This window comes from Nicotiana sylvestris, chromosome 7 (assembly GCF_000393655.2).
Source record: "Nicotiana sylvestris chromosome 7, ASM39365v2, whole genome shotgun sequence".
In the NCBI taxonomy this organism is placed as follows: domain Eukaryota; kingdom Viridiplantae; phylum Streptophyta; class Magnoliopsida; order Solanales; family Solanaceae; genus Nicotiana; species Nicotiana sylvestris.
Genome location: NC_091063.1, coordinates 140,416,336 through 140,488,424, shown reverse-complemented (window position 1 = coordinate 140,488,424; position 72,089 = coordinate 140,416,336). Strand labels below are relative to the sequence as shown.

At 37.5% G+C, this 72,089-nt stretch overlaps 1 long non-coding RNA gene across 1 annotated transcript; it reads left to right on the top strand.

Moving 5' to 3' along the window:
- The first annotated feature begins 31,390 nt into the window (after window positions 1-31,390).
- Window positions 31,391-45,516, top strand: LOC138872593 (uncharacterized). Its single transcript, XR_011401037.1, has 2 exons — window positions 31,391-31,740; window positions 45,369-45,516. It is a non-coding gene; the product is annotated as an uncharacterized lncRNA (long non-coding RNA).
- The last annotated feature ends 26,573 nt before the right edge of the window (window positions 45,517-72,089 follow it).

Sequence of the window (72,089 nt, the reverse complement as noted above, 5' to 3'; positions counted from 1 at the left end):
CAATGCCTCTGTAACTCCTCAATTCAAAGCCATACGACCCAAAACTAGTCAAACAACGTGCAAATCAATAGAAATATACTTCAATACTTATAATTAATAAATTTATAACAATTCTCAACTCTGCTCGAAAAGTCAACAAGGTCAGCCCTTATGCCCACGTGCCCGGATTCCAAAATATTTTTAAGCAAAACATTACCCATAACACCATGAACGCAAATATAAAATTTATTCCAAATTCCATATCCAATTTCGTGGTCAAAATCCAAAAATATCAAAATCTAGGTTTTCTACTAAAATCCCACAATTTCTATAAATTTTCATGTTAAAATCCACATATAATCCATGTATTTAACTCACAATGTGTAGAAATCACTTACCTCAAGATTGATGATGCAAAATGGCGCTCTAAAATCGCCCCAAAGTCGACTCTCATGGAAGAAATGAGGTAAAAATGAGCCAAGCCCCTGATATAAAACAAGTTTGCCTAGAAATCCCTTTCTTCGCGATCACAGAAATACCCTCGCGATTACAAAGGCCAAAAGATGAGTTGTCAAAAATCCTTTTTCGCGTTCACGATTGCCATGTCGCATTCGCGATGCCTCCAGGTCTTACTGATTTGCGTCTGTGGTCCTCGAGATACATTTGCAACAGATTAGTGTCGCCAGGCCCCAACTCTCCTTCCTTCTTTGCATTCGTGACACCCTATCGTGTTCGTGTAGGGTACCTCAGCCTCATCTATGCTTTTGCGACCCCTTTGTCGCGTTCGCGTTGCACAAATTCCTCCCCAACTCTAGCTTCTCTTCACGATTGTGCCCCATTACCTGCGATCGCGGTGCTTACTAGGAACACCAGAGACCAACAATGATAAAATAAGGAGACTTTGTACGAAATCATCCCGAAACACACCCGAGGCTCCCGAGACCTCATCCAATCATACCAAGAAGTCCCAAAACATAACACGAACTTGCTCGAGGGCTCAAATCACACCAAACAACATCAAAATTTGGAATCGACGATCGAAACCTTTCTTTAAACTTTCATACATTCAAACCTCAACAAACACGTCCGATCATATCTAAACTTTCCGGATTGATACCAAATTTTACATACAAGTCACAAATCATAATACGAACCTATTCTTAAACTCGGAATCCCAAACAAACATCAATGACATCTAATTCCACTTCATACCAAACTTAGGAAATTCTAAAACTTCAAAGTGCCAACTTTCCATAATAAGCGTCGAAAAGCTCCCGGGCCATCCGATACTCAACCCGAATATACACTCAAGTCCAAAATCATTGTACGAACATATTAGAACCTTTAAATCCCGATTTCGAGGTTCTTTACTCAAAACTCAAGTCTTGGTCAACTCTTTCAACTTAAAGTTTCTGAATTGAGAATTTTCCTTCCAAATAAACTCCAAACTTCCCGAAATTCAAATCCGACTACACGTACAAGTCATAATACATGAAGTGAAGCTACTTAAGGCCTCAAACCGCCGAAGAATGCGCTAGAGCTCAAAATGATTGATCGGGTTGTTACATTCTCCTCCACTAAAATATACGTTCGTTCCCGAACATGCAAAGAACCGTTCCTAAGTTTCCCAAAAGCATTGTTTAACACCTCGCGCACCTACCCATGCCACCACAACACATATGAGAACATTAGCTGAAACTATGCTGAAGATCCTTCTTGTCACCTTAGCGCACAAGCCTTAGAACCAAATTCCAACATCCGGAATTCTCTACAAGACCTGAGTCTATTATACGAACGTTGCATCAATCTCAACACGTTGTACCAAACCATGATCATGATCCTATGCTGAAATCATACAATGGACCGTATAATTCATATGACCATAATAACATCCTCCAACCTTAGAAGCTGCAGATTCACTAACCCGATGCCCATAGTATATATCACAACACATATAAGTCTGGTTCCGACCCTCTCAATGTTGCAATGATGAAAGAAATGTGTAGAAACTCGTAGCCTCCTGCTATATCAATAATTCATGGAATTTCTTCGCTTAACAAGAACCTTTGCCTCATTTTGAACCGAATAGTGACATTTTCCCTCTAATTTCCTTATATAAATTCAATTGCACTAATTTCAAGCCCGACAACCTCGTCTCACCTAGTACAAGATGTTCGACCGACAAGCCGCATCATGACCTGGTCCCGAATATAACAAACTCTAGTATAACCCGATGAATTTTTTTCCTTGTACATCACATCCACAAGAAGCATAAACTCTGAGTCATCCCAAAATCTGCACATGAATCAATAAGGCAAAATATAACACACATTCATCAAATCCTTTGCCCGAATTACCCTTTATATTTTCTTTCCTTTGTCATAACTAATATACCAACGGACAAATAACCCGATACTGCCAAGGCACACATCCACGTGACCCAATCATAGATGGTGGGCTCCCTCATTCAGCTTTAAGCTACAATCACATAAATTCAGAACCCATAATGACTTCTTCTTTACTACCATGATCTTGCACTTTTACTCAGCCAAAAAAGATATAGAACATCATATAAGTTATCATGCTTTCATATCCATCATTTGAGTCTCCAACAATTATTCCAATAATTACACATCCGATTTGGCCTATGGAGGAATATGCAAGAATACGTTTCATTCTTGTTTGAGTAATAGCAATGAGATTTTCCAATATCATACTAAGAATAGCTAGGATTTCCAGAAGAAGATGCCATTAGTTTGATGAGAAATAAAAAGGAATATCGAAAATTCGAGTGGCTGAAGCTGAAGCAACTACTTTTGAAGTAACAGAAAGAAAAGCAACAACTGAAGTGGGAGAGTTAGAGTCGAAAAAATGATTCCTCACTTCTTTCTCTCATTCAAAATCGTGCATGTGACTTTCATCTCACACGGTTCCTAAGTGATAAAAGAAAGAAGAACCTATTTTCTTTCTTTTTTGATTACCTTCCTCCTGTATGTATTTGACCGAATCCATTCGATTTCTAAAAAGGATTATTCTCATAAATTCTTGTTAAACTTTTCAAAAAACATTTCAAATTATCAGCCACAATCGCACGTTCGACCTCCTAATAGTCATACCATCTTCTTCAAGTAATTCAAACTCATATCGCAGTACATGTTTCCTACTAGGTAGAAATAAGAACTTATCATAGGAACTTTATCAAAAAATCATGCAACTGCTAACATGCTCACATGAGATAGCCTACCTGTGTAATTCCATATCGACATCTTCCAACGAGATTGCCCTGGTTAACTCTACCACAAAATAAGTAAACCCTCCTGAGCCTATGCTCGTCCACCAGTTGTAAGAGTCCATTCATTCCTCAATAGCATCAACTGAAGCTCCAACAATACGTTCCAAATCTCGAAGTCATATTGTATCACAAAACAATAATCAAGCTTTCATGCCATGCAATCCCAAGCAAACATTTTTCTATCATACTTAAACTTCCTCAGTACAGTAGCCACCATTCCAAATGAAATTCATAGACTTAATGTTTTGTACACCATCAACAAAAGCCCACCAAGATTTCTCAAACATGTGGTTGTCCCACCACAAAATTCATACGATACGCTAACTTTATCACTCTGAGTTAACCATCTTCCGAAGTGAACTACTAGACCTCCAGAAATTCAACCACCATGAGACACCTCCCACCATGTCCTTCCTCTTCCTTCGCTACCAAAATACTATATCAAATCATAATCCATCTCTGATAACCGCTTCTTAAGGAACCATTTCACAACACCTTGACCTGAAGACAAATCAAGAATATCATCAGACCAACGAGCCTTAATGCGCTCAAACAAGAACGATGATACCACATCACAAATAAGAATTTCACCAAGTTTGAAAACATCCGATCTCGCTACTCCATCAACGAAGGATTGAACATGCATAGTCCAATTGCCTCACCTCCGTTGGAATTGAATTCCAAGCCTCTAAGACATGAACCAAATAATTCTCCTCTCGAGTCATTCACTGTCGCGACACTTATTTAGGCACCTTACTATTTACAATAACACTGTGTGATTATAACGCACAAACATCATAATACACTATGCATAGCCTTGAACCATAGACAACACTGCCACTAAGCTGAGATGACAGAGCACCCTTCTACAAGGCGATGATAATAGCTCGCTCAAATACGCAGGAAAAAATATCATGCACCATATCTGTGCCACTGCTACAACTCCTCGATGCCAATTGATAACAAGCACTAAACGTTGTATAAAAATGAGTAAGAATGAAATGAAGACATAAGCTTCAATGCAATCAAATCGCACAATGAGGAATCAAGGAAGGAAAGTTCTCCTAACAGCCATGTAGCCTCTCGAAGATAAGTACAGGCGTCTCCGTACCAATCCACATGTCTCTACTAGACTGGCTCATGATTCGTGAGACGTAAGTGAACCTAGAGCTCTAACACTGAGCAGTCATGACCCAAAATCCACTATAAGCCATGATGGCACCCAACGTTGCCGTTAGGTAAGCCAATGGTGAACTATCATGTTAACTATTCATTTTATTACTTTCGAAATCATAAATTTTATTAATTAAAGAAATTTATGCATTGAAAATCATAGGTACATACATAATTAGTAAGATATAAAAATAAAGGATAAAAATATTATGAAGATCCATAAATATCAACTAGCAACAACAACAACCCAGTATAATTCCACTAGTGGGGCTTGGGAAAGGTAGTGTGTACGCAGACCTTACCCCTACCCTAGGGTAGAGAGACTATTTTCAATAGACTCTTGGCATCCCTCCCTCCAAGAACTTCTCACCTTGCTCTTAGGGTGACTCGAACTGATAACCTCTTAGTTGGAAGTGGAGGATGCTCACCACTAGAGCAACCCACACTTGTCCATAAATATCAACTAGAATATCCCAAAATTCGGTGTCACAAGTGCATAAACATCTACAAAAGAATACAATAATAACACAACATCTGTCTGGAATATAAAATAGACAAGATAATATAAATAAATATGATGGAGACTCTGTGGGTTATGACACGTAATATGAAATGCAGCTCACCATAAAGTCCCCTCAGCAACCGCGCCGTTGCACCAAGATAACCACCAAATGAGTCTATCAGATCCTGTACATTTAGTGCAGACGTATAGCATTAGTACGTAAACTAAAACGTACCCAATAAGTATCTAGCCTAATCCTGGAGAAGTGTGACAAGGGGTTGACATCGACATGCACTGGTGGTCCAATAAATCAATATGATAAATTATAAATAGATATGAAACATAGGAGTAATAATGAGGTAAGATCTGTAACTAACATAATCCTCAACCCGATGACAGCATAAATTTCTTAAGTACTATCTTAGCAAATAGAAGAATCAAAGGCTACCTCGAATGAGTAAGGGCCATCAAGCGTTATCTCAAACAAATAAGGCATATGATGTAACTACCAGATCTCAATCAAGGGAAATCCAATGAATATTCGGACTCCTAGCGGTATCACACACGATTATGATGAGGTCGTACGACCCGATCCAAAATAGTGTCTACATTGCCAGGGTCGACCGACGCGAACCAGAGATGCATCTCAATATACCATCAAGGCATTTGGCCCGATCCACAAGAAAGGAAAAAACTTATCGAATTACAAGCCACACGTTTTCTATACAGGTACAGGATAACAAAGTAAAGAGGACTTTTACCGTCTATCAAATATCTCGCCAAAGAACTTAAGGTGATAATGTTAGGCCTATAATATTTCCAGATCAATTTCAATTATAAATTCAAGTAGTTAAACTAACAAGTTGAGTTCAGGTAATATAAATATCATATGATATAGTCCTAAGTCTACCCAGTCATAAGCATGATTTTAGCTACGTACAGACTCTCATCACCTCGTGCGTACATAGCCTCCACAACAAGTAGAATATAACAAATACATAACTTATGGGATAATTTCCCCCTCACAAAGTTAGCTAAGAGACTACCTTGCTTCGAAGTTCCAATAACTGAATCCAATGCCTCTCTAACTCCTCAATTCAAAGTCATACGATACAAAATTAGTCAAACAATATGCAAACTAATAAAAATATACCCCAACGCTCATAATTAATTAATTTATAACAATCCTCAAATCCGCTTGAAAAGTGAACAAGGTCTACCATGGGGCCCACGTGCCCGAATTCTGAAAATTATTGAAGATAAACACTACCCATAATACCACGAACTCAAATATATGATATATTTCCAATTCCATGTTCAATTTCGTGGTTAAAATCCAAAAAATACCAAATTTTAGGTTCTCTTAAAATTCCATATTTTCCATAAATTTTCATATTTGTATGCACATATAATCCATATATTTAAGTCACAATGTATAGAAATCATTTACCTCAAGATTGATAATGAAAATGGCACTCCAAAATCACCCCAAAGTCGGCTCCCATGGAAGAATGAGGTGAAAATCAGCCAAACCCCAAATTTAAAACAACTCTACCTAGAAATACCTTTCTTCGTGATCACAGAATTACCCTTGTGGTCGCGAAGGCCAAAAGATCGGCTGCCAAAAATCCTCCTTTGCGTTTGAGATTGCCATGTTGCATTTGCAATGCCTCAGGATCCTACTTCATTGCGTTCGCAATCCTCGAGCCGCGTTCGCGAAGGCTTAGTGCCTCCAGGGCCCAACTCCCCTTCCTTTTTTGCATTCGAGATACCATGTTGTGTTCGTGTAGGGCACCTCAACCTCATCTACCCATTTGCGACCCTTTTTTGTGTTCCGATATGAAGAGCACATATCGGAAGAAATAAAGGCTCTCAATGGGGTCTCGTGCTAGTTGAGAAGCTTGCAACAATACTTGATGTTGATTGTCTTGTGCAAAATAATAGGAGAAGTTGTTTAGATAGTAAGAGCATCAAAGTATATTTCATTATTTGGCAGCAATTAGTAAGAAATTTGGGATAGGTCTTGTTTCTCTGATATTTCTTGCTGAGGAACACAAGTGAGGTTAATCATGTCCTTATATTTTTGTTCTAGTTGGGTATTTGATGGTTGAAAGGAGTGTGTTTTTTCCTGTTTCTCAATCCAAGTGTGATGTGGTCTTACATAGTTTCCTTGTCATGAAAGATTTTAGTAATTTTCTCAAATGTTGTGTATGACTCATTAGTTTGTTGTGAAGGTGGATAGCTAGCTATACTTAAAGTTATTTATTTTAGCATCTTAATATATATAAGGCTTACAATCCAAATCGTAATCCGAAATATTTATCTGATCCAAACATCGAAATCCAATCCGAACCGAATTTAATTTGTTCTAATTTGGATTGCAATTTATCAAATCCGAAATTATAGCCCAAAATGTGCCAAATCCAATCCATGAACAGGCATAATCACACAAAAAATTCCCAAAATATAACACAAACCTACTTGAGGCCTCAAATCACACCAAACAACCTCAAAACTACGAATTAATGATTGAAACCTTTCTTTAAACTTTTAAACATTCAAAACTCGACGAACACATCTGAATCATATCTAAACATTCCGGATTGACGCCAAATTTTACGTACAAGTCACAAATCATACTACGAACTTATTTCAAGTCTTGGAATCCCAAACAGACATCAAAATTATCAAATTCCACTTCAAATCAAACTTAGAAAATTCTAAAACTTTTAAAGTGCCAACTTTCCATAATAAGCGCTGAAACATTCCCGGGCTATCTGATACTCAACCCGAATATAAGCCCAAGTCCAAAATCATCACACATAACTATTAGAACCTTCAAATCCCGATTCCAAGATCGTTTACTCAAAAATCAAATATTGGTAATCTCTTTCAACTTAATGCTTCCGAATTGAGAATTTTCCTTCCAAATCAACTCCGAACTTTTCAAAATTCAAATCTAACTACATATACAAGTCATAATATATGAAGTAAAGCTACTAAAGGCCTCAAACCGTTGAATGATGCAATAGAGCTCAAAATGACCGGTCAGATCGCTACTTATTACCTTCCAGCTGACGAGGTCAGCATATAGATAGTGACAGGCTTATGAGGAGAATAGGCCAGTTGGCGCAACACCACTTACTTGGAATCAATTCTCTGATCTATTTTTGAGGGAGTTCGTTCCACAAACTCTTAGAAATGCATGGCGTACAGAGTTCCAATAGTTGCGCCAGGTGACTATGACCGTGCCTGGGTACGCTATGAGGTTCAGTGAGCTATCCCATCCTGCACCTGCTTTGGTTTCTACTGTTAGAGAGAGAATCCGCAGATTTATAGAGGGGCTCAGTTTTGGTCTAAACTTGGGGATAGCATGGGAGTTAGAGACTAATACTTCATTTTTGCAGGTCGTGGAGATCACCAGGAGGATGGAGCGCATTCGCGGTCTAGAGACGCATGATAGGGAGGCTAAGAAGCCCCATGGGCCAGGTGGATCTAGTTATCCCTATTTTGGGGTTAGATCGCGTTATAGTAAAGGTTTTGTGGGTTACCTAGTTCAGTCTGTACTTCAGGCTTCATGTTGTACTCCAGTTATTCATGGGTCTCAGAATACTCGTTCCGGACAGCATCCATAGCCACGTCAACAGAAAGGTTGCTTTGAGTGTGGGAATACCAGGCACATGGTGAGAGATTGTCCCAGATTCGGGGCAAGTATACCTCAGCGGGATACTCAGGCTATAGGTTCTGCTCTAATTGCTACGACACCTACACAACCAGCGAGAGATGGGAGACATGCGTGTAGAGGGTGTCCTAGAGGGGGAGGCCCGACCCGTTATTATGCTTTCCTTGGTAGGGGTGAGGCCGATGCACCAGATGATGTCGTTACAGGTATGGTTTCGGTTTGGCATAGAGATGCATCAATTTTATTTTGACCTGATCCTATTTATTGGTATAAGTCATCCTACCTGGCTTCATATATGGATATGTTTTGTGATTCTTGAACTCTGTTTTAGTGTCTACACCTGTTGAGGGGTTTACGGTGGTAGATCATGTCTATCGTTCTGATTGGGTCACTATAGAGGGTTATGAGACTAGGGTAGACTCTTTGATACTTGTACGGTAGGTTTTGAGATGATTTCTGGATGGTTTGGCCACGACTTGTGGTCGAGGTACCTTACCAGCATGGGAAGTTCGTTGGATAGAACAGCTATTGTAGTCAGAGTTAAGATAGACCTAACATAAGCATAAGAAGGTGGAACACTCAATTAATTGCAAGTGATCATATATTTCTCATGTGTTCTTCAAAAGTTAAGACCGATACACGTTACATCTAGTTAATTTTCATTTCAAACCAATTATATAGAATAATCTGTTGATATTTCTCTTCTTAAAAATGTATCATAGCAGAACAAAATCATGGGCGAAGCTACCTAGTCTAAACTCTTTATCGAAAGATCATACCGTGTAATTAGTGTAAATATATATTTATTGAATATGTATAGAATGTTAAATTAGCTCAAAATTGCTTTAGATTGTATGTTGAATCCCATGTATCATATTTTTACATTTTTTTGCATACCCTTATCTAAATTTTTAATTGCTACACCATTAAACGTAATGCTAGTGTATCAAATGTTAAGAAAATCAGTTAAATAGGTAGGGTTGGTTCGGGTTTTACAATTACCAAACCATACCAATTGTATCGGGTTATTAAATCTAAAGACCAAATCAATAAAACTCGGATTTTTCAATTTCGGTTTTTCTCGAGTTTTCTCGGATTTTCGGGTTTTTCAGTTTTTCTCGGGTTTTTTTCCGGTAAAATCTTCGTAGAACAAAACATATAACTTGTACTCAAAATATTTCTTTGGATACAACTATATAAAGTATTTTCCTAGAAAATAATATAAAATATGGGATGTGTCCATGGCATTATCCTAAAATATTCAACAATAAAGACAATAAATTATGTAATATAAATATTGCTAATTAAAAAGTCATAATAAAAATAAACATAATCTAAAAGTACTAAGTCATGCTAAAATAAGTAGACTAATAAGGGAGTATTATCTACATGACTAAACACTAAAGATAAAATAAAAATAGGTTATGCATTTTTATCTAAATTATTGCAAAACAAAAAATAGATATTCAATATATTCCCTTTCGTAATATTGAATTGAATGTCTTTTGTTAGCATTAATATTGATTTGATTTTGGTTTGGGCTGTTAGCATTATTTAATTTACTAATATTAATGACTATAAAACTTATTGGAACATTCAAAAGTTCTAAGTCCAACCTTGAAATAATATCTTAAAAGATAAAATTATGAAATTTTTTAAGAAATATTTATAAATTACATCACAATAAGTATATTTATATATTAAATATATATATAATTTCTATATATGTAATTTCGGGTCGGTATGGTTTCGATTTGACTTTCTTTAATTAAAACCAAATCAAACCAATTATGGTCGGATTTTTTTTTCCAACACCAAATCAAATTAAACCAAACGATAATCGGATTTTTTTTCTCGGTTTGACTCGAATTATCGGGTTGGTGCGGTTTGTAGGTTTCCTTTGTACACCCCCAAGTTAAAGTATAGAACGTCCAAAGAAACAACTCAGGGTGAGTGCCTTAGAATTTCGGTCTATAACAAGGTTGGAAGATTTTCGGCTCGACTTGAAAATGATCGAGTTGGTCAACTTGAAATGTACTGATTAGCTACAGTAATAATTTTTCAACTTACGTAACACATTTTTATCCAAATTAACACATACCTAAATATAAAAAACATATGGAGTTATTTGAAACGACACCAGCTGCAATGATGTCTCAAATTGGTCAGATTGACGTTTCAGATTGTAGTCGTTTAGATGTAGATATTATTTGCATATAATGAAATATTATTTGTATATCAGTATTTTTTTTTAGCATTTTGATCATTATTTCAACTTTAGCATGAAATAGATAATTATTGAAAACCTAGTTTGAGGAGTATTTTAAGTGAAATGACGTTTTCATTTATGAAATTGAACTTGTTTTCAAGTGAAATTCACATTCATACAAATAGATACCTTTTTTTTTAAAACTTCAAATCTACTCATTTTTCAACTTCAATAAAATGTGATACGACAAACATTTTCTTCCTTTCTCTGAAAATCTGAAGAAGAAATCAAAGAAAACAAAATACACATTTAATTTCCACCTTTCTCTTTTAGCATACAAGGCAATAATCATACTTCACGTACTCCTCCTAATTACTGATCACATACATGAACTAAAAGTAAATACTAGTGAAGCTAAGGATACTATTTTGTTTAAGACAATATGGTCTCTAGGAGTGGCAAACGGGCGAATCGGGTCGGATATGGTTCGGGTCGAAAACGGGTAATGAAAAAATGGATCAATTATCCGATCCGACCCATATTTAATACGGATAAAAAATGGGTTAACCGGCGGATAATATGGGTTACCCATATTATCCATGACTTCTTGTATATGATCATTTTTGGGAGAATTCTTAGTCTCTCTAAATTGATGAACCCCAATTTGAGACTTTACAAATGTAAAAGTTAGATCCATTAGTTATCCATTTTCTAAATGGATAATATGGTTCTTATCCATATTTGACCCGTTTTTAAAAAGTTCATTATCTAATTCATTTTAGTGAATAATATGGATGGTTAACTGTTTTCTTTTAACCATTTTGTCACCCCTAGTGGTCACACTCTCCTAATTATGCGGCTTTCTTGTCAAACTCAAGTTGCGAATTAGTTTAAAGGTTTTATCACTATGGATTATATGTTTTATTGATGTGTTCCATGCGAACACACAGGTCCACCACTAGCATTTTTATTCTACAAATTCTAGATTAACCTATGTAATTATGTAATTTAAGCTTTCACATGACTGTATTCTATAACAATATTTTACACTATCTATAAGACTTCAACATACATACGTACAAACAACGATGCTGAACAAATTTAAGCTAGTCAAATATAACTATTAGTTGGAAGTTGGTACCCTTTTTTGTCCTCTATTCAAAATTTTGTTACGGTAGAGAAAAATTACGTATTGTAGCAGAAACAACCAAAGAAACATCGTACATTTAAGGGGAAGCGAAAGAAGCAAACAAATTTGATAGCTTTAAAGACCAACATTAAAGAGAGGAGACTAGAAATTAAATGGATGATCTTGACTAATTGAATGTAGGGTTTGGGGGTGTTGCGGCTAATAAATCACCGATTAAATTTCTTTTCAATGAGAAAAAATTCGTTCCAATGACTTGTTTCAACCATAACAAAGAAAATGCTAATTCGAATGCACACATTTTGGCGTACTATTTGAGTTGGATTTGAAGAGTATTTGAAATTTGAAATTGAAGAAAAAAAAAAAGATATATATCGAAGTACTGCAGGATGCTCACATATTCTCTTCATTTCCAAGAAAATGACTTCTAAAACGAGAATTAATGTATTTAGCATTTTTATGTAAATAAAATATTACGTAGTTTCTAAAAATTTTAGAATAAAGCTAGCCATAACTTAAAACATTCAAAAAAATTCAAGATAAAGTGTAAAAGCTTGTACAATCAGGAACGTCAACAACTACGAAAAATTGTTTAACTCTTCACATAATAATTGTACTACCCCATAACAGAAATGTCAGCGTGATTATAATACTCCGCTTCAGTTCCTAGAAAAAGATATTTATATTGACAAAGTGGGAATAAGAATGGGCTAGTCAGTAACTTAAATTTAATTCATATGACGAATGCATAATTAGATAAAGGATTAGTTACGTAGCAAAGGTTGATACATTATTTATTTTAAATAAATATTCTTTTAAAAAATTATATTCCATAGTCATCTTTTGATTTTTATAGCCAAATATCTATTTATGGTTATCTCCTAACCTTAAACCATAAAATATTCTTTGTATTATTTTTCTCTCTCATTCTTTCAGATTTTTGCCGCTTTCTTCTCCTCTTTTTCTTCCTTGTTATTTCCTTGTACGCCACCAAAATTCTGATTCCAATCACAAACACCAGATTCAAAAAAATGGCTGAAAATTTAGAATTGGATACAGCAATTAGAGACTGGTTATTAATCCCGCTCTCAGTTGTTATGGTCCTAATTGGAATCCTCTGTTACTTTGTCTCAAAGCTTATGCGTTCTTCTGCTCAAGTACCTGATCCTAAAATCATCAAAGAAGGGTTCGTTTCTAACACTATTTTTATTAGGTTATACTTTCTGAAAATCAGAAAAAGCCCCAAATTCAAAAAATGGCATCTTTCGCAGAGGCACCACCGGGGAACGAAGCAGTAGGGGCAAAGATCTTCAAGACCAGGTGTGCTCCAAATTTTGAGAGTTTCGAGTCAGAATCGCGGCCCTCTTGACGAGACGACATTTTCTGTTAATATATTTCAATGTATCACGTTGTATTTTCATGTATTCCATTGTATTCATTGCTTTTTTTTTCATTGAAATTCAATGTATCTCGCTGTATTCCATGTATTTCATTGTATGCACTATCTTTTTTTCATTGTATTTCAATGTATCCCGTTGTATTCTATGTATTTCATTGTATTTCACTGTCTCGCTATATGTCATAAATGTATTCATATGTTTTTTTAATTAATGTAATTTATGTATTCAGATGTATTATATAATTTTCCAAAGATTGCTATATTTTTGGGGTATTTTTCGGTTGAGAATCTTTTTATAATTGGAAATACAAAATTTGTGTTATAATTGAGTTTGTTGAGTTATATTAGGAGTCTATTATGTTAATTGATTCACTTTCCGTTTAAAAACAGTGTAATCCCCTGTTTCACGCCGTGAATACAGTTGAATACAGTCGAATACAATAATCTGTCCAGCTGTAATCCCATATTTCATGCCATGAATACAGTCGAATACACTCGAATACAACAACTGATTAGCTGGACTTCCTTGATTCACGCCTATTTTTGCTACTGTATTCATGAATACAGATGCTTAAATACATCTAATACATCTTATAACAACAGAAAACATATCTACAATCCGTAATATAGCAAATGGTATCTATAGATAGCTAATTACCACTAAAAGTTAGTGCTTTATGAAAAAATCTCTTAGATAAAGATTAAATTACGAAGGTGAGAGTTAACTTAAGCATGAGATTTGGCCTAATTAAAACATTAATTAGTTCGTATGATTTTATTTAGGTGAGGAAAACCAAGCCTTGATGTACTGCAGTAATGTAGTTTCATAAATTTTAGTTCTTGAAGATATGATTATGCTTCTTCTATTTTCTCTTGTTTTCTTTTTTTTATTAATTTTTTTTGGGGATAAATGGCCCCGTGAATATGGGGAAGGAAAACAAGAAGAGAGGAAGATTCCAGATGAAATTTAACTCCGCATTACTTGTATGTGAAGAGTACAACTATTAAATTGCAACTCTAATCTCAAATTATAACACCCTCTGATAAAAAGTCAGTCAAATATATAGGTAGTTGATGGATTTGGAGAGCTAGCTCGAGAGTCTAATTGACTAGCAAATGTAAATAGCTATATTTGGTTGAAACAATATTTTTCACTTTTGACCAAAAAAGAAAGTAAGTTGGAAACAGTTATAATAGAAAACTGTAGAAATAAGTCAAAAAATAGATATTACCAACAATTAGAAGGCATGCTACTAAAAATAATCAGAAAAAATTACTAATAATATACAATTGAAAAAAACCTACGCAAAAGTAAAGAAGTACCACAATACCAAATATAGCATCTTCCGCGACCTTTATGACCTGCAATAGAAGCATCGTTCACTTATGGCCGAGGCTTTGGCATGAAGCTTTTTCTTCATCACATTATTGTAACCTTTTTATCCGAATTGCTATTAAAAATGTCACATAAAAAAATGCAACAACACTTTTCCACCTCGCTTCTCCTACCTGCATTTCTTTTGCCATTATCCTGGGTATCGGTATGAAAGGCATTGAAAATAGAGTCCGAAACCAAAAGGTTGCAAATTTTGACTCAAGAGACAAAAATAGGTGAAAAAAGTATCGAGGACCATATTATGTATAACGCATCTAAAACAGGCGCTATACTTTAACGATCAGTTATCTCGTTAAGGTATAGCACATGATTACATGTGTTATACTCAGTATTTGTAACGCATCAAGTATATGCGCTATGTATCAAGCCTTTAATTGAAATCACGAAATATATACGGTTAAATCCGGGTCTACCTGATTTTAATATTTGATCGAGGCTAGGGAATTGCATCGAAGGTCGGCCTCGCAACGGATCAGACCGAGGTACGAGGATAAGGCACTGAGTTTCGAGGACCGAGGCACCTATCGAAGATCGAGGCCAGTAGCGATCAAGACCAAATGAGACAGACATGAGCAAAGCATAGTAACAAAAATCAGAGATATCTGTAACTGACCGAAGATCAAGGCGTAAATCACAGAACAGACCAAATCAAGGGCGGTTATTTAGTTAATCGTGGGATTTATCCATAATTAGAATTGTATCATAAATAGGATTCCTCTACCATATAAAGAGGGCCCTAATTATTTTGTAACCATCTTACATTCACGCATATCAAAGCATTACAATACTTTCTAGCTTATATTCTTGTTCATCAGTTAGTTTGCTTCTAAACTATTTTGGGCACCGATCAGTTCGAGAGCACTTAAGCTCGAGTGCTGAATCACATTTCAAGATTGGTTTGCTTTATCTCATTGTTAATCTTTACTGCTAATTTCTACGTTTATCAGTTGGTATTAGGTAAAATCATGTGTCCTTAAAACCACATTATAAGTTTAATTGTTATCCAATTTTTAGGGTAAACAGTTTGGTGCCCACCGTGGGGCTAAGGATAACAGTGATTGCCTAGTATTAATCCTCATAACATACATTGGTTTATGGTTGTTCTCGTATGTGTCTTTGATTTCAGGAATCAACATGTCAAACTCTCAAGTAGCACCCACTCACACAGACATCGACCTTGGTCTTCATGGCAAAAACGAGAACATAGTCACCCCGGGAAATGGAGTACCTCCAGTCAACCTCGATGGACCACCGACCATAGACCCAGTCGATGTCAGTTCTTGTATTGTCATTAATAGAATTTAGGCGCCGACCCTGAAAATAGCGTCCGCAGAGATGCCCGGGCAGTCGATCAGAACGCATAGAGTGGTGAAGAAAGCGGGATTAGCCTTCGAATGATATTTCAATTGTTGCAGACTCAGCAAGCTGCGATAGCGCAACTCCAAAATTAGAACCGAGCACCAAGCAGAATTGAGCGTGATACATCACAGGAAGTTATTCATAGGGTCGAACCTGTACTGGAGAAATCGAACGATAATAGATCGGGAACTGACCCCGCCATCATGAAGATGCTCGAGGAGCTTACTAAACAGATCGAATCGTGAGAAAAGAAAACCAAAGCTATTGACAAAAAGGTAGAAACGTACAATTCACGAATTGACCAAATACCAGGGGCACCCCCGATTCTAAAAGGTTTGGATTCAAAGAAATTTGTGCATAAGCCTTTCCCTCCAAGTACGATTCCGAAGCCCATTCCAAATAAGTTCCGCATGCTAGAAATTTCCAAATATAATGGAACCACTGATCCTAAGGAGCATGTCACTTCTTATGCATGCGCAATAAAAGGGAAATGACTTAGAAGATGATGAAATTGAATCTGTTCTGTTGAAGAAGTTTAGAGAAACTTTATCGAAAGGGGCAATGTTATGGTACCACAATTTGCCTCCCTATTCCATCGATTCCTTTGCTATGCTTGCTGATTCGTTCATAAAGGCACACGCCGGAGCAATAAAGGTCGCGACTAGGAAGTCAGACATCTTCAAAGTGAGACAAAAGGACATTGAAATGCTAAGGGAATTCGTATCTCGGTTCCAGATGGAACGCATGGACCTACCCCCGGTCACTGATGATTGGGATATCCAAGCCTTCACTCAAGGTTTGAACGAGCGAAGTTCGATAGCATCACGACAACTAAAGCAGAATTTGATTGAATATCCAGTTGTGACCTGGGCTGATGAACATAATCCATACTAGTCAAAGATCAAGGTCGAGGATAATCAGTTAGGAGCCCCTTCCGGTTTCGTTTACCCAAATAGATCCGATGGCAGAATTCAAAGGGACGTCGATAGAGAGCCCTAGTCAAATAAAGATCGGTACCAACCTACAACGCAGATCATAGAAACAACGGACCGGGATATAATCAAAATGATCAAGGACAAATCTCCCGAGGGCTCATTATAAGAGTAGCTTCGATAAACATGTCGATCCTAAAGAATTGCCACGGTTATAATAATACAACTTCAGCATCGATATATCGGGTATTGTATCAGCCATTGGACGAATCACAGATACTAGGTGGGTCAGACCCCTATAAACCAATCCAGCTCAAAGGATCCCTAATCAAATATGCAAATACCATGGAACCCATGGTCACAAAACCGAAGACTGTAGACATTTAAGGGAGGAGGTAGCTCGTTTATTCAACGAGGGTCACCTTCAAGAGTTCCTGAGTGACCGAGCTAAAAATAACTTCAGAGACAAGGATACAAACAAGAAAAATGAACATGAGGAACCACATCACATGATTTATATGATGTTGGTAGGGTCGATATACCTCAAGGCCCGATGTTTAAACGCACCAAGGTGACAATCACAAGGAAGAAACGTAGTTGGGACTACTTACCAGAAGATACCTTGTCTTTCAACGATGAGGATGCAGAAGGGATCGAACAGCCTCACAACAATGCACTGGTAATATCTATCCTTATGAATAAAATTCAAGTTAAACATGTATTGATCGATCCAGGTAGTTCGACAAATATTATTCGATCGAGGGTCATAGAGCAACTCGGCCTCCAAGATCAAATCATGCCTGCAGCTCGAGTACTCAACGGCTTCAACATGGTAAGTGAAACCACCAAAGAGGAATCATTTTGCCAGTAAATGTGGCCGGGACTATACAGGAAATAAAGTTTCATGTAATCAAAGGTGACATGAGATGCAACGCACTGCTTGGAAGACCTTGGATTCATAGTATGAGGGCAGTACCTTCAACGCTTTATCAAGTCTTGAAATTCCCAACATCGGAAGGAATCAAAATGGTGTACAGCAAACAACCCGCCCCCAAAGAGATGTTTGCGACCGACGAAGTAGTACCAGTATCGGCTCTTTTGTCAACAAAGGGATCAGAGTCAAAGGGAAAACAAAAAGTCAAATAGCAACCACAGGCACCGGCCTCATCCCCATCGGAAGAGCAGGAGATCTTCGAGAATGAAGATTATATGATACCTCAAACCTTCATAACCCCCGATGATTCTGATGCAATGAAGTCAACAGTCGAGGAGCTGGACAACTCATACAGATCGAGCATCTTCCCGATCGAAAGGTATACCTAGGCACGAGGTTAACTCCCGAGCTCAAGAAATTACTCATTCAATTCCTTTTAAATAACATGGATTGTTTTGCTTGGTCCCACCTGGATATAACAGGAATCCCACCGGAGATCACAACACATCGATTGAGCATGGACCTGAAGTTCAGATCGGTAAAGCAAAAGAGAAGGCCCCAGCCCGAGATAAAACATGCATTCATCAAGGACGAGGCAACCAAACTTCTCAAAATAGGATCCATTTGAAAAGTAAAATATCCTGAATGGTTAGAAAACGTAGTTGTAGTCCCTAAAAAAGGGAACAAACTTAGAATGTGCATAGATTATAAAGATTTAAACAAAGCATGTCCCAAAGACTTTTTTCCTCTGCCGAATATCGATTGCATGATTCATTCCACAGCCAGACACGAGATCCTTAGTTTTCTTGACACTTACTCCGGGTACAATCAAATTCAAATGAACCCGGAGGACCAGGAAAAGACTTCATTCATCACTAAGTATGGCACCTATTGTTATAATGTAATGCCGTTTGGGCTAAAAACTGCTAGTGCTACTTACCAACGCCTAGTGAATCGAATGTTTGAAGAACAAATAAGTAAATCAATGGAGGTATATATTGACAATATGCTAGTTAAGTCTTTGCACACAGAGGACCATTTAACACATTTGCAAGAAACTTTCAACATATTGAGAATATACAACGTGAAGCTCAATCCTGAGAAATGTGCATTCGGGGTTGGTTCGGGCAAGTTCCTCGGCTTTATGGTGTCAAATCAAGGGATCGATATCAACCCCGATAAAATCAAGGAAATCGAAGACATCACAGTCGTGGACAACGTTAAGGTCGTACAAAGATTAACAAGGTCGATAGCCGCCTTAGGCCAGTTTATCTCGAGGTCTTTAGATTGAAGTCACAGGTTTTTCTCACTCCTCAAAAAGAAGAACAATTTTGCTTGGACCCCGGAATGCCAACATGCATTGGAAGAGTTAAAGCGGTATTTTTCGAGCCCACCATTGCTTCATACTCCGAAAGCGGACGAGAAACTCTACTTATATCTAGCAGTCTCGAAAGTTACGGTAAGTGGTGCTTTCGAGAAGAGCAAGGTATGCAATTTCCTATTTACTATGTTAGTCGAATTTTAGGTGAAGCCGAGACCCGGTATCCACACTTAGAAAAATTAGCGCTTGCTCTAATAAGAGCCTCTAGGAAGTAAAAGCCATATTTTCAATGCCACCCGATTTGTGTGGTGACCACTTATCCTCTTCGTAATGTTCTGCATAAGCCCAAACTCTGGGGCCGATTGGCTAAATGGGCCATCGAAATCAGTGGGTATGATATCGTCTATCAACCCCGAACGGCTATCAAGTCTCAAATCTTAGTAGACTTCGTGGTCAACTTCACGCCAGCCCTCGTACCCAAGGTCAAAAAGGAACTTTTGTTTAAAACAGGTACATCTTCGGGGGTGTGGACCCTTTTTACAGATGGCGCTTCGAATGTGAAGGGGTCCGGGCTAGGCATCATTTTGAAGCCGCCCACAGGCAATACAATTAGACAATTTATCAAAACCCCTAAGTTGACTAATAATGAGGCCGAGTATGAGGCCATGATTGCAGGTCTAGAGCTGGCTAAAAGCTTGGGAGCAGAGGTCATCGAGGCCAAATGTGACTTCCTACTTGTGGCCAACAAAGTCAACAGCTTAAAGAATGGATCCTATAGCATGTACCTCGAGAACAGAACAGTGAGGTTGATGCCCTTGCAAATTTGGGGTCATCAGTCGAAGACGACTAAATTAGTTCGGGGACTATCTTACAACTTTCGAAGTCAGTAATTGAAGAAGGCTATGTTGAAATAAACTCCACAAGCCTAACTTGGGATTGGAAAAATAAATATATTGAGTATCCAAAAAATGAGAAGCTTTCTGTCGGACCCTAAGGAATCGAGGACTCTGCGAACTAAGGATGCACGATTCACATTGGCCGAAAATGGAACATTATACAGAAGGATGTTCGATGGACCGTTGGCAATATGTTTGGGTCTGGGAGACACCGACTACGTCCTACGAGAAATTAACGAGGGTACTTGCGGGAACCATTTCGTTGTCGAATCACTAGTTCACAAGGTCATTAGAGCGAGATACTATTTGTCACACCTCCTTTTTCTACCCCGAAAAACAGTATAGGGGAGTTTTTCCAATTAAAGTAACAATAATCGAAACAGGATTATTTATTTAAGTTCAGAGTCTCCACTTGGGATAATATATGGTATCCCAAGTCATCAGTTTAAAATTCTGAATCGAGGAAGTTTGACTCTATTTTACAGTCCGCGAAACACAAAAATTTGGGTAAGGAATTTTGTTAACCCGGAAGAAGGTGGTAGGCATTCCGGGTTCCGTAGTTTTAGCACGGTCGCTCAACTATTACTATTGGCCTAATTATCTTATTAATTATATACTTTATACCTATTGTGCTTTTTTGACCTTTGAACGCTTTTAATTATTTATGGAATTATTCTGGAACAAATTACGACTGTAGTACACTTGTTTATTTGGTACACATTACGAATCATGTCACGGGAACCGTACCCACGATCTACAACATGTTCAATTTATTAACATTATTAGAAGTTGTGACCGGGTCACATAAATGTACCCCCAGATTTGGAAATTATGCATCACAACTATGCCACGGAAACTGTACCCGTAACTATGATGATTTATTATTAATCGCGCCTAAAGCAAGCTACAAGGTTTATGAATTAATTTTTAAGCTACTTTGAGATTACGTGTGAAAGGCCTGCGATTATGGAGCACCATTTGCTAAAAGAGATTTCATGCTCATAACTTAGCCCAATTCCTAAACATGTAAGTAATTCTAATCACTAACAAGGAATAGGCCTTTCCCGAATTAAAATGAAATGTTCCTCAACAAGCAGAATAACCTACGTTGGGTCCAAGCAGGAAGGACCAAACTCCTACTTTGATTTAGCCACAAAGTTAAGCACATACAAAAGGATACTAGCCTTTTATTGTTTATAAAAAAGATGTTAAGCACATACAGAACCCTTTTTAGAAAGAAATCGACAGATGGGGATGGATCTAAGCCTTAGTCTATCTCATGTTTTGATGCAGTTTAACATTGAGCCACAACCATAGATGTTTCATTGTCATCACTCATTCATGTTTACAATTAGGCCAAAAAAACGAGCTCACATGACTAAAAGCAGGGAATTAGTTGTTTTAAACTCATCGAGGCGAATCGCATCACTCAATCAACAAAGAAATGAGGCATGAAACATCATGTGATTTCAAACAGATAAGCTAGTCAACTTAAGCATCACCAAATGGATAGACATTCTGAATCTAGTGTAAGAATACTGCCCATTGATATCAAGACTCACTCGACTATCAAAAGAAGCAGAAACGCAGCAATTGAATCGCAATGTAACAGCCTTTTATAATCCAGCATAGGTATTAGTCTATAATCAGTACAAAGAAAACCTCCAATAAACTAATTACCATTAATATGTTTGAACAAATCGAATCGAAGTCAGCCTTAACACAACCATTGACTAGTTATGTGCTGAATTCTCAAACAGAAACATCATGGCTAACAGTGAAGGCCATTCTGGATTGACTGCACATTTCCATATAGCTTGATGGTTTCGTGAACCATTAACCAACCACTGAACCTTATAACTTATGCTAAGTATAGCAGAATGAGCATACAAAGGACTAAAATGGATCCTTAAGTCAGTGATACACACGCAGTTTGTACACAACACAGGGGATAAGGCAAACATTAGTGGATACCAAGTTCTTTATTTAATGTTCTCATAACTTCGAATGTTAAACAGAGACAGAATTTCGGACAGATTTAAACCGAATTTAGGATCAAAATGAATCCGAAGTAATGGTTCCAAAACTTAATAGAATAAAGGAGTAGAAGTCAACAGTACCCGTAATGAATTCATGAACTGGGATAAGATCAGCTTATGAGCAAAACATTCACTTAAAATTCACCAAACTAAAAGAAAACTTAACAGAAATACTGCAGGTGCACACTTAACAAGTCCATCTCATATTACAATTCAGATAAGGCTGAACGAAATGTCTATACATGCCTCAGACATTAAACAGAATTGCAAAGAGGATGAAGAAGAAGAAAGGAGCCACAGTCACATGAATCGATTCAATAACAACTTAACAACTTGTGTTAAAATAAAGAGAAAAATCACAAACCTGTTGGTAAAAATTACTTTTAAAGGAATTGGCCGAAAAAATTAGTAGAAACTCAACAATGAACTCCAAATCGTGAAGTCACCGCAGAAATCGAACCGAATTGCGAACACACCTTGAAACGGCAAACGAAACTTGCACTCCGATTAACTCCAAAAACCTCAATAGAATTCCATTGTTGAAAGATTAAATCAAAAAAACCCAAATACCTATATTTTGTGTTTCTTTTTGTTTTGGGGAACTCAGAGAACCAGCCTAAAAAAACTAAACTAAAAAAAACGATTCAAGAGAAATCAGAAAACCTAAGAAAAACTCCCTTTTTCGATTTTTTCCACCTCAAATGAATCCCCCCAACCTCTAAAGAATAATCCCAATATATAGGGGGTCTCGAATCTTCTTAACCCTCTTCTCCAAGAAATCTCCAAATACCCCTCCTAAATCTGAAAAAACCACCAAAATTTCTACATAGAACAAAACTTGGACAAATGGAAGGCGTTGATGTGATTTCTCGTATCCAACCGCTCCTATTTACCCGAGATTCATCCCAAGAAATCAAAAGCGCGTGAGATGGGGTGAAGCTGAAAATATTCTGTCAGAGGCGGTTATGCCACGTGGGAGAGAGACGAAAGGAGGGGACCAGCAGACTCAGCGAGTCGATTCGCCCAATTTTGGGTGTGATTTGGCGAGTTTGGGCGATGGTGTGCGGGCAGCGACGGTGAAGACAAGAGAGGTGTCGTTTGGCGTTTGTATTTATAGATTAGGTTTAGGGTTGGGAAGGGTTATAATTGGCGTTTTATATGGTAGTGGGGAGGAATAGGGATCGTTAGATCTAATTGGATCAAGGGTTGAGATTTGAATAGGGATAGGGGCGGGTCAGGTCGAGTTTTGGGCTGGGCAGGGGCGTGGGCTAGGTTTAAGTGAAGAGGGAGGAGGTAAAAATGGCGTGTAGTAGCCACTAATTAAGGGGGTCTTTAATTTTTATCCACTAATTATAATGCTCAGCAAAAATAGTCACTACTAATAGGAAAAAGACAGTTTTACCCTTTCTTCAATGGTTATATTCCCAAAACCTTTTGCAAAAAGAAAGAAGCGATGAAGGTGAAGTACATATCAAGCGCAGTAATGGTAAATGTGAAAAGCCCTCCAAAATCATCCAAATTTCATCAATAATATGCAAAGACAGAGAATTATCATAATGATGGCAGCCAAATTAGCTCGTGGTCAAAGTTCAAAAGAATTTTCTGGATTTCGGTTTCTCTATTAATATATAGCGTAGTAGTTGAGCTTTTCTTTGGCTTTGTTGCTTCAGTCACTGGGTATATAGTATAGGATGTCACTGGGTAAGTAAGCCTTACATTGTACTAACACTAACAAAAGTATTCATGAATGACATCATCCTCAATACTTATTTGCTAAATTCTGTATGTTCAAATTTTTGAGCAGATATCTGAATTTTCAAAATTTCTTTCTTCTTACCTTGTTTTTGTTTCTTTTGAGTTCAAAGATTAAAAGTTAAGGACATGAGTCCTTAAGTTTGACATGCAGATTCAAAATTTAAGGACATGCAGTCATTAACTTATAGTTTCAAGTTCAAAATTCTTAACTTTGAATTACACGTTCAAAAGTTAAGGACCGACAGTCCTTAACTTTGAGTTCAAAGTTCAAAACTTAAGGACTCTCTGTCCTCAACTTTACAAAAGTTAAGGACAAGAGTCCTTAAGTTTGACATGCAGGTTCAAAAGATAAGGACAGACAGTCCTTAACTTATAATTTCAAGTTCAAAACTTAAGGACTTTCTGTCCTTAACTTTGAGTTTCAGGTTCAAAAGTTAAGGACATGTAGTCCTTAACTTATAGTTTTAAGTTCAAAACTTAAGGACAGACAGTCCTTAAGTTATTGTTTCAAGTTCAAAACTTAAGGACTGTATGTCCTTAACTTTGAGTTTCAAGTTCAAAAGTTAAGGACAGGAGTCCTTAAGTTTGATTTGCAGGTTAAAAAGTTATGGAAAGACAGTCCTTAAGTTTGAATAATACGTTCAAAAGTTAAGGACATGCAGTCCTTAACTTTGAGTTCAAAGTTCAAACGTTAAGAACACGAGTCCTTAAATTTGAAATGCAGGTTCAAAAGTTAAAGAGAGGCAGTCCTTAAGTTTGAATTACACGTTCAAAAGTTCAGGACAAGGAGTCCTTAACTTTATGTTTAAAGTTACCTCATTTTCTTTGTTGCTCCAATTGGACTTGAAAATCTTCTCGTTTACACAAAAAATATTACAAGAACCCAACTATTTATTTCACAGAGTGTGGTAAGCAAATTTAATTTATTGAACTTATATATATATATATATATATATTAAATCATGACTTTAGTGTTTACTGAATACCGTCTCTGATTTTCATCCTAATTTGAAACTCGTTTGACATTGTCATTAGGAATGGGTGAGTCTGATATTAATGAAGTTGCAAAAGGTGTCAATGATGCTCAGAGGGTTGATTTCTACCAACACCATATTAATTCTCTTTATAAAGACATGTATAAGTTATAGCAGAAGGGTGTTTTCGTCCAGTCACGTATACGTTTATTAAACCAGTGGCTAAAAACTAAAGACATTTAAAACACTGACTTTAAAATAAAGACAGGTGCTGATAGTGGCTATTTGTGGACATCATTTGGGCTCAGCCATTAACTGGCCCAATTCGAGTTTTACTCAAGGTTCCCCCCCCCCTTTTTATTTATTTTTATCTTTTTCTTGATTTTTTGTCCTACTAAAATTAATTAGAAACCTTAGACTAAAATCTAATTTGTAAAATTATATTTTAACCTAAACATAAATAATTAACTTAAAGCTAATGCAAGAAAATTGCTATTTTGAGATTAAAGGCTAAAAATGTAGAAAATGGCCAATTTTTGATTTTTTATCCATTAATGGAATTAACTAACAATTTATACCTAAAAATGCACATATCAACCTAAAAATGCAATGCATGAAATTTGAACATTTTAGGATATTTTTCATGATTTTTTAAAAATATTAAATATGCACCAAAATGTAACTAAATGCAAATAATTACCAAAAAAATACTATAAATTCCTAAAAAAACTAAAAGCACTTAAAAGAAAAATCTATTTGTGACTTTTGTAGGAATATTATTATTCGGGCAAAAATCACGTGCTCACAACTGCCCCTCTTTGCTCGGAAACATGAAGAGTTTTCAGGCAAAGATAAAGTGAGCGAATACGAGTGATTTTTGCCCGTTTAGATACTCCATGGAAAGCATTTGAAAAATTTGACCGAACATTGCTTCTGAGGCTGCCTACATATCCTTGGCGATAAATGAATCATGTTAGTGTAGTTCTGGAAAATGATGGAAAGATGAGTTGGAGAGTCGAGTGAGGTGCCGTTCCGTCGAGGTTTCGGTCCGCGATCCTGCTATTACATCGAAATCAAAATCTAAAAGAACTAACTAAGCCTATCAGCTATGAGTTACAAAATTACTATCTATATGTCTTCAAAACTTGATCTTGATTATTCTATAGCTCTTCTGTGCATCTTGAACTGTTGGCTCGCATTCTCGAGGCGAACTTCTGTTATTCCTAGCTTTAATTGACCTCATTCTTCAGGTGAGTTCCTGCTACTTGACTTAATACTTGAAGTGAATTTCCTTGTTTTCCAGGTGAGCGCCTGCAACTTAAACATGAAATGAATTCCCTTGTTCTCCAAGCAGACGCCTGATGCTGACTCAAAATTTGAAATAAATTCCCCTATTTTCCAGGTGGGCGCCTGCAACTCAAACTTGAAATGAATTCCCTTGTTCTTCAGGTTGGCGCCTGATGCTGACTTAAATTTTGAAATAAATTTCCTTGTTTTCCAGGTGGGCGCCTACAACTTAAACTTGAATTGAATTTTCTTGTTCTCCTGGTGGGCGCCTGATGATGACTTAAAATTCGAAATAAATTTCCTTGTTTTCTAGGTGGGCGCCTGCAACTTAAACTTGAAATGAATTCCTTTGTTCTCTAGGTGGGCGCCTGATGCTAACTTAAAATTCGAAATAAACTCCCTTGTTTTCCAGGTGGGCGCCTGTAACTTAAACTTGAAATGAATTCCCTTGTTCTCTAGGTGGGCACCTGATGCTGACTTAAAATTTAAAATAAATTTCCTTGTTTTCCAGGTGGGAGCCTGCAACTTAAACTTGACATGATTTCCTTGTTCTCTAGGTAGGTGCCTGCTACTTGACTTGAAACGAATTCCCTTGTTCTCCAGGTTGGCGCCTGCAACTTAAACTGGAAATGAATTCCCTTGTTTTTCAGGTGGGCGCCTGCAACTTAAACTTGAAATGAATTCCCTTGTTCTTCAGGTGGGCGCCTGCATCTTAAACTTGAAATGAATTCCCTTGTTCTCCAGGTGGGCGCCTGCAACTTAAACTTGAAATGAATTCCCTTGTTCTCCAGGTGGGCGCCTGCATCTTAAACTTGAAATGAATTCCTTTGTTCTCCAGGTGGGCGCCTGCATCTTAAACTTGAAATGAATTCCCTTATTCTCTAGGTGGGCGCCTGATGCTGACTCAAAATTTGAAATAAATTCCCTTGTTTTCCAGGTGGGCGCCCGCAACTTAAACTTGAAATGAATTCCCTTGTTCTTCAGGTTGGCGCCTGATGCTAACTTAAATTTTGAAATAAATTTCCTTGTTTTCCAGGTGAGCGCCTGCAACTTAAACTTGAATTGAATTTTCTTGTTCTCCAGGTAGGCGCCTGATGATGACTTAAAATTCGAAATAAATTTCCTTGTTTTCTAGGTGGGCGCCTGCAACTTAAACTTGAAATGAATTCCTTTGTTCTCCAGGTGGGCGCCTGATGCTAACTTAAAATTCGAAATAAACTCCCTTGTTTTCCAGGTGGGCGCCTGTAACTTAAACTTGAAATGAATTCTCTTGTTCTCTAGGTGGGCGCCTGATGCTGACTTAAAATTTAAAATAAATTTCCTTGTTTTCCAGGTGGGAGCCTGCAACTTAAACTTGACATGAATTCCCTTGTTCTCTAGGTGGGTGCCTGCTACTTGACTTGAAACGAATTCCCTTGTTCTCCAGGTTGGTGCCTGCAACTTAAACTGGAAATGAATTCCCTTGTTTTTCAGGTGGGCGCCTGCAACTTAAACTTGAAATGAATTCCCTTGTTCTTCAGGTGGGCGCCTGCATCTTAAACTTGAAATGAATTCCCTTGTTCTCCAGGTGGGCTCCTGCAACTTAAACTTGAAATGAATTCCCTTGTTCTCCAGGTGGGCGCCTGCATCTTAAACTTGAAATGAATTCCTTTATTCTCCAGGTGGGCGCCTGCATCTTAAACTTGAAATGAATTCCCTTATTCTCCAGGTGGGCGCCTGATGCTGACCTTAAACTGGAAATGAATTCCCTTGTTTTCCAGGTGGGCGCCCGCAACTTAAACTTGAAATGAATTCCCTTGTTCTTTAGATGGGTGCCTGATTGTGACAAAACAAACAAAACAAAAGAAACATTTTTGCCCCAGTTTGGTACCAGGAACATCTGTGAGTGTTAATCGAATCCTGTTATCCAAGAGAGCTATAAGAATTTAAAAGTTGAATCTCATTATCCAGGAGGGCCCTAAAAAATTTAAAATTAAATCTCATCTTAAGAGTGAAAACTTCAAAGCTAAATTCTACTTCCTGAAGGTAAAACTTACGATAAATTTTATTATTTATGAAGGTCTTAACACTTAAAACTAAATCTCATTATCCAGGAGGGTCCTGATAACTTAAAATTGCATCCCATTATCTAGGAGGGTCCTGAAAACTTGAAATTAAATCTCATTATCCATGAGGGCCTTGAGAACTTACGGTTGAACCTACCTGGCGCACGCTTTCCTCGCGGAGGGTTCCTCCAGAACATGAAATTTTTGTCCCTTGTTTCAATCAAAGAAAATCTTATCAGTTTGAAAATGTGGTGGTTAGTTTGCGTCATTCTTGCTGAAGGTGGCCTTTCCACTGCCATGCTTTGTTCCGATTAGCTGCCTTAGGCTGGCAAAGAATTGTTTGACCTTCTGATCGAACCTCAACCACAGAACCCTGAATGACCCGAGTGCCTCACACTTATCTTGCTGTTTTACATTTCTGTCTCGCCAACTTGAACCTCTATACTTCCTCAAAGTTCACGAAACCACTTGAACTCCCACTAACACCTTATTTCTCATTTTGAATCATGCTATTTCTTTGCTTTGTGCAATTGAAAGTTGTTAATAAGCTTTGAAATCATTTATTGCTTGCTTAACAAGGCTAACATTGAAAAGACTTAGAGAAGTACACCCAAAATAAAATGAAGCAAAGTGACCTCGAGAAACAAAGACGAAGAGGAAATTTTAGACAGAGATGACTATTTGAGGAAGAGTGAAAAAGAGACTTATCTGAGTGAAGCAGCTGGCTCCAATGATCATGACATGCATTTTGGATTAATTACCCCAAACTGTTCACCTAATCATATTTCATTTTGTGCCCCATCTTCATACTTCGAAAATCGGGATTTTCCATAATCCAATCTCTCTACAAAGTCACGAGCCTCATTCGGCTCGTAGTGCCCTAACAGGTTTTTACCAACAAACCTCTCTCATTTGTTCATCTATCAACTCACAATCGCCTTACGTTCCCTCGAGGGTTTTCATCAATAAGACTCTCTCATTTTAGTTTTCTCTCAACTTTCCATCGCCTTACGGTGCCCGTGAGGGTTTTCACCAATAAGACTCTCTCATTTATTCATTTTTCCTTGTGCTCCTGAACAAAAGTGTTACCCATGACGTGAATCATACCTCTAACTTACTTGACTTAGCATATTTCAAATAATGATTGGAAGGACTTTCTTTGGACTGGGGTACGAGCTTTTGGACGGGGTTAGAAAGAAAAGGCGGCATGCCATCTTAAAAATAATTAAAAATAAACAGGGTTCAAAATTACAACTTTTGGAATCAGATCTTTTGCAAAACCACAACTTCTGCCCCATTTTCTTCGAGTCTGGGGAATTTTGGATTTTTGTTTTGATGGGACCGAACCGTGAGGCTGCCTATGTATCCTTAAAAGAAATCAGGTCGAACGTAGTTCAAGACATAGGAATTGTTTTGTTTTTGTTAATTTTCTTTTTTTCTTTTCTTTTCTTTTCTTTCTTTCGCTTTACTTTCTTTTCATTTTTCTCTTTCTCTTTTCTCTTCTCTTTTTCCTCTTTTCTCCTTTTTTATTTATATTTTCTGTATCTATATTTCTAAACTCTGCTTCTGATTCCAAAAGAGGGGTATGAAAGAAAATAAATAAGGCTCAAAATGGGTAACAAAGGATAAAGTATTTAGATAGCAGAATAAAGTGCCTTCGTCATTCCAATCTTCAAAACATGTCAAGTACAAACAACACAATTAGACAAACCAAAGAAATCATACATAATATCTTTTGAGTGCATTAGAATTGATAGCTATATCTACACATTTGCCTTCTATATCTGTTAAATACAAAGCACCATTAGACAACACTCTTGTTGCAATGAATGGCCCCTGCCAATTTGGGGCGAACTTTCCTTTAGCTTCAGCTTGATGTGGAAGGATGCGTTTCAACACTTGCTGACCCACTTCAAATTTTCGGGGACGTATCTTCTTGTTGTATGTTCTTGTCATCCTCTTCTAGTACAATTGACCATGACATAGTGCCTCCAGTATTTTCTCATCGATCAGACTTAACTGCTCCAAACGGGTTTTGACCCACTCATCATCATCAATTTTAACTTCAGCAATAATCTAAAGGGATGGAATTTCAACTTCCGCGGGTATAACTGCTTCAGTACCATATACCAACAAATAAGGAGTTGCACCTACTAAAGTGCGAACAGTAGTGCGGTAACCCAGCAAAGCAAAAGGTAACTTTTCATGCCATTGCCTAGAGCCTTCCACCATCTTTCGAAGTATCTTCCTTATGTTCTTGTTAGACGCCCCAACAACTCCATTTGCCTTGGGGCGATACGGAGTGGAATTTCGATGCATAATCTTGAACTGTTGGCATACTTCTTTCATCAAATGGCTGTTAAGATTAACACCATTGTCTGTGATGATTAACTTGGGGATTTCGAACCGGCAAATGAGGTTTGAATGAACAAAATCGACCACTGTCTTCTTGGTCATAGATTTGAAAGTCATAACTTCAACCCACTTAGTGAAATAATCAATGGCTACTAGAATAAACTTGTGCCCATTTGATACCGCTGGCTCAATTGGTCCAATGACATCTGTGAGCACGTGATTTTTGTCTTACATAAAAATAACTCCTAAAAAATAGACCAAAAATAATTTTTATTAATTTTAGGAATTTTTCTTTATTTATTTGTATTTCATGCATTTTTAACATTTTTAAATCATAGAAAATCCTAAAAAATTGTCATTTTTACATATTTATCTTTTAGTCTTTAAAATTAGCATTTTTCTTTAGTTTTAAGTTGATTAGTTGTTTTAATGTTAAAAAAATAAAGAATTTTAATTTCTACAAAAATAGATTAATTTAGGATTTTAATTAATTAAAGAAACGAAAAAAGGAGAAAGAAAATTAGAAAAGAGTTTAATTTGAATTTGGACCTAGCCCATAATTCCCAAGCCCATTTTCTGAGCCCAATACCCTTAACAGCTTTCTCAAAAACGTAGGGACCTAATACACAAAAGATCTAGGGACTAATTTGCAAAATACACATTTAGACCTAGACCTATATAATAGGGGTAAGCCTAATCAGCTAGGGAGATATCGATCAGACCCCAAAAATAGAGCAGCAGCAGCGTAAGAGAGAGAAAAAAAAAATAGCGCAACTTCCATCTTCTTCTCAAAATATCAGATGAATCTGACCCATGTCCTCTTCTTCTTCACATACACCCCTATTTGAAAATGAAGACGAAAAGTCACCAAAGCTTGAATGAAAACAAATGAAAGCAGAATCTGAATTTCTAAAGGAACATTGACGGAAAATCGATTTCAAGACCCGACTTCTTCTTTTTTTGGTTTGTGCAAGCTGTGGAAGTCGAGTTCAAGGCTTTTTTTTGGGTGTTGATTTTCGCTGTTGTGCTGCTGGTCTGTTGAGTTCTTCTTCGTTCTTTTTGAGGTATGTAAGTTCCTTCTCTTGGTCTTACCATTGACAAATAATGGTAAAAATGGTACAACATTTGAAATGGTCACTGTAATTTTCTGAAATTGATATGTATTTGGAATCCAACGTCATGTTTGGATCTGTTTGGTATTTGGAATTTAATAGCTCTAGCACTTCATTTGATAGACTTGAATCGGTCTGCTCAGTTTATTGGAACTCGAAATACTACTTGTTTTGGATTTGTGCTTATTTGTTTTGGTTGATTCTCGGTGTTTACATAGAGTTGATTTACGCTGAAGCTAATAATGTTGGTTTTGTCTTTCTCACCTTTTAATCTGATTCTGGAAGTGTTCTTCTAGCTTTAATTTAATTCGGATGGGAATTATATGTCACGATCCAAACCGATGGGCCGCGACGGGCACCTGGTACCTTACTTGATCGAGTACCAACGTAATGTACCTTTCTTATTACATCATCATATATATGTGACATATGACCTAATAGACTAACATAATCATTTATAAACTCAAAACATAGGCCGGCAGGACCGTACAATCTTTCACGTACACGACATATGTTTACAAGCCTCTAAGAGTACATAAGTGTCACAAAGGTCGGGACAATGTCCCGCCATACCAACCAATAGACGTCTATATCATACTAACCAAATACGCAACTCCAAAGTAAATGGAGCGCACCAACATCTTCCGCTGAGCTGATGGCCTACTTGGAGGGCTCTCGACCTATCTATCAGGACCTGTGGGCATGAAACGCAGCGTCCCCAGGCAAAAGGGACGTTAGTACGAATAATGTACCGAGTATGTAAGACACATAAATAAATACATAGGAGACATGGAAGACATATGGAGTACATGACTCAACCCGTAAGTCTGAATAACTTTGTAAATCATAAATTACTTTCAGCATCATGCATATGCGTATAAATGTCATGTCGTGCGTAGGTATATGTTTCATAACATCATCAGCCTCTGAGGGCATCCCATCATATCATATCGGCCACTGTGGGCAAAATCATCATCGTATACCAGCTGATCAGGTGGTGGTGCGTATATAACGCCATAACCTTTCCCATATCCCATATATATATATATATATACGCGTATATAACGCCGTTTGAATACATACATTTATATGCGTATATAACGCCATTTGAATACATACCCATATATGCGTATATAACGCCGTTTGAATCATATTTCAGCCACTGTGGGCAACATCATCATCATCATGTACCAGCTGATTAGGTGGTGGTGCGTATATAACACCATAACCTTTTCCCATATCCCATGTACATATATTTACATATATACGCGTATATAACGCCATCTGATCATGGGTCAATGCACGTGGATGCAATGCATAAAAAGTACATCAATAAAATCATTCAGAATGTCATAAGACCATTTTGCCCCTTGAGCAATATCATAAAGTAACATCCTTTCAACTTTCTATTTTTCTGAGACCCATGAACAGATGATAAAATATTATGACACCTGGAAATTAAAGAACATAGATATTTCTATTACTTCTATGAGTAGAGTCACTTTTGGAATTAGTGCATTTGCACATTTCGTTCATATCGTATGGATTATGCCAAAAGAAAGAAGGGATAACCTTAACATACCTGCACCGATTCTCTTTTGTGAAAACATATAACGAAGGACCGAAGTAGGGAAGAATCCGTATGGTATTCTTGAAAAGATTGTACCGGGCTGTCTTTGACTTAGCATTTCACGTTGGACCTTAAGTCTACCTTCTCCACTAACTGATATGATATCTCCCGTCTTAATGGTAGTATTGCTTTTGTCACGGTTGTCCAATTGACACGAACATCTCCATTACTAATCAAACTTGCCATTTTGGTTCGTGAAACATTGAATCCTGCACTAGCGATGGCATCAAGTCTCAGTGATGCCTCAACGGATTTTAAGGACTTGGTCCTTGGTGGTTCATATTCAAGGGCTAGCAATGGAATCTTCTTGCAAGAGACAGAATAAATCATATTTGAATTCTTCAAAGCACATTTAATAAAAGTGAGATGTGATTTATGTCTTTTAGACATAATGGACCCATTTCCTATAATGGTGCTTTATTACCGTTATAAGACTTTTGTCAAGTCTTCAAATCATGCTACATACATGTTACTAATGCATGAGTCACCAGGCTTTTCAAGGAAATCTTCCGCGTTATGCCTTATCCAAAATATATGTCCAACTAATTAGGTAATGTTTCGTTACCCGGTAATTAATTAATTACCCACAAAATTGAGAATTATTCTCACTTTCTTAAAATATTACTCACTTTTCACATACCTTATACACCTTACTTGCATGGTCATGTAGTACCTTGTATGACACTAGTCTATAAAATACCGGATATTTTAGCTCGGGCCATATTTTATTCCAACATGCCAACTTGGACGTTATTTTCTTTGACTTGCTTCCCTTCTCACCTTCATGAATTTACTTATCACTTGTTTAAAATAGCATAATACTGAAAATCTCAAAAATAATCCCATCCCCGAACTTACATTGATTAACTTACGACGAAACATTAACATACAAAAATGCGGGATGTAACATCATTCCCCCCTTTGGAACATTCGTCCTCGAATGTTGACTGGTGCTCTTATCATTTTCGTAACTTATAGCTCTTGTGAATACCTTAATACTCTTCTTGCCATTTAATCAGTTGCTCTGTGAATAAATCCAAAGTCTAGGGTATTCCCCCATTTAGTCTTTTTGCTCATATCATGATTTGTGTTCGAAATCTTCCTAATCTTGCAACTGATGTTGCCTCCTGTCATGCAGCCTGTATGACCCTGGCTTTGTAAGTGTACTTATGAGATTTATCTTTCCTTTTTCCTTTTATCTTTTAGTCAATCTGTAGGCCTTACTTTGTATATACAAGGCTTAAAAGGATGCCTCTCTAGGCCTCTATAGGTATATTGAAGTCCTCTGCTCGATATTTTGTTGGATTTACGAATATTGCTAAATCTCATCGCATAGGTCCGTTTAACCAAACTCCTGATTTACTTAGGTAATGTAATTCTTTAGTTTCCTGTTCCTTCTAATCATCCTTTACGTAGGCTTAAGCTATCTTCCGATCTGTGGCTCATGACATCAGTTATTACCTTAGCCTTTCATGGGCGTTATGGAATATCCTTGATACAATCTTCTAATAATTCAATCCTTTGTCTATTCCCTGGGCTTAATTCTTTGTTTTAACTTATACCGGAGTCTTCTAGGCTGTATGATTGTCAACAAATATACTGCCTTGATAATGCTCTAAAATCTTGAGTGTATCCATAACGTACTAACTCTAGATCATTAATCGAGTAATTCTTTCGTTCCGTCTTAGCTTTCTTTCAACGTAAGCTATTACTTTTCCTGGTCTTTCTGCCCCTTGTTGCGTCCATACTTAGCTTATCTTAGTGCCTACACTTGCCATAGTTTTCATACAACTCATATGATCTCGAATATTACTTTTAATTCTTACTTCCCGTTCATTAGCCACGGTAGGTGCCATTTTCCTATGGAATGCTTACAATGTTGTTGCAAGATTGTTGTTACACAACCATTTCCTCTTTAGGTCGTTGTGCTTAGGTTGAAGCCTTCTTTCTTATCTCTTCAGCTAGCCTTTCGTTGTAGTACTTAGGGAGAACCTTTGACTCTCGTAAAGCTGTGAGCTTATTACGGACCTTTTTGATGTCCTTACTTGCCTATAATCATCCGTAATTGCTTACTTCCATGCCCTTGTGCTTGTATGGTTGCTTCTGAATTGATATTTTGACCACCTTCCTAGTGGCACTTTCTTTTATCTCCGTAAAACTCATACAGTACCTTTAACTACCCCGACTCTTGTTTGAATATATCTCAAGTATTATAATGATATTCTTCGAGGCTGAATTCTCCACGTTGGGTTCTATAATGTTTATTTTACACGATCTGATGACTCGTCTGTAACCTCCTGTTTAGCCATAACTGGGATCTTCCTGACCAATTACTAACTACTCGTTGGCCCACTCTCATATTAATATTCCTCATAATCCTTCTTGGATTATTTCCTTTGTTTTAACTTACGTCTCTCACTGGCTCCTTATTTATTAATAACAGCTCGGGCAGGAACCTTTACTTCCTCTCCTTGACATCATGCTCGCACAATATTCTTGAATCGTAGCGTATCTGTAAGATTTGAATAAGTGTCATCTCATTCCTCTTTCATTTATCGCATTCTTCCTTTACTATTCCATAGTTGAAGCCACGAGAATCTACCTATAGATGTTTTACCTCTTCATCTTTGATGTCGTTTCTCAACATCAATGATCCTGACTCGCTTTGCGGCAATCCTTCTATACCAAGGATGACAAATTCCGTTACTCGCTAGGGTGACACTTAGCGTAACTGGCACATGCAGTCTCTTAAGCTTAACTTTGCTCACATTGCTTGCTCTAGGGAAGCGTCTCCCTGAATACCATTCTCTGAATTCATCATGGATCTTCTCCTGTGGTCCATTCTATTACCGCCGGAACAAAATTTGAAATTTCCATGATGACAAGTGCTTTCTGATCATTCAGTCCCTAATTCATATTTAGTTTATCTTGGTTACCAGTCCATACTGATTTCTGTTACTCTGGGGATTAACTCTCCCCTCTGGTAGTCGCGTTGGAGTCACGGACTTATTTCTCGAAATGAGGATATAACCTTATGGCCTATACTCTTTCGTTGTCTTAAGACCCATCGCCTTTCGTCTCTTCCTTCATTTGACTATAGGTTCTATAACACTCTACCATTTTCATCCATGTATCACACCTTGTTCATAATGCTTCCTTATCTCCCTTCTCATTACTCTGCTAATATTTCTGCATACCCCTTTTCTTGTGAAAACTTCAATATGACATTCTTTCGCTTTTAGCTTCCCTATGCTCCATCCAATGGCTCTTTGGGTTGCTCAACATCCTCGCTCTACTAGGGATGAGAGCCACACTTAAGGTAATATTTATCCCATCCAAGCTTTCACTGCCTATCTTCTGAATGCTAGTATTCACATTTAATCGTAATATTCTAGGGTGCACCATCTGGGTTTCTCACAAGAAGATCTATTGGCACATTTGTAATATCCTTCGGAAATGCCAACAAATGAAAGTAATCCATTTACCAATTTGGGTTACTCTAACCCCAGCCAGATCTTGATATCCCATCCTTCTCTTAACTATACATGTTTTCCCCACAGAGCATAACTAAAATGGGTGTGACCAATTGTACATACCTTTGTTACTGTTGAATATAACTCAAAAAACTTATGTTCCTCTGCCTCAAATATAAACGCTGTTAACCTTCATTAACTGGTCGCCTCGTACCCTTATTCATTTTACTTCTTTTGCTTGTTGAAACTTGTATTTATCTTTTTAATCTCTCATTGTCTTTCATCATAAAGATGGATAGACATTATTGCCTTAAGGCTTCTTATCAGGAAGCTTGTACCTTTCAGTACACCCATGATCTGCTAAAGACCTCACATTTACTTATCATAGGCATCATACAAGATTCCAATTCCTCTGACTCAGCTTTTCCACAACAACCTCTCTTTCCAACCTTCTTTCGGGAAGCATGCATCGTCTTATTACGAATAAAATAGAATTTCAGAACTTGGATTCTTATAAGTGAGCTCTACCACACGATCTAAAGTAAGAAGAAAGAGTGACAATCCTAAATGCCCTGTAGCCTCCTGCTTATAAGTGTGGTGCACGACACACCCATAAACAAGACTCTACTAGACACGACTTGTAGACTCCCTAGGACAAAACTGCTCTGATACCACTTTTGTCACGACCCAAACCGATGGGCCGCGACGGGCACCCGGTACCTTACTTGACCGAGTACCAACGTAATGTACCTTTCTTATTACATCATCATATACATGTGAAATATGGCCTAATAGACTAGCATAATCATTTATAAACTCAAAACATAGGCCGGCAGGGCCTTACAATCTTTCACGTACACGACATATGTTTACAAGCCTCTAAGAGTACATAAGTGCCACAAAGGTCGGGACAGAGTCCCGCCATACCAACCAATAGACGTCTAAATCATACTAACCAAATACGCAACTCCAAAGCAAATGGAGCGCACTAACATCTTCCGCTGAGCTGATGGCCTACTTGGAGGGCTCTCGACCTGTCTATCAGGACCTGCGGGCATGAAACGCAGCATCCCCAGGCAAAATGGACGTCAGTACGAATAATGTACCGAGTATGTAAGACACATAAATAAATACATAGGAGACATGGAAGACATATGGAGTACATGACTCAACCCGTAAGTCTGAATAACTTTGTAAATCATAAATTACTTTCAACGTCATGCATATGCGTATGAATGTCATGTCGTGCGTAGGTATATGTTTCATAACATCATCAGCCTCTGAGGGCATCCCATCATATCATATCGGCCACTGTGGGCAAAATCATCATCATATACCAGCTGATCAGGTGGTGGTGCGTATATAACGCCATAACCTTTCCCATATCCCATATATATATATATACGCGTATATAACGCCGTTTGAATACATACATATATATGCGTATATAACGCCATTTGAATACATACCCATATATGCGTATATAACGCCGTTTGAATCATGTTTCAGCCACTGTGGGCAACATCATCATCATGTACCAGCTGATCAGGTGGTGGTGCGTATATAACGCCATAACCTTTTCCCATATCCCATATACATATATTTACATATATACGCGTATATAACGCCATCTGGTCATGGGTCAATGCACGTGGATGCAATGCATGAAAAGTACATCAATAAAATCATTCAGAATGTCATAAGACCATTTTGCCCCTTGAGCAATATCATAAAGTAACATCCTTTCAACTTTCGATTTTTCTAAGACCTATGAACAGATGATAAAATATTATGATACCTGTAAATTAAAGAACATAGATATTTCTATTACTTCTATGAGTCACTTTTGGAATTTGTGCATTTGCACATTTCGTTCATATCGTATGGATCATGCCAAAAGAAAGAAGGAATAACCTTAACATACCTGCACCGATTCTCTTTTGCGAAAACATATAACGAAGGACCGAAGTAGGGAAGAATCCGTATGATATTCTTGAAAAGATTGTACCGGGCTGTCTTTGACTTAGCATTTCACGTTGGACCTTAAGTCTGCCTTCTCCACTAACTGATATGATATCTCCCGTCTTAATGGTAGTATTTCTTTTGTCACGGTTGTCCAATTGACACGAACATCTCCATTACTAATCAAACTGGCCATTTTGGTTCGTGAAACATTGAATCCTGCACTAGCGATGGCATCAAGTCTCAGTGATGCCTCAACGGATTTTAAGGACTTGGTCCTTGGTGGTTCATATTCAAGGGCTAGCAATGAAATCTTCTTGCAAGAGACAGAATAAATCATATTTGAATTCTTCAAAGCACATTTAATAAAAGTGAGATGTGATTTATGTCTTTTAGACATAATGGACCCATTTCCTATAATGGTGCTTTATTACCGTTATAAGACTTTTGTCAAGTCTTCAAATCATGCTACATACATGTTACTAATGCATGAGTCACCAGGCTTTTCAAGGAAATCTTCCGCGTTATGCCTTATCCAAAATATATGTCCAACTAATTAGGTAATGTTTCGTTACCCGGTAATTAATTAATTACCCACAAAATTGAGAATTATTCTCACTTTCTTAAAATATTACTCACTTTTCACATACCTTATACACCTTACTTGCATGGTCATGTAGTACCTTGTATGACACTAGTCTATAAAATACCGGATATTTTAGCTCGGGCCATATTTTATTCCAACATGCCAACTTGGACGTTATTTTCTTTGACTTGCTTCCCTTCTCACCTTCATGAATTTACTTATCACTTGTTTAAAATAGCATAATACTGAAAATCTCAAAAATAATCCCATCCCCGAACTTACATTGATTAACTTACGACGAAACATTAACATACAAAAATGCGGGATGTAACATCATTCCCCCCTTTGGAACATTCGTCCTCAAATGTTGACTGGTGCTCTTATCATTTTCGTAACTTATAGCTCTTGTGAATACCTTAATACTCTTCTTGCCATTTAATCAGTTGCTCTGTGAATAAATCCAAAGTCTAGGGTATTCCCCCATTTAGTCTTTTTGCTCATATCATGATTTGTGTTCGAAATCTTCCTAATCTTGCAACTGATGTTACCTCCTGTCATGCAGCCTGTATGACCCTGGCTTTGTAAGTGTACTTATGAGATTTATCTTTCCTTTTTCCTTTTATCTTTTAGTCAATCTGTAGGCCTTACTTTGTATATACAAGGCTTAAAAGGATGCCTTTCTAGGCCTCTATAGGTATATTGAAGTCCTCTGCTCGATATTTTGTTGGATTTACGAATATTGCTAAATCTCATCGCATAGGTCCGTTTAACCAAACTCCTGATTTACTTAGGTAATGTAATTCTTTAGTTTCCTGTTCCTTCTAATCATCCTTTACGTAGGCTTAAGCTATCTTCCGATCTGTGGCTCATGACATCAGTTATTACCTTAGCCTTTCATGGGCGTTATGGAATATCCTTGATACAATCTTCTAATAATTCAATCCTTTGTCTATTCCCTGGGCTTAATTCTTTGTTTTAACTTATACCGGAGTCTTCTAGGCTGTATGATTGTCAACAAATATACTGCCTTGATAATGCTCTAAAATCTTGAGTGTATCCATAACGTACTAACTCTAGATCATTAATCGAATAATTCTTTCGTTCCGTCTTAGCTTTCTTTCAACGTAAGCTATTACTTTTCCTGGTCTTTCTGCCCCTTGTTGCGTCCATACTTAGCTTATCTTAGTGCCTACACTTGCCATAGTTTTCATACAACTCATATGATCTCGAATATTACTTTTAATTCTTACTTCCCGTTCATTAGCCACGGTAGGTGCCATTTTCCTATGGAATGCTTACAATGTTGTTGCGAGATTGTTGTTACACAACCATTTCCTCTTTAGGTCGTTGTGCTTAGGTTGAAGCCTTCTTTCTTATCTCTTCATCTAGCCTTTCGTTGTAGTACTTAGGGAGAACCTTTGACTCTCGTAAAGCTGTGAGCTTATTACGGACCTTTTTGATGTCCTTACTTGCCTATAATCATCCGTAATTGCTTACTTCCATGCCCTTGTGCTTGTATGGTTGCTTCTGAACTGATATTTTGACCACCTTCCTAGTGGCACTTTCTTTTATCTCCGTAAAACTCATACAGTACCTTTAACTACCCCGACTCTTGTTTGAATATATCTCAAGTATTATAATGATATTCTTCGAGGCTGAATTCTCCACGTTGGGTTCTATAATGTTTATTTTACACGATCTGATTACTCGTCTGTAACCTCCTGTTTAGCCATAATTGGGATCTTCCTGACCAATTACTAACTACTCGTTGGCCCACTCTCATATTAATATTCCTCATAATCCTTCTTGGATTATTTCCTTTGTTTTAACTTACGTCTCTCACTGGCTCCTTATTTATTAATAACAGCTCGGGCAGGAACCTTTACTTCCTCTCCTTGACATCATGCTCGCACAATATTCTTGAATCGTAGCGTATCTGTAAGATTTGAATAAGTGTCATCTCATTCCTCTTTCATTTATCGCATTCTTCCTTTACTATTCCATAGTTGAAGCCACGAGAATCTACCTATAGATGTTTTACCTCTTCATCTTTGATGTCGTTTCTCAACATCAATGATCCTGACTCGCTTTGCGGCAATCCTTCTATACCAAGGATGACAAATTCCGTTACTCGCTAGGGTGACACTTAGCGTAACTGGCACATGCAGTCTCTTAAGCTTAACTTTGCTCACATTGCTTGCTCTAGGGAAGCGTCTCCCTGAATACCATTCTCTGAATTCATCATGGATCTTCTCCTGTGGTCCATTCTATTACCGCCGGAACAAAATTTGAAATTCCCATGATGACAAGTGCTTTCTGATCATTCAGTCCCTAATTCATATTTAGTTTATCTTGGTTACCAGTCCATACTGATTTCTGTTACTCTGGGGATTAACTCTCCCCTCTGGTAGTCGCGTTGGAGTCACGGACTTATTTCTCGAAATGAGGATATAACCTTATGGCCTATACTCTTTCGTTGTCTTAAGAACCATCGCCTTTCGTCTCTTCCTTCATTTGACTATAGGTTCTATAACACTCTACCATTTTCATCCATGTATCACACCTTGTTCATAATGCTTCCTTATCTCCCTTCTCATTACTCTGCTAATATTTCTGCATACCCCTTTTCTTGTGAAAACTTCAATATGACATTCTTTCGCTTTTAGCTTCCCTATGCTCCATCCAATGGCTCTTTGGGTTGCTCAACATCCTCGCTCTACTAGGGATGAGAGCCACACTTAAGGTAATATTTATCCCATCCAAGCTTTCACTGCCTATCTTCTGAATGCTAGTATTCACATTTAATCGTAATATTCTAGGGTGCACCATCTGGGTTTCTCACAAGAAGATCTATTGGCACATTTGTAATATCCTTCGGAAATGCCAACAAATGAAAGTAATCCATTTACCAATTTGGGTTACTCTAACCCCAGCCAGATCTTGATATCCCATCCTTCTCTTAACTATACATGTTTTTCCCACAGAGCATAACTAAAATGGGTGTGACCAATTGTACATACCTTTGTTACTGTTGAATATAACTCAAAAAACTTATATTCCTCTGCCTCAAATGTAAACGCTGTTAACCTTCATTAACTGGTCGCCTCGTACCCTTATTCATTTTACTTCTTTTGCTTGTTGAAACTTGTATTTATCTTTTTAATCTCTCATTGTCTTTCATCATAAAGATGGATAGACATTATTGCCTTAAGGCTTCTTATCAGGAAGCTTGTACCTTTCAGTACACCCATGATCTGCTAAAGACCTCACATTTACTTATCATAGGCATCATACAAGATTCCAATTCCTCTGACTCAGCTTTTCCACAACAACCTCTCTTTCCAACCTTCTTTCGGGAAGCATGCATCGTCTTATTACGAATAAAATAGAATTTCAGAACTTGGATTCTTATAAGTGAGCTCTACCACACGATCTAAAGTAAGAAGAAAGAGTGACAATCCTAAATGCCCTGTAGCCTCCTGCTTATAAGTGTGGTGCACGACACACCCATAAACAAGACTCTACTAGACACGACTTGTAGACTCCCTAGGACAAAACTGCTCTGATACCACTTTTGTCACGACCCAAACCGATGGGCCGCGACGGGCACCCGGTACCTTACTTGACCGAGTACCAACGTAATGTACCTTTCTTATTACATCATCATATACATGTGAAATATGGCCTAATAGACTAGCATAATCATTTATAAACTCAAAACATAGGCCGGCAGGGCCTTACAATCTTTCACGTACACGACATATGTTTACAAGCCTCTAAGAGTACATAAGTGCCACAAAGGTCGGGACAGAGTCCCGCCATACCAACCAATAGACGTCTAAATCATACTAACCAAATACGCAACTCCAAAGCAAATGGAGCGCACTAACATCTTCCGCTGAGCTGATGGCCTACTTGGAGGGCTCTCGACCTGTCTATCAGGACCTGCGGGCATGAAACGCATCATCCCCAGGCAAAATGGACGTCAGTACGAATAATGTACCGAGTATGTAAGACACATAAATAAATACATAGGAGACATGGAAGACATATGGAGTACATGACTCAACCCGTAAGTCTGAATAACTTTGTAAATCATAAATTACTTTCAGCGTCATGCATATGCGTATGAATGTCATGTCGTGCATAGGTATATGTTTCATAACATCATCAGCCTCTGAGGGCATCCCATCATATCATATCGGCCACTGTGGGCAAAATCATCATCGTATACCAGCTGATCAGGTGGTGGTGCGTATATAACGCCATAACCTTTCCCATATCCCATATATATATATATACGCGTATATAACGCCGTTTGAATACATACATATATATGCGTATATAACGCCATTTGAATACATACCCATATATGCGTATATAACGCCGTTTGAATCATGTTTCAGCCACTGTGGGCAACATCATCATCATGTACCAGCTGATCAGGTGGTGGTGCGTATATAACGCCATAACCTTTTCCCATATCCCATATACATATATTTACATATATACGCGTATATAACGCCATCTGGTCATGGGTCAATGCACGTGGATGCAATGCATGAAAAGTACATCAATAAAATCATTCAGAATGTCATAAGACCATTTTGCCCCTTGAGCAATACCATAAAGTAACATCCTTTCAACTTTCGATTTTTCTAAGACCTATGAACAGATGATAAAATATTATGATACCTGTAAATTAAAGAACATAGATATTTCTATTACTTCTATGAGTCACTTTTGGAATTTGTGCATTTGCACATTTCGTTCATATCGTATGGATCATGCCAAAAGAAAGAAGGAATAACCTTAACATACCTGCACCGATTCTCTTTTGCGAAAACATATAACGAAGGACCGAAGTAGGGAAGAATCCGTATGATATTCTTGAAAAGATTGTACCGGGCTGTCTTTGACTTAGCATTTCACGTTGGACCTTAAGTCTGCCTTCTCCACTAACTGATATGATATCTCCCGTCTTAATGGTAGTATTTCTTTTGTCACGGTTGTCCAATTGACACGAACATCTCCATTACTAATCAAACTGGCCATTTTGGTTCGTGAAACATTGAATCCTGCACTAGCGATGGCATCAAGTCTCAGTGATGCCTCAACGGATTTTAAGGACTTGGTCCTTGGTAGTTCATATTCAAGGTCTAGCAATGGAATTTTCTTGCAAGAGACAGAATAAATCATATTTGAATTCTTCAAAGCACATTTAATAAAAGTGAGATGTGATTTATGTCTTTTAGACATAATGGACCCATTTCCTAAAATGGTGCTTTATTCACGTTATAAGACTTTTGTCAAGTCTTCAAATCATGCCACATACATGTTACTAATGCATGAGTCACCAGGCTTTTCAAGGAAATCTTCCGCGTTATGCCTTATCCAAAATATATGTCCAACTAATTAGGTAATGTTCCGTTACCCGATAATTAATTAATTACCCACAAAATTGAGAATTATTCCCACTTGCTTAAAATATTACTCACTTTTCACATACCTTATACACCTTACTTGTATGGTCATGTAGTACCTTGTATGACACTAGTCTATAAAATACCGGATATTTTAGCTCGGGCCATATTTTATTCCAACATGCCAACTTGGACGTTATTTTCTTTGACTTGTTTCCCTTCTCACCTTCATGAATTTACTTATCACTTGTTTAAAATAGCATAATACTGAAAATCTCAAAAATAATCCCATCCCCGAACTTACATTGATTAACTTACGACGAAACATTAACATACGAAAATGCGGGATGTAACATTATATGTATTGTGATGTTTTTTTTTTTTAAAAAAAAACAATTGTATAATTTGTTTGAAGGATCGAATTTTTAAGGAAGGAAGTTGTTGAAAGTCAGTGACTACTACTGTCATAATGCTATTTATGAATTTGTTTGTTGTCAATTTGTTAGGTGACGGAATTACGTTACAAAGTTATGAATCTAGGCGTGGGAGATTAAAGCCAAATTTATAATTGTGGGTTAAATAGAATCGACTTTAGAATAGGAAGAAATGTTAACACAATTTTTATGTATATTTGAAATTAGTTGTGTATGATCCTACCTTGTTTTGCTTTCACCATCGTGTTGAGGATAAGCTGTAAATGGATTGTTTTTCGAAAGGACTACATGATATTATTATTTTAAAGTTACTGGTTTTAAACTCTTCTGATTCTTAATTTCTTTATATTTGGAAAGGTTTTAATCTATAATGCACTTTAATCCAATTTTTAATCCTTCAAGCTTGTTCTTATGTTTTCTTTTATATAAAGTAGCAGATTAGTTCTCATTTATTTAAAAGTAGTTGAATTGGAACTGACATTAGTCTTGAACTAGTAATTTAACTTGGTCTCGTTATATTTATATCATCGAATAGCTTACCCTTTGACATAAATTGAGGCGCGCCATGCCAAATAAAATCCCTAAGCTCATGGCCCTCATTTAATTAATTTTAACTCTTCAGATTCGAGGTGTGCCATTAGTTGAATTTTCCATGGCCCTCGCAAACTTGAAAGTGCGTAGTTGCTTTAGGCGCGCTATTTAAATTAATTTCCTTAAACTCGGGTGTGCATTTCATGTGACCCAAATCCAAATCTCAACAACGTTAAATAAAATGTGTCGTGGACCGCGGGTGCATTTCATGTGACGTGGTTCAAAGACGTGTTTTAGATAACGTTGAATCTTTCTAAAATTAATTAAAAGTGGTTAATAATTTAAAATTATACCATAGGCTAAAACATGTTTTAAAATCAGATAATAGGCCAATTATGATAGCTTAAGCGACCGTGCTAGAACCACGGAATCCGGGGGTGCCTAACACCGTCCCTCGGGTTAACAGAATTCCTTACTCAGAATTTCTGGTTCGCAGACTTCAAAAGGAAAGTCAAAATTTCCTCGATTTGGGATTTTAAAATAAACTGGTGACTTGGGACACCAGAAAAAAAACCATCCCAAGTGGCGACTCTGAATAAAAATGAATAAATAATCTCATTTCGAATAATGTCACTTAAATTGAAAAAATTCCCTTGTACTACCTTCGAGTAGTGTAAAAAGGAGGTGTGACAGCTCTGGCGACTCTGCTAGGGAACGAACCCAGAATCTCTGGTTCAGGGTTCAAGAATTCGAGCTTAGAACAGCTGATATGATTGGCTTTATCTGTTATATGATTTTCCTACATGTTTGAGCCTAATGTGCTAAATGCTTTTACCGCTTTGATATTTTGTGAATTGTATATAAACTGCTACGAAACCCTTCCTCTCTCTAAGTCCCCTAAATCATGGAGAAGGGTGCACTTCGTGTGACTTCTCTTCTGTCTAGAGTCTTATCCCACTTTAGAATGAGGTTCGAACAAGTTGTTAAGCCGGTGAAGCTTCTGTATTCCCGGTACGCTGCCCTCCCTCGACTCGAGTTGTCCGCTCGAGTAAGCCAGGTCTAGAACAATAAACTCAGGTCTTAAACCTAGTATAACAAAGCCTCATGCCGGATCCATAGTAGGAACGTTTGTTTGCATCATGTGCATTTGACTTAGAAGACTCAACACAGGGGTTGGGTCTGTCTAGGACAGGTGTACCCAAAATGAAAAGACCATCCTGATGCATCCTACTTGCTACTTGTGCATTTATTTTCTTTGAATTTGCATGTTGACCGGCTTATGAATAATAGGAGAAAAGTTGGGGAAAAAAAATCAATGTGAGGGCTCGGAGAGGTAATTACTTGTTTTGAAAAATCAGTGTCCAAAAATATGCTGAAACTCTGCCGAAAATTTTCTGTTTAAAAAATAGTTGGTTTATTTTCGTCCAACCTCCCCGAACTACATCACTTTAATTCTCACCGGATGTGGGATACGTAGGCAACCCTCATCGGGTCCAACTTCCCTTTTTGCAAAATAGCCCAAAAACAACAAAATTTTATTTTTTGTCACAATAAGTAGGGTGGTGTCGTTCTTGCTTATAATAAGCCGAATGTCCTCAAAAAAGGGCGCCGGAAGGCTGTTTTTGCAAGAATATCCCCTTTTAGTCATTTTTGTACGGTTAGCAGGCACAACCTTAAAATCTTCTTCCCTGAAGTGTTGAAAGGCCGTATCTGCAAAATTGGGTTTCATTTTCAAAGTAAAATTTTGGAAAAAAAATGGTATCACTTTTGAGTCAAAATGAGTGACTAAAATACCTTAATAAATGTGCAGGATGAGCGCAAATGAAATTGAACCCTTCACAGTCCTTAAAGAGATCCCCTTACAGCTCCACATGTGGTGGAATGATCTAGGAAAAGGCAGTAGAGAAACAGTGGTAACATCAAGCCAATGTTGGACATAATTGAAGCTTTAATACCTTTTTGGGACCCGACTCGCAATGTATTCCGCTTCTCTGACTTTGAGCTCACACCTACATAGGAGGAAGTTGCAAGTTATGCGGGCCTTAATGGAAACTTTAGAAGTCGATATCCATTGGCACCAAGACCGGTATCCCCCCACAGATTTCTTGATTTGCTGAGTATTAGTCGGGATATTTGGGACGGAAATTTGTCTGAAGGGTATTGCACGCTTCAGTTCTTGTATCATCGATATGGTAACCCCGAGGTTTTGAAGAGTCGAACACTGGTCTAACCCATGCCAGAAATAAAGACAAATGGGAGGCAAGGCGGGGTTTAGCTTTTATGGCAGCCTTCTTCGTTGTTGTAGTTTGGCCGCGAAAAGATTGTAATATAGAGATAGTTCTCGTGGGAATAATTGATGTTGCAATCAAGAAAGCCAACAACATTGTGGTTCCCCTAATCTTATCTAAAATCTACCGAGCCATGACTATCTGTCGGGAAGGAGGAAAGTTCTTCCAAGGTTGCAATCTGTTACTACAATTATGGATGCAAGAACATCTCTGCCACCGGGTTGGGTATATGAATTACGGTTTGACCGGTTTGAGCTGCAGTCCTTAACTTTAAGTTCAAAGTTCAAAAGTTAAGGACATGGAGTCCTTAACTTAGACTAACAAGGTCAAAAGTTAAGGTCACAATGTCCTTAATTTTACAACTTGCAATTCTAAGTTAAGGACCAAATGTCCTTAACTTTTTGACTGCACACATGAAAGTTAAGGACAACACGTCCTTAACTTTTTAACTGGTTAAAGACAACATGTCCTAAAGTTTATAAAACAGACTAATAAATTCTTTTTTGATTGTTTACCTGTTGTTGTCGTCTATCTTTATGTTAGTATATGTTCCCGGGTTTTTACTTCTCATCATATACAAGTATGAAGACAATAATTCATAATTCTCTTCAGGAGTTCCTCTTATTAAAGCAGAAGCACATTGAATAGCACACCACGCCTTGTGATACCCAATATCTAGTCCATGCAATTTTTGCATTTCTGCCATGACAAAAGCTGGTGTAACTTCAAACCTTGGATCTCGAAGATTGTCGATAATGTAACCACTAATCAACTTTGAAATTTCATGCCTTTGATCAGCTTTCATAGTGTTAACAAAGCAGTCATGATTTTTCCCAATTTTTACTATCTTGAACAGTATTGAATCTTTAATTCTGAAAGCACGCACACACCACCCACACCTATCATCATTGCATTTCAAAGAATATCTTGTTGGACTTGATCTAAAAACCTTGAATTCAAAATGTCCTTTAATTGCTATATTCGAAAAACAGTTAATTATACTCTTCTTTTTGTCAAATATTGATCTCACTTTTATTTCATCCAACGAAGCATTTTCTCTTAATATTGTAGTTGGGGATTCTTTTTTTTTTTTTCAAATTTGACCTTCGTCTAGTTAGTTGAGTAGAGGTTTTTTCAGCAACTTCTTCGATTACCGGTGCACTCTCTAAGACTTGAATACCCAAAGCTTGTTCGTTGTCAATCTCTATAATGCTTTGTCCTTCTACTTGAATAGAATCAAATGTTTGAAGCACCTCTTCAGTTATTGGTTGAGCTTCAACCATATTTATTTTCATTATCTGTTGCCATTTGTTTTGATTGTCATGTTGAGTTTCTCTGTTGACATCTTCAAAGGTGCTTGTTGAACCAAAAACTCTTTCTGAAATATCAACAATGAAACGACAGCCCTTGAAGAGTGAATGACTTTTTAGTAACTCCATACATGTATGAAGATCTAAATCTTTGGATACAAGCATTTCTTTGCTTGTTCCAAGGTTGATATCAAACCATATCACCACTTCAAACTTGTCTCTATCCAATTCAATAACTTCAAAGATCTATTTAATGAAATCTTCAAACCGAATTGCCTTAGGTACTAGAACAAGCTTTGTTTGATGATCAAGATACTTATAGTCTTCAGTCCATCTACCATTAAAAGCAACTATAATGCATATTGTTTCCATCCTGCAAGTCAAGAGAATGAGAAACTCAGCACATATTTTATAAAGTAATCCTTGTATAATTAAAAACAAGTACTATAAGTTCAAGACCAAGTTAAGGACCAAGTGTCCTTAACTTTTGAACTTGGAATTCAAAGTTAAGGACCAAATGTCCTTAACTTCATGACCAAGTGTCCTTAACTTTTTAACTTCGAACTCAAAGTTTAGGACCAAGTGTCCTTAACTTATGAACTTGGAACTTAAATTTCAGGACCAAGTATCCTTAAGTTATGAACTTGGAACTGTAAGTAAAGGACCAAGTGTCCTTAACTTTTGAACTTGTAAATAAAAGTTCAGGACCAAGTGTCCTTAACTTTTGAACTTGGAATTCAAAGTTAAGGACCAAATGTCCTTAACTTTTGAACTTGAAACTTGAAGTTAAGGACTGCCTGTCCTTAAATTTTTAACTTGTGACTCTAAGTTAAGGACCAAGTGTCCTTAATTTTGGAATATGTAAGTCAAAGTTCAGGACCAAGTGTCCTTAACTTTTTAACTTAAAACTCAAACTTCAGGACCAAGTGTCCTTAACTTTTTCAAAACAATTTGCAAAACTATGACAGTATGTCCTTAATATTCAGAAGAACAACAAAAAAGTTAAGGACATTGTGTCATTAACTTTTTCAATTCAATTTGCAAAAATCAGGACACTATGTCCTTAATATTAGTAACAACGGTCATGTTAAGGACACCAAATCTTTAACATTATGTGCTCAATTTTGATAGAATTATCACATGACGCGATGTCCTTAACCTTATCCAGAAATTCAAAAAAAGAAAATCAAATTCCTAGTAACGAAATAAAAATCAATAGAAACACACAAAAGCCTAACTTACTATAAATTTATGTCAATTTTTGGACGAGAAAGTTGAATTCTATAGTTTCAAATCGGAAGAGAAGCTTCTGCAATTCTAGAGTTTGAAATTCGTCGATCACAGTCTGTTGCTGTTGCTGATCGTCCGGTCATGTAAAAGTTAATAAAAGCGTAGGTATAAGTTATAATAGAAGGGTATTTTCGTCTAGTCAGGTAAAAGTTTATTAATCCAATGGCTAAAGACTAAGGACATTTAAAGCAGTGGCTTTAAAGTAAAGACATGTGCTCTTAATGGTGCACATCGCCCCAGATTCTACTCAGTAATACTGATACATGAGCATTTAAAGCCCAGTACCTAAATGGGCAGTCCATATTAAAAAGTTGGGCTGGTAAATACTGCAATAACTCTTTCGGTTATGATATAATTGCGATCCATTCTGATATGGGCCCAATTAATGTGGTTGTATGTGTGAATGGCCTGCTTCGTTTGCTCCATATGTTTAGTCCAAACGTAACCTAGTAGCTGTTGGGCTTTGCACAGAATAGAGACGATACAGGGCTCACGTAAAAGGCCTTTTTACATTGCAAATCTATTTGGGCTGCATAATTCTGAGGACTAAGGAATGCACAAAATAATTACATTTGCTAGTCAAATAAAAATATATACTAATTATGTATAAATTATATATTTTTTGCGTATATTATACATTAAAATACAAAAAGTATATATTTTTCTGGTTGTTATTTTTTGGAGCGGTTATACTATATAGTTTTCTCTCCGTTAATTTACTCAGCAGCTTAAATGTACTCCGGAGGTAACCATCCAATTATTAAAAGCTCAAATTTCCGTAGTCACGAGTTCAAATTCTTAGTAATTGTACTATTTTCCGGCTGAATCCTCTTCTATGCTACATTGTTAACTACTATGTGAAAAGAGACAATGTAAATGAAGTATTGATTCCAGCTTATAAAATTACAGAGTTTAAAATAAAATATGATCTCACATTTCTTTATTCGTAGGTATATATTTTCTTGAAAAATGAAAATGATATAAAGGAAGAACAGCAAGAAAATATCTCTTGAAGGATTGGAAGGAAGGATTTATGAACATAAAATAATTCTTGAAAGCCCTTCTAGCAATGAACACAATGTTGCCGGCAGGGAGGATATAGGGTGCTAATAACAGATTTAATTGAACCCATAATTTTTTATATGTAGTTGAAATTTATATGTTAAAATTTGTTAGAACTGCAAAAATAATAGATATAAATTCATATCTTTAAAAATACTAATAGATTTAATTTAATGCTAAAACTATATAAGTTAGAATCCTAAATGCTGAATGCGCCCCTGATTGACGGATGAGCTAATTAGCTACCTTCCAAATTTTAGAACAGTGAGCCTTCATGTAGTACTGAGTGGAAGAGAATCCACTAAGGCTTTGAATTCCTTTTTCTCCATTTTGATTTTTGGCACTAATAGGATCTCTTTCTTGTCATCAATTCGTGTGGAGTTTTTCATGTCTGCCACCCACCATCTCTGCAATCCATTCGCGCCAACCTGAAAAACTAACAAATTCCTTTTTTTATTTTTTGATTGAAAATAACCTTTAATTTATACGACACGAGTCATGACAATAGCATATAAAAGAATTCACAATCGTATAAAAAGTTTACCTCTTTGACAATAAAATCCAAGTTTCTTATTCCCCTTCCTGAAAAAAAATTGTTGCGGAATATCGTGGGTTAATTAGCACACAATCACACACAAAGTAAATAGAGAAGAAAAATCAACACAAGGATTTAACAAGGTTCGGCCAAGTCTAATCCTTGGGGCAAAAGCAGAGAGAGTTTTCCACTATGAATGAGAAGAAAAACACAATACAATCTATAGAATCCACAACTACAACCCCTATATATAGATCCCAAAAGGTCCCAGATATATAAGAGAAAGGTTTCCCAATTTGACAAAGACTATAGGTTTTCCTTTTCCAAATCTATTAGGACAATGGGTTTTCCTAAACCTATAGGGAATATGGGTTTCCTAAAAATACAAGGAAATAATTCAAGCCACAAATAACAAATCTTCCTCTTGGCTTGAATTCTCTTCATCAACAGGAACAACGTCTCTCTACCTTGCCCTCAGCCCTTGCAAGGGCTCTATCCATTTTCGCACGCATCAACCAAGTCTAGAAAACACCTAAACTTGTTAAGAGACTCAATCTCTTTACTCATAGCACTAATCCGTCGATTTGGTTCTATACTCGGAATAGCTTCTAGATAGCTATAACACTCAAACGCATCAACGGTCTCTGCAACTGCCAAAGCAAATCCCACTGGATTCGTATATCCAAGAAGATTCTCATCAACTACGTTTGCAAACCTTTGCGGTCGGTTGATCACTCCCTTCTCCCTACCTGTTGCAATGCTATATGGTTGTTGTTGCGCAGGTGCATCAACATTATCGTCTTGATCAATATTTTGCACCTCCTCCACTTCCTCTACTTTAGAACTACTGGGGCTGAGCTAGTGGAGATTCAATTTCTAGCTCTATGCGGTCACTGACACCATGATCTGTTTCTGCTATTGCCTTCTCCCTCTGACAGTCCAGTGAGGCAGATTCATTGAATGTTACATCCCTACTGATAATTAGCCCTGGAGTCTTTTGATCTGTGCACCACAACTTATAACCTTTCACTCCAGTTGCATACCCTAGAAATATGCACTTCTTTGCCCTCGGCTCAAGTTTTTCATCCCTCACATGAGCATAAGCAGGACAACCAAATATCCTTAAATTTGAATAATCAGCAGGCGAACCGAACCATACCTCAAAAGGAATTTTGAACTCAATAGCTGTGGATGGAGATCTACTGACCAAATAACAAACTGTATTGATTGAGTGTGAAAGCATGCTTCGTGCCCTATCACAAAGCGTTCTATTCATACGTTCTGCAATACCATTTTGTTGTGGTGTTCCGACACAAGTGTGGTGTCTCACTATGCCCTCCCTGCTGCAGAAACTATCGAACTCAGAATTGCAAAATTCCAACCCGTTATCAGTTCGAAGACGCTTAACTTTTCTTTTCGTCTGCCTCTCAACCATCGTCTTCCATTTAACAAATGTCGAAAATGTCTCATCTTTTGTTTTCAGAAAATACACCCACACCATCCTTGAGTAATCATCAATCAAAGTCATAAAATACCTGGCACCACTCTTGGAGGGAACTCTGTTTGGACCCCACAAGTCAGAGTGTATATAATCTAACTTGGCTCTGGTCTTGTGCTCGGCCTTCTTGATGAACTTTATGCTTGTCTGTTTACCAAACACACAATGCTCACAAAAATTCAAAGCTTGATTTTTGTACCCATTCAGCAAATTCTGCTTACTCAACAAAGACAATCCATTATCACTCATATGGCCAAGTCGCAAGTGCCACAACTGAGACTGATTCAGATCACTTTTCCCAAAAGCTACAGCAGCTTCCCCTTCAACTACACTGGTCTGAAGATGATATAATTTAGAATGTAGTTTACCCTTCATGAGTACCATGGAGCCTTTACACACTTTAAGTATTCCATTCTCGGAGTGAAATTTATACCCTTGATCATCCAAAGTCGAAAGAGAAATCAAATTTCTCTTTATCCGAGGAACATGCCAACACTCAATGTTTCTGATAGTTCTGTCGAACATTCTTAATTTGATGTTACCAACCCCCTCTACTGGTAATGGATTATCATCTCCCATATAGACAGTCCCATTCATTTGTTTGTAAGTTGCAAATCAATTCTTGTGTGGACTCATGTGGAAAGTAGCACCAGAATCAAGAACCCAAGAATTTTGCCCATGACTAGAACTCACAGCACAAACTTCCCCTACATAATCACTATCATCAGAATTATTGCCAGTGTCAACAATATTTGCTGAATTATCTATTTTCTGCTTCCCTCTTTTCTCCTTCAGCTTAGGACAATCTCTCTTGTAGTGACCTTGCTCCCCGCACTCATAACAGTTTTGCTTCCTTGCTCTAGACTTTGATCTTGCGGTTGATTTTTTCCTGTTAAAGTCCTTTTGTTGTGTTCTTCCTCTAATCACAAGACCCTCGCCCTCAATTCTATTGTCTGGAAAGCTTTTTTTTTAACTCTTTAGATTTTAGTGCATTACTAACATCTTCTAGTGAAATGCTATCTTTCCCATATAGCAGTGTATCAGCAAAAGTATCATAAGACTATGGTAAAGAACATAACACAATCAAGGCCTGATCCTTACTCTCAATTTTGATATCCACATTCTTCAGGTCCATTATAATTGAATTAAACTCATCAAGGTGAGTTTTAACAGGTGTACCTTCGTTCATACGGAGATTGTATAACCTCTTTTTTAGGTAGAGGCATGTTGTCAGCGATTTCTTAGAATACAGATTTTCCAGCTTCTTCCATGCCGTTGCTGCAGAAGTTTCTTCAGCAATTTCCCGAAGAACGCTATCTGTAACGCTCATGAAGATCGCACTCAAAGCTCTCTCCTTCAGGTCTTCCTTCTCTGTCTCTTTCATATATTCAGGAAAATCCTCATCAATTGCTTTCCATAATCCTTGTAACACCAGGAACGATTTCATCCTAATCTTCCATAGACTGAAACTAGAACCTCCGTCAAATTTCTCTACTTCGTACTTTGTTGAAGATGATGAAGACCATCTTAACCCTAAATTATGTGTAGAAACCCGAACCTTGCTCTGATACCAATTGTTGCGGAATATCGTGGGTTAACTAGCACACAATCCCACACAAAGCAAATAGAGAAGAAAAATCAACACAACGATTTAACGAGGTTCGGCCAAGCCTAGTCCTCGGGGCAAAAGCAGAGAGACTTTTCCACTATGAATGAGAAGAAAAGCACAATACAATCAATAGAATCCCCAACTACAACCCCTATATATAGATCCCAAAAGGTCCCAAACCTATAAGAGAAATGTTTCCCAATTTGACAAGGACTATGAGTTTTCCTTTTCCAAATCTATTAGGACAATGGGTTTTCCTAAACCTATAGGGAATATGGGTTTCCTAAAAATACAAAGAAATAATTCAAGCCACAAATAACAAAAATCCATAACTTTATATCGTCCATAAAAAAACAAATAACTACAATATAATGTTCATCCGATTAGACATGAGTGAATGGTTAAGGAGTATATATATATATAACTAATAGGAGCAGGCGTGACATTAAATATTTTCGACTCAAGTTACATATAACAATATAAATATTTGTAAGAGTCTAAAATCATTATCACAAAATAGTAAATGAATATAAAAACTGTTTTTATATTTACTGATCTGAAATATTGAGATATTGGTTTTCGAAAAAAACTAAGTTTAAGGGCAGGTGGGAATATGTCTCCTCTTTAGCTAACTAATATCACATGTTTATGCACTATAAGTCTATGACCACCCAACCTAAAGTGATTTCTTTCCAACATTTGTTAGGCCGTTTTCTTTCAATATTTTAAAGAGGAGAATCATTATTTCTCCATTTTGTACATTCAAACCCTAGTTCTACCCTCAAAACCTATCTTAATATAAAAAGCTAGCTAATCAAAAGCAATAATTTGCTATCAATAATGGAATCCAAAGATTTATTAGAACCGGCAAAATGGTATTTCTTTGCGTTACCTTTTGGTAATGATATTCCGATAACGTCTAATTCATCACTTTAAGGATTGATCGGATAAGTCTAAACTACTTTTCTGGCATCTTTAGACTAAATTAATTAAGCTACATATAATTCTTTTGGCTTTGTGTACCTCCCCCAAAAAATATGCCAAGTTATCTACATTTTCTCCAATATAAAATGATATCCAAACCCGCATGCAAGTTTTACTGTTAAGAATCATTCTGTCAAATAGTAATACATAAATAGGTAAATTCCATTTAACAAAATTTGCACTTCAGTTTCCATTTTTTCTACTAACTGCATGATTGCTCAGTCAAACCGGGCTATTGCAGCTTCCAATCTTCTTCTTCTTCTTTCATTTATTTATTTATTATCTTCTCTGTGTGTGTTAGACTAGGAGCATTTATTTTGTTTTGTAATTTGGGTTTTGTTCTTTATATTTTTTAGATGGGCTTTTGTACTCTTTGGGCTTCGTCCTATTTATCATGTAAAAATTGTGTGGAGTAGCCACTTTTTAAAATGGTATTTACTTTTTATTCAGTATTTTTAATGCTTAACAATAATAATCACTAGTCTATTAAAATTAATATGAAAAGACTGTGTTATATCCTTTCTTCTATCTTTTTCATGTCAGGGAGAAGAACTGTGCCGGAAGAATTTTCTTCTTTAGTTGCCTTCACTGCTTCAACAGCTGCTGCCTTGGTTTTGCTAGTGATTGTAGAGGAAACAGAAGCAACTGCAGGCTTATTTATGGGGTTCTAAGACTTGAAACTTGAAGCAGAGGAATTTGCAGAGGAAGCTGCTGATGGTGATAGTGTAGAAGAGTAGAGAGCAGAATTTGCTGAGAGCTTAATACCAGTAAGAAGGTATCAGTTCTTTGTGTTCGCAAATATTGTTCTAATGTTTTGCAGTGATGCTATTAGCTTTCTGTCATGTAATTTGACATCAATCTTAAATTGTAATTATTATTATTATTATTATTATTATTATCTTATTATTTTGTGAAAAGATACAAATAACGTTTGGTTTTCTGCTACGTTATGGATCATGAACTTACAGTTACAAGTCCAAAAGTTAAGGACACTTGGTCCTGAACTTAGAATTACAAGTTCAAATAAGGATATTTGATCCTGAACTTAGACTAACAAGCTCAAAAATTGAGGACAATAGATCCTGAACTTACAGTTACAAGTTCAAATGTTAAGGACAATAGGTCCTGAAGTCTTGAACTTAGACTAACAAGCTCAAAAGTTAAGGGCAATAGGTCCTCAACTTAGGCTAAGAAGCCCAAAAGTTAAGGACAATAGGTCCTTAAATTAAACTAACAAGCTCAAAAGTTAAGGACAATTGGTCCTGAACTTACAGTTACAAGTTCAAAAGTTAAAGACATGTAGTCCTGAAGTCCTGAAGTTAAGTTCAAAAGTTAAGGACATGTAGTCCTGAACTTAGAGTTCCAAGTTCAAAAGTTAAGGACATGTAATCCTGAAGTCCTGAACTTAGAATTAAAACTTCAAAAGTTAAGGACATGTAGTCCTGAAGTTAAGTTCAAAAATTAAGGACATGAGCAGAAGGGTATTTTCGTCCGGGCAGTTAAAGTTTATTAAAGTCGTGGCTAAAGACTAAAGACATTTTAAATGTGTTATTGTCACGACCCGAATTTTCCACCTCGAGAGTCGTGATGGCGCCTACTGGTGAAAGCTAGGCAAGCCAAATTATTCTAATTACTTAACCTTTTCTAGTTTTAAACCGTTATCAATGATGAGTAGATATCATACAAATAGTAGAAATAATTAGGCGGAAGACAAAATCTGATAATTTATCTTAATACAAACCGCGAAAGTCTAAATATAACTCTACCCAGAATTTAGTGTCACAAGTTCACAGACGGTCTAAGAGACTACATACAAAGTCTGAAAGATAAAAGATACATTATTTCTGAAATAAGTAAAGGAAATAGGATAAAGGAAAGATAGGAGGTGACACCAAGGCCCGCGGACGCCTGCAGGACTACCTCGAGTCGCCAGTTGGATTGAAGGCATCAACCTCACTGCGGTCCAAACGCTCCGGTACCAGTATCTGCACACATTGTAGAGTGTAGTATCAGCACAACCGACCCCATGTGCTGGTAAGTGCCTAGCCTAACCTCGGTAAAATAGTGACGAGACTAGGAATAAACTACCAAATAAACCTGTGCAGTTAAATCATATACAGCGGAAAAATAAAACTAGATAATTACAGTTAAAGATGGGAGGGGGAAGACATGCTTCGGGGAATAACAGATAACAACAGAATATCAAGAAACCAAAATCCAATTACTAACAAGGATAAGGAAAACAAATGCAGAATTCACTTTAATTTCACATCTTGTTGCAGGCGCGCAACCCGATCCCATTTCATATATCTCGTTACAGGCGTGTAACCTGATCCCATTTCATGTATCTCGTTGCAGGCATGCAACCCGATCCTATTTCATGTATCTCGTTGCAAGCGTACAACCCGATCCCATTACATATATTTCGTTGCAGGCGTGCAACCCGATCCCATTTCATATATTTCGTTGCAGGCGTGCAACCCGCTCCCATTTCATATATCTCGTTGCATGAATGCAACCTACTCCCATTTCATATATCACGTTGCAGGTGTGCAACCCGCTCCCATTTTATATATCACGTTGCAGGCGTGCAACCTGCTCCCATTTCATATATCACGTTGCAGGCGTGCAACCCGCTCCCATTTCATATATCTTGTTGCAAGCGTGCAACCCGCTCCCATTTCATATATTTCTATGGCAGCGTGCCACCCGATCCCAATTACAAATCAACAACAATCACAGAAGAATCCCAACAAGGGAGCAAGAGCAATATAACAACATCCCCGCAAGGGAACAATAATATGACAATAACATCCCGGCAAGGAAAAAATAATGATAATAACATGTGAAGCGTAATAAACCACAACGGAGTCATAACAATTATACTACAAGACTCACGGGCATGCTTGACACCAACGTATAGATACTCGTCACCATGCCTATACGTCGTACTCCACAATTAACACGTAGAAAATAAGACACGACTCCTAATCCCTCAAGCTAAGGTTAGACCAAACACTTACCTCGATGCCACGAACACAATTCAAGTCTCAATTATCGCTTTACCTTTTGATTCCACCACCAATTCGCTCGTATCTAACCACAAGTTACTTTATTACGTCAATAAATGCTAAATGAATCAATTCTAATGCATGAAAATAAGTTTTTCAAAGTTTTACCCAAAAAGTCAAAAATTGCTCCCGGGCCCACACGGTCAAAACTCGAGGTTCGAACCAAAACCCGATTACCCATTTTCCCACAAACCCAAATATATAATTTATTTTAAAATCGGACCTCAAGTCGAGGTCCAAATCCCCATTTTTTGAAAAATCTAGGTTCTACCCAAAACACCCAATTTCCCCATGAAAATCATTGATTTTGAGTTGAAATTATGTGAAAAGATGTTAACGATTGAAGAAAACTAGTTATAAACGACTTACAATTGATTTGGAGAAGAAGTTTTCCTTGGAAAATCGCCCAAGAGAGTTTATATTTTGATAAGATGTGAAAAATGGTTGAAAATGTGTCTAAGTGTGAATTTATAGGTCTTTGATATCGCAATTGTGAACAGGGTTCACAATTGCGAACCCTTCAAAACTGGGACTTTCACATTTGTGACCCAATCAGCTTTCCGGTCACTTCGCATTTGCGAGAGACCATTTGCAAATGCGAAATCGCATTTACGAGAAGACAGTCGCATTTGCGAGAAGACAGTCGCATTTGCGACTAAGGCTGCCCAGGTCCAGTCTTCGCATTTGCGAGGATTTGTCACATTTGCGAGCCAAGCTTCGCATTGCAGACCTGACTATACCAGCTGAAAACCTGCAATTTTCCCAAGTCCAATTCTACTCCCTGGCCTATCCAAAACTCACCCGAGCCCTCGGGGCTCCAAACCAAACATGCATACCAACCTAAAAACATCATACTGACTTGCTCGTGCATTCAAATCACTAAAATAACATCAACAACTATGAATTTAGCATCAAAATCATGAAATTACTTAAGAACTTCAAATTTTCCAAATTTCTCAAATAAGGTATGATTCACGTCATTTCAAGTCTGTTTCTTACCAATTTTCACAGGCTTGACTCAAATCATATATAAGACCTGTATCGGGCTCTAGAACCAAAATACGGGCGCAATACCAATGGATTCAAACATAAATTCTTTTCTTTACTTCATAATTAATTCAGCAAAATAATATCTTTCAAAAATTTATTTCTAGCGCTTGGGACATCGGATCGATTCCGGGCATACGCCCATATCTCATATTTTCTACGGACCGTCCGGGACCGCCAAATCATGGGTCTGGGTCCGTTTACCCAAAACGTTGATTGAAGTCAACTTAATTTATTTGAAAGTCAAAATTCATCATTTTCAACAAATTTTCACATATTGGCTTTCCGGCTACGCGCCCGGACTGCGCACGCAAATCGAGGTGAGACAGAAATAGGTTTTTATGGCCTCGAAATGCAAAATTTATTTTTAAAAATAAGTGATGACCTTTTGGGTCATCATATTCTCCACCTCTAAAAGAACTGTTCGTCCTTGAACGGACAGAAGAAGGAAGTACCTGAGTCGGGGAAAAGATGGGGATTACGACTCCTCATATCGGACTCAGACTCCCAGGTCGATGCCTTAGCAGACTGACCTCTCCACTGAACACGAACAGAAGGAAAACTCTTCGATCTCAACTGACGAACGTGCTGGTCTAGAATAGCTACCGGCTCCTCCTCGTAAAACAAGTCCTTGTCCAACTGGATAGTGCTGAAATCTAACACGTGGGATGGATCGCCGTGATACTTCCAAAGCATGGACACATGAAACACTGGATGCACGGCTGATAAGCTCGGCGGTAATGCAAGTCTATAAGCCATCTCTCCCACTCGATCAAGATTCTCAAACGGGCCAATGAACCTAGGGCTAAGCTTGCCCTTCTTCCCAAATCTCATCACGCCCTTCATAGGCGACACTCGAAGCAATACCCGCTCACCAACCATGAAAGCCAAATCACAAACCTTGAGGTTGGCATAACTCTGTTGCCTAGACTGAGTTGTACGAAGCCTATCCTGAATAATCCTGACCTTGTCCAAGGCATCCTGAGCCAGATCTGTACCCAACAACCGAGCCTCCCTCGGCTCAAACCATCCAACCGACGACCGACACCGCCTACTACAAAGCCTCATAAGGATCCATCTGGATACTCGACTGGTATCTATTGTTGTAGGCAAACTCTGATAAAGGCAAAAATTGATCCCACGTGCCTCTAAAGTCAATGACACAAGCTCAGAGCATATCCTCCAAAATCTGAATAGTCCGCTCGGACTGCCCGTCCGTCTGAGGATGAAACGTGGTGCTTAACTCAACTTGTACGCCCAACTCTCGCTGAACTGCCTTCTAGAAATGTGAGGTAAACTACGTACCTCGATCCAAAATGATATACATGGGCACACCATGAAGACGAATAATCTCCCGAATATATATCTCAGCTAACCTCTCGGAAGAATAGGAGACTGCCACAGGAATGAAATGTGCTGACTTGGTCAGCCTATCAACAATAACCCACACTATATCGAACTGCCTCTGAGTCCGTGGGAGTCCAACAACGAAGTCCATAGTGATACGCTCCCACTTCCACTCAGGAATCTCAATCTTTTGGAACAAACCACCAGGCCTCTGATGCTCGTACTTAACCTGCCGACAGTCACCGAGCCACATATGCAACAATGTCCTTCTTCATTCTCCGCCACCAATAATGCTGCCGTAAATCTTGATACATCTTAGCGACACCCGGATGAATAGAGTATCGGGAACTATGGGCCTCCTCTAAAATCAACTCTCAGAGTCCATCCACATTAGGAACACAAACTTAACCCTGAAATCTCAAAACTCCATCATCTCCTAAGGTAACCTACTTGGCACCTCCGTGCTGCACCGTGTCTCTAAGGACACATAAATGAGGATCATCACACTGCCGATCTCGGATACGCTCCAGTAAAGAAGAATGAGTGACTGTGCAAGCTAACACAGTTGGGCTCAGAAACATCCAACCTCACGAACTGATTGGCCAAAGCCTGAACATCCAAAGAAAACGGTCTCTCACCGACCGGAATATAAGCAAGACTGGCCATACTGGCTGACTTCCTACTCAAAGCATCGGCCACCACATTGGCCTTTCCCAGATGATATAAGATGGTGATATCATAGTCCTTTAATAGCTCCAACCACCTTCTCTGGCTCAAATTTAGCTCCTTCTGCTTTAACAAATACTGCGGACTCTTATGATCCGTGAACACCTTACATGCCACGCCATACAGATAGTGCCTCCAAATCTTCAATGTGTGAACAAAGGTTGCCAACTCCAAATCATGAACCAGATAGTTCTTCTCATGAATCTTCAACTGCCGCGAAGCATAGGCAATGACCTTGCCATCCTACATCAACACCGCATCAAGTCCAATACGAGATGCATCACAATAAACTGTATAAGGCCCTGAACTTGTGGGAAAAACCAACATTGGTGTTGTAGTCAAAGCTGTCTTGAGCTTCTGAAAGCTTGCCTCACACTCGTCTGACCACCTGAACTAGGCACCCTTCTGGGTCAACCTGGTCATCGGGGCTACAATAGACAAAAACCCCTCCACAAAGCGACGATAGTAGCCTGCAAAACCCAAGAAACTCCGGATCTTTGTAGCTGATGCTGGTCTAGGCCAGTTCTTGACTGCTTCGATCTTCTTCGAATCAACTTGAATATCCTCTGTTGATACAACATAACCCAGGAATGCAACTGAACTCAACCAGAACTCACACTTCAAAAACATGGCATGCAACTGACTATCCCTCAAAGTCTGAAGAATCACTCTTAGATGCTGCTCATGCTCCTCCCGGCTACGGGAATAGATCAAAATATCATCAGTGAAGACTATCATGAACAAATCCAAGTAAGGCCTGAACACTCGGTTCATCAAATCCATAAAAGCTGCTGGGGAATTTCTCAACCCGAATGACATTACTAGGAATTCATAATGCTTGTACCGAGTGCGGAAAGCTATCTTAGGGACATCAGATGCCCTAATCCTCAACTGATGGTAGCCAGATCTCAAGTCCTTGAAGATGATCAAACAAATCATCGATCCTCGGCAATGGATACTTATTCTTGATGGTAACCTTGTTCAACTGCCTGTAATCAATACACATTCTCAACGATCCGTCCTTCTTTTTAACAAACAACACCGGCGCACCCCAAGGCAAAATACTAGGTCAAATGAAACCTTTCTCAAGCAAGTCTTGCAACTGCTCTTTCAACTCTTTCAACTTAGGCGGGGCCATACGATACAGCGAGATAGAAATGGTCTGAGTGCCCGGTGCCAAATCAATGCAAAAGTTAATATTCCTGTCGGGTGACATACCCGGCAGGTCTGAAAGAAATACCTCAGGAAACTCATGAACAACAAGCATAGAATCAATAGAAGAAACCTCAACACTAGAATCACGAACATAGGCCAAATAGGCCAAACACCCTTCCCGACCATACACCGAGCCTTCATATAAAAGAGATAACACTACGGGTAGAATGACCAGGAGTCCCTCTCCACTCTAAATGAGGCAAACCTGGCAACGCTAAAGTCACAGTCTTGGCATGACAGTCCAAGATAGCGTGGTAAGGTGATAATCAATCAATCCCCAATATGACATCAGAATCAACCATGTCCAGAAGGAGCAAATCTACACGAGTCTCAAGACCCCCAACCATAACTATACATGAACGATGGACACGATCTACCATAATAGAATCACCCACTGGTGTAGACACATAAACAGGAGCACTCAAAGAATCACTAGGTGTCACACCTCCTTTTTCCGACCCCGCGAAGGGCGTAGGGAGTTTTTTCCAATTAAAGGACAATCGAAACAGGATTTATTTATTTATTTCAGAGTCGCCACTTGGGAGATTTAGGGTGTCCCAAGTCACCAATTTTAATCCCGAATCGAGGAAAAGAATGACTCCATATTACATTCTGCGTACCAGAAATCCGGATAAGGAATTCTGTTAACCCGGGAGAAGGTGTTAGGCATTCCCGAGTTCCGTGGTTCTAGCACGGTCGCTCAATTGTCATATTTGGCTTATTTATCTGATTTTAATACAATTATGAACCGATGTGCCAATTTTAACTCTTTACCACTTTATTATTATTATTATTATTTTTTTTAAAAAAATTGTGAACATCGTTTAAAACATGTCTTTGGATTACGTCACATGAAATGCACCCGCAATCCGGAACACATTTTTATTCAATGTTTTAGGATTTAGATTTGGGTCGCATGAAATGCGCATCCGAGTTTAAGAAGGTAAAATTAATTAAATCGCGCCTAAAGAGTCTAGCGCGTCATTATCTTTGGGGAAGGAAGTGAAATTCACTAAACAATCCATCCCAAATTCTAAGTAATTTTTTTAAATAATTAAATAAATAAATGAGATTGGAGAATCCTGTAAATTTTTGTATTATTTACATCTATTTATTTTTAGCGAAATCCTTCCTTATTTTAAGAATATCCTTTAATGACTACCTTTTTATTATTACTAAGTTTGTCTATAAATATAAAATCAATATCTACATTCTTGAAAATAACATATTAAATAGAAGAGAAAAACAAATATTAACAGAAAGTAATAAAAATTATAATCATAAATACAACATGGAATAGTCAACAAATAAAAAAATAAAAAAAAACTAATTATCCCATAGTTGGATTAAAATTCAAATTGTTAGTAAGACTTAAGCTTATTGAAACTAATTATTTACAAATACTGAAAATTGAAAGAAAAACAAACTTGATTACTAAACCATATTTCTAAAAAATAAACAATTTAACCTTAACTAACTTTGTTTTAATTCACATCATATCCTAATACTTGATTCGCAAACTAATTCATGTTTTAACTGAAATTAACTACATGATTCCGATTAACTTATCGTTGACGAAAAACCTTATGAATAAGGAACTTAGTCAATTTTTGCCAAACTGATTCAATAACGCCATTTTTTACGTTATTTCTTCTATTTTTTTATTATTAAACAGTTTTAATTAATAATCAGGCTTAAATATATTTCCTAATAATCTGGTTAAGGTGTTATTTAATATGTCGCTATAATATGCCTAGTTATGCCAAATGACAGTGATTTACAGAATAATAATACATGAATAACCTAAATACAATACAAAAAATTAAATTAAACTAAATTAAAAATTTAACACTCCATTCTTCATTTCAGCTTACAAAATGCCAAAATTACAGTTGTGTACCTGATATTGTCAATATAAGAAGAAGAAAGTCAGCAACGTAATACGTAACACAGCAACAGCAACAATAACCAGCAATAACCAGTCAACGAAAATCCCAGTGACAGATTTGAAAAATTCAAAATAAAATCCAGGAATGCCGAAAATAACGGACAGAAACCAAGGGAAATTTTCAGATTTTTGAAAGGCTAGTTAATCTTCAACCCTTAATTTCTACACCTGTATACCAGAATATTTATCAGGTGTGTACTACTTTCTCTTCTAATTTTCAACTTTTTTTTTTCTTTGTATGTTTTTCTTTTCTTGAGAGTTTCAATGTTTTTTTTCTTGAGAGTTTCAATGTTTTTTTCGGAATAAATGTTCAGCTCTTTTTTTTCTAATCCCTCTTTTTTTCTCTCCCCCCTCTATCTGATTTTTAAGACCTCTATATATAATCCCCACCCTTTAATCAATTAAAATCAATCCCTTTCTCTACCAAACCCATTATCTTCCCACTCATCCCCATTACATTAAATAAATATATCACACCACCCCATTATATTTTGTCCCCCATGCCTAACATAAAATAATGCAAGATTCCCCCACTAAATTTTGTCTTGTCCCCCCTTTATATTAAATAACCATATCACAACCCACCCCATTTCATTTTGTCCCCCATGCTTCATATAAACAATTACAAAATGTACAATCCCTAAACTACCCCTCCGACCCTATTGCAAATTAATATTTTACCCCCGAAAGTACTATAAATTACCAAACTACCCATCAGCTATAACACATCAATTAATCAAACTTAACCAAAATATAGGCAATATGATTAATTTCTAACAATGTTCAAACAACAAATTTCATGAACATGATTTCTTCAACATTTCAATAACAAATCACATGAACATGATTTCAACCACAAATCATATGAACACAAATTGAACAACCAAGAACAACTAAAATTTGATTGAACAATATTTTTAGCAACAACAAACCTATTTTCGGATTTAAACAACAACAACAATCAAACAAGTATATTTAGATTTCTAAATTCAATCATATTGAACTTAAAATCCACTCTAACAACATTACAACAAACAATTCTTATATTAAACTTTAAACAAGATTATGAGACCAATTCAAGAAATAATCACAAATGGTAAACAAGAAATCAAACTATAAACATTTCGGATTCAAAAATCAAACAAACATAATATGAACATGAATTAAATCTAAAAATAAAAACGACGGATTCAAATGACTAAAACCAACATACTTCCCTTATTACAACTAAATTCTTTTAGGCAAATGACAAAACAAAAACTAAGAAGAAACAATTATGAATTTAAACTTGAACTTAACAATATTAACAATTTCCGGAAAATACATCAAATACATGAAACAAATTGAAGAAACAATTAATTAAATTTCAATTTGAATCTAACAAATATTAAACTAACAAATATTCACTTAAACAACAACAAATATTCACTTAAACAACAATACGAACACGAAATAAACATGAAAAACAATTAATTAATCTTTCATTTGGAATCTGAAAAATTAATTTAACAAACAACACATGAACATGAACTAAAAATTAATTCAAACGATAAACAAAACAAACATTTGCCGATTTTAGATTCGAAAATATCAAAACCAAATACGGACAAAATAAAACGCAAAAACTACTAACCGGAGATGAACAACGACGAATTGGACTGTTTCGACAAACCTCGAATGGGCATAAGTCTGTTCGGACTCAACGACGAACTCACCTTCCTTGTAAACTTGACGAACTCAAAACTACGCTCGACGACCTCAACTAGAACTCGATCAAACGAAGGCAGAAGTGATGAACGGAAGCAGTTAATTTGTTTGCGAGAAAACTGAATGCAGAAGAAGCAACGATGGAGACTGGCCATGGTTGTTCGATGAGGCAGCAGCTGGACGGCGAGGTTGACACAGAAGTAGCAGCAGCCGGAAGTGAAGAAGAAGGTGGAACGGGAAGCAGCACCGCGACAGCAGCTCGGAGGAAGGAGGAGAAGTAGCGGCGACGTGTTTGGTTACGTCAAGAAGCTGGCGCGGGCAGCAGCAGACGAGGCAGCTAGGGTCATCCATGGTCGGAGAAGGAAAAGCTTGAACAACTGGTCTTTTGGACGTGCGGTTGAGGGCTGCCATGGACGTCGAGCTCAAACTCGAGCTTGACGTCGAACGACGAAGATGAAGTCGCGATGGATGGTGAAGCAGAAGGAGCAACAGTGGCGACGAGCTGTTCGTTAGCTTTTGTTTGGATCACCAACGCAGCTGGGTGGTTGAAGAAGACGATGCAAGGGCAGCCATGGTCGATCAAGCTTTGAGCTTGACAAAAGAGATGAAGCTATGGTAGCGACGGTGTTATGGTGGGTCGTTGGAGATCGAGGGACTTGTGTCGTTTGGTCGAGGAAGAAGAAGGCGAAAGCAGTTGGTTGAGGGCAGCCATTGATGGAGTTTGGAGCTTTTTGGGAAGATGAAGAATAGAAGAAGAAGGAAGATAGGGGGGGGGGGTCTTTTTCTTATTTTTTAGGGTGGTTGAGAACTAAATTAAGTTATAAAAATGCAAATTAACTCCCAATAACAATTAACGCACAATTAAGTATTAATTAAGCATAAAATTGTATATTTGGACATTAAATGCTAAAAATGCAAACGATGCCTATTTTTGTAATTTTTAATTTTTGTAAAACAAATTTAATTACTAACAATTGTAGAATTAAATCCTACATGCAAAATGCGACATATTTTTGTATTTTTTATTAATTTAGCAAATAAACACGCACAGACAAATACAAATAATTATTCAAAATATCACAAAATTGCACACCAAAGAAAAATCATTTTATTTTTGATTTTTTTGGGAGTAATTCTCATATAGGGCAAAAATCACGTGCTTACAGCTGCCCCTCTTTGCCCGAAGACACGAAGGGTTTTCGTGCAAAGATAAAGCGAGCGATTTTTGCCCTTCCGAGTACTCCGTTGAAGCATTTTTTTTGAAAAAGATTTGACCGAACCTTTGCTTCAAAGGTTTCCTACATATCCTGGGCTAAACAGGAATCAGGTCAATGTAGTTCAGGAAGCTTTGGTAGCTGGGACTACCATGGGACTGCAATATTACTGCTGTTGCATGCTACTTTTACTGTTTACTGACCTCCTTATTACATCATGCTTTAAAAAATAAGAAGCTAGACTAAGCTAGAAATTACAGAATCTTATCTGTTTTACCCCTTGCTCCAGTTGCCTTGCTTTTTGTCGGTTTGTGTTTCCTCTGGTGCCTTTTTACCAAGACTTCTGGCCCTTGGCTTTTTTGAATACCAGTTTTCATTATTTTGTTCGGTCCGCTGGGGACATGGCTTTTTTCATTAAGCTTTTTTGGCGGTTCCTCCGGGGACACGATTATCTTCATCAGATTCATTAGGTTGGGCATGATTTAATGTTCACACACCATTTTTCAAGACGCGTCTTTTCTTTCTTTTGACTCATGCGCTTGAATTTGCGCTGGGACTTCTTGTTGCCACCTTCTGCCTTCCGGTGTTGGGATTTTTATTGTTTCCTGCTGGGGATTCTTGTTGTAACCTTCTGCCTTCCGGTGGGGTTACTGACTTCAAAATCTGCAGTATAAGACTGAAAAGTATTCCTCTCGTTATACAGGTGGGCGCCTGGACATGAAATGAAAATGTATACCCGCATTATACTGGTGGGCGACCTGGAAATGAAAAACTGAAATGTATGCCCGCATTATACTGGTGGGCGACCTAGAACAGAAATGAAAAGACAGAAATGTATTCCCGCATTATACTGGTGGGCGACCTAGAACATGAAATGAAAACATAAATGCATACCCGCATTATACTGGTGGGCGACCTAGAACATGAAATGAAAAGAGAAATTCATACCCGCATTATACTGGTGGGCGACCTAGAACATGAAATGAAAAGAGAAATGCATACCCGCATTATACTGGTGGGCGACCTAGAACATGAAATGAAAACATAAATGCATACCCGCATTATACTGGTGGGCGACCTAGAACATGAAATGAAAAGAGAAATGCATACCCGCATTATACTGGTGGGCGACCTAGAACATGAAATGAAAAGAGAAATGCGAAATGCATACCCGCATTATACTGGTGGGCGACCTAGAACATGAAATGAAAAGAGAAATGCATACCCGCATTATACTGGTGGGCGACCTAGAACATGAAATGAAAAGAGAAATGCATACCTGCATTATACTGGTGGGCGACCTAGAACATGAAATGAAAAGAGAAATGCATACCCGCATTATACTGGTGGGCGACCTAGAACATGAAATGAAAAAAGAAATGCATACCCGCATTATACTGGTGGGCGACCTAGAACATGAAATGAAAACATAAATGCATACCCGCATTATACTGGTGGGAGACCTAGAACATGAAATGAAAACATAAAATGTATTACCGCATTGTACTGGTGGGCGACCTAGAACATGAAATGAAAAAAGAAATGCATACCCGCATTATACTGGTGGGCGACCTAGAACATGAAATGAAAACATAAATGCATACCCGCATTATACTGGTGGGCGACCTAGAACATGAAATGAAAACATAAAATGTATTCCCGCATTGTACTGGTGGGCGCCTAATTGGTAAAGAATAATTTGAATTTGTTTCCTCGATTCTCCGAGAAAATTTCCACTTGTGGCAGAAAATTTTCTGCCCCAATTCTGGCGATCTTTCTTATGGCGTATCTTTAGGCCATCATCAACACTTTATTTTCCTGTTCAAATCAAAGAAAATTTAGTTAGTTTTTTTTTTTGAAATATGGCGAGTGGTCATGTCACTCCTGATGGGGATGATTGTTCCCTTTCCCTTATTCCTGTTCGGCGTTCTCAAAACTTGTTGGGGATGATGTTATTTGCTGGGGATAACATTCTGCTGGGGATGGTTTTTCCATTTATCCCTTCACCATTTTGTATCTCAAAAATTTCTGGAGGTTATTTTGCCGAAGATGGATTTTCCTTTCTTCCCTTCCCATTTTGTGTTGTCCGACCACCTCGGAGCTTGGTCGATATTCGGTCGGAGTCCTCTGGGGATCGTCTTGGAACTTGGCCCACAATTTCCTCAACATGTTTTTTTTTCCGGCTCTTCCCCGTACTTTCCTTGCCATTTTAGGACAGTATTATTCGGCCTGGCAACCAACGTCTTTTGTCTTATTGCCTTGTCTCTGGATTGCCCTTTTCACATTTTATGTTGTACCATTTTGGCAACTGGTAGTAAGCTCTGAAAGACCTTCCTTAAAACATAAATTTCTAGAAAAATTCTTTTAAACAAAGAAATGAAAAGATAGAAAAATGAGAAAATCTTTCTGAACAAATGATGGAAAAAAATGAACTTATCTGGGTGATATAACCGATTCCAATGATCATGTTGTGCATTCCGGATTAATCAACCCAGTCTATTTGTGTCGATCAAACTTTCTGATGTCTTCACTTGCTGGGGATAAATAGGTGCCTAATTCTTCGCAAAATGCGGATCTTTTCTGTCAATCTATCTTGTCGCCTTATAGTGACCTTCGCGGGGTTTTCACTAACAAGGCTCTCTCATTTCTCACAACTCCCGTCGCCTTATGGTGCCTGTGAAGGTTTTCACCGATAAGACTCTCTCATTTTGTATTTCTCAGCTTACGTCGCCTTATGGCGCCTGTGAAGGTTTTCGCCGATAAGACTCTCTCATTTTGTATTTCTCAGCTTACGTCGCCTTATGGCGCCTGTGAAGGTTTTCGCCGATAAGACTCTCTTATCTTATTTTCTCAGTTTGGAATTGGAGTGTTGCCGATAAGATTTTTCTCTACTGGGAATTCTTATGGCTATCAATTTTTTCAACTCATGATCCTCATTCAGTCGAGGATCGGCGTTTTATTCTTGGTTTTCATTTGCCTGTCTTAACACCTCTCGGATACTGATCGGGAGGTCTTTTTTTTTGGACATCAATATAGGTTTTAGAAGAAAAGGATATAAAATTCAAAATAACTTTGATGGGTAAAGTATTACAACTCTTGGAATCAAACTTTTTTTTTCAAAATTTAGAAACATAATTTCTGCCCCAGTTTTCTTGCTTGGGGATTTTTCTTTTGATTTTTTTCCTTTTTTTTGTTACCTTATGACCGAGCCGTGAGGCGCCTACGTATCCTTTTTGAGGAATCAGGTCGAACGTAGTTCACTGACTCCTTTGTTTTCTTGCGACCTTCAAAAAGTTTTTTTTTTCATATATTTTTTCATATTTTTTCATTAATGATTCCAGGAGAGGGGTATAAAAAGATAAGTATGGCTCAAAGGGGTAAAACAAAGGTTAAAAGTGTTTGGATAGAAGA